Here is a 71,438-nt window from a genome sequence, read left to right on the forward strand (position 1 = left end):
AAACACAGAGGCAACCTCTGATTTCTGCTTAAATCCAGCAAAATCTTGAGAAATCATCAATAAACAGAATGAAATACCTGCTTTTATTTAGTGATTCTATCTTCATAGGGCCACACACATTAGTGTACATGAGCTGTAGCCTTTCTGAGGCTCTCCAGGCTTGATTTGAAGGAAATGGGAGCCTAGCTTACTTTCCTAGCTGGCATACCTCACAAACCTCCTATTTTTGAACTGAACCAATAAATTTTTCAGCCAAATCATCTCTGGATAGTTGGTCCATCGATCTGTAGTTGGCATGACCAAGCCTTTGATGCCAAAGCTTGGGTTCATCTGCTATGGCTGTATAGGAAGTGTCTGAGCCATTTGTCCAGTCAATAACAAAGCTTTTGTCAGCCATAGTGACTGCCATGAGCTTGGATCCACTTGGATCACTAATTTGACACTCCTTGCCTTTGAACACTAAGAATACCCTTTCTCTAGTAACTGAGCTATGCTGAGGATGTTTCTATCAATTTCAGGCACCAACAACACATTCGAGATGAGCTTGTTACCTGTAGGAGTGCATATCAGCACATCTCCTTTACCTTCTGCCTTTATGAAGTGACCATTACCAATCTTTACCTTGGTCTTACAGCTTCTGTCTAGGGACTTGAAGATGGCAGCATCTGGTGTCATATGGTTGGTGCAACCTCTGTTTAGGAGCTAGCCTTTTATGAGCTTCTTCTGAGCAGTTGAGCATGACATAGCAAAGAGTTGCTCCTCATGGTCACTATCTTCTTTTGCTACTCGAGCCTCAACCATTGGCTGCTGTGGTTAATTTTTTCTCGGTTTACTCTTATTTCTGCAAACCCTTTCAACATGCCCCATCTTTTTACAGTGTTGACACTGAACATCTGGTCTAAACCAGCAGTTGGCTTATGGATGACCAGTTCTCTTGCAATGCCTGCAGGGTTGGTCCCTTCCTTTTACAAAATCAAACTTTGGCTTGCCTTTCCAAGCCTTCTTAACTTTGTAGGCAGTAATGGTCAAGGTAAAATTGGTCTTTGCTTGAAAGGCACCTTCTTAGTGCTCTTCCAATCTGCTAGCTCTTCTTTGCTCTTGTGCATAGAGAGCATTAATCAGCTCTATCAATGTGATGCTGGTCAGGTCCCTTGAGTCTTCGAGAGATGAAATTTTTGCTTCATACCTTTCAGGCAATGTTGAAATCACCTTCTCCACTATCTTTGCTTCACTAAACCGCTCATCAAGAAGCCTTATACTGTTTACCACAGCCATTCTATCTGAGTACTATTTGACAGTTTCTTCTTCCTTTATTTTTAAATTTTAAAAGTCCCTTTTTAGGTTCAACAATTGTTGTCTATCCTAGGCTATTTTGGTGTCTCACAGGCCATGATTCTTGTAAAAATTACATCTAACACAAAGTTTTGGATGTAAGACATGGCCTTGTGCCTTTTGGTCCTTTCATCAGCATGCTGCCTGATTTTGGTCCTCTCTGTTCCTTGAAACTCCTCCTTCAGTCTATCCTAGGCTATTTTGGTGTCTCACAGGCCATGATTCTTGTAAAAATTACATCTAACACAAAGTTTTGGATGTAAGACATGGCCTTGTGCCTTTTGGTCCTTTCATCAGCATGCTGCCTGATCTGAGCCACTGTTGGATTGGCTCTGAGTGGCTCTGGTTCAACATCTGGGTTGACCACCTCCAACAAATCAAATGCCTACAGGTAGGTCTTCATTTTGACCACCCATATATGATTGCTCTCTCTATTGAAGACTGGTGGTGCAGCTGGTGAGAAGTCTGATGAAGCTATCGATTTAAGTTGATAGGTCCACTAAGACAACAGCTCTAGATACCAATTGTTGGTGTTATGAACGAAGAACAAAGATGAAGAAAAGTCAACTACTGACTTGAGCAACAAGACTCGTGACTTAGAGAAGAAATTAAGTAGGAATTTGCTTAAGAGCGGAACAAAAATTGAAGGCAAAGAAAAATAGAGAGTATATGGATGAAAACAAGTTGATTTTCATTATTATAACAAAGTAAGGCATTAAGCCATTACATATATCAGTCAAGTTGATCAAAAACAAATAAATTTTCACCTAACCAAACCACCTAACACCACTAAGTTACATTGAAACTCGCTAAATTAACTTGTACATGTTGTTTTGCTGATCTTTTAGTCAATCAACACCTAATTACATCAAAATGCAATCACCAACTAAGTTCAATTCTAACTTGATTACAAAATGAACATTAGAGTAATAAAATAATATAAACTAAACAGCAGCATCGTGTTTCAGCTCCTGCAGGCTTGGCTGGACTGCATGTGCTGCTTCTTGCTTCATGAGCTACATAAAGGCCAACTTCAACAGCAGCCCTTCAATAGTTCATCGAGACATATCAAGTAACAATGTTCTTTTAAACTCGAGCTTTGAGGCCTTTGTAGCTAACTTTGGGATTGCTAAAATGATGGATCTCGAATCATCCAATCAGACCATTATTGTGGGCACATCTGGTTATGTAGCCCTAGGTGATTTTCTTTGCTTAGTTTTGATGACATTTTCTTTAGAATTTATAAAATTAATTGAACATATAAATGGTTTTTTATTTGGGTTTTCGTATGCAGAACTTGCCTATACGATGGTTGTCACCGAAAAATATGATGTCTATAGTTTTGGAGTGGTGGCACTGGAAACATTAATGGGAAAGCATCCTAAAAAAGTGTTATCATGGTTGCCATCATCAACTTCCTTGGTAAATACGAGGCTGATTGATGTGCTAAACAACTATTTATCGCTTCTGACAAGCCAATTAGTTGTACAAAATCTTGTTCACATTGCTTGCCTAAATCCACAACCCAAATCTCGACCAACGATGAAAAAAGTGTACGAAGATTTTTTTGTGTCCAAACATCCTTGGGAATTCCCTTTCGAATGATCTATTTGTTACATCTTGTGAACCGTGAAATGCATATTGGAGATAGAACTGAAACTTGTATTGTTTAAACTCTATGCACTTGTTCTTGATTAGGTATTGTTTATCAAGCTTTGATGATTTGTTCGTAAACCATATCATTTGTTATATATGATGGAATGAATTGCAATGTTCAATAAACTTGTTTATTCGATTGCTTTACAGATCATAAATCCTACAATTTGATATAACTATTCAGACACCATCCCAATAGTTCCCTTCCATTTCGTGCTTTTTTCAAGTATGATAGAACAAATCAAAGTATAAATCAAATATAAGTAAATTAATTGTGAATTAAAGCAAAAAAATGAAATTTATAAATACAATGTTCCTTTCATCAATTTACATAAAGGTTAAATGGTTTAGAAGAAAGCTTTCTAAAAAAGACTACACTAAAAATGACCAAACCATTTTGGAAAGAGGGAAAGATGCTTAGGGGTAACTTTTGTTAAAGAAAAGGCCACTAAAGACTTCATTAATGCTTAGGGGTAAGATACTTAGGGGCAAGGACTCTTAATATTTTTACATTATCTATAATAATTCAATTTGATTTAGTTTTTTATTTTTATATTAATTTTAAGTTTAGGATTTTAAACTTATTTTAATAAAATGAACTTTATTTTATGATTTTTGTATATTATTGGGTAAACTTTGACTTTTATATAAGGCTTAGAATTTCTAGTCCTATGATGAAAGGGTTCGGAAATAATGCACAAAAAAAGTATTTATAAAGTGAAACTATGAACAAAACAGAGTAATCACTAGGGATAATAATATAATATAATCATCTCTTCCAACTTTGGCTTTAGTATAAATGATCTTTCATTCCACCAACAAGCCATGTCTCTTAGGCTATATCAGATGAAATTTTGTAGAAATCAAGGTCGTATTTCATCACTACTAAGCTCTCTTTCACCTTCATGTTTTCTTCTTCCGTTAAAGACCTCAATTTTTTTGTTTTTTCCTCGTCTTTCCTCTTGCACTCTTGTTTGTCTCCTTGATCTTCCCCGTCCTCTTCAACCCAGTTAGCTTCTTCTAACCAGCTCTTAGCAAAAGCAGATCGACAATGCATAAGCAAGAGAGCATTTGTAGGTGGGACTGCATTAGCTTGACCATCAACATGATCGAAGGAGCATTTACCAGCAATCACAATTCTTAATATCAATTTGCAAGTCTGAGAAGATTACAGATTTAAAAACCTAATTGTCTACTTAAAGGTCTAAAGTCAAATACTGAGTTGGTTATAACATGTAATTAAGTAATGAAACCTGCATTTATAATTTATTGAAGGAATCAGGCTGCCACAATATCTATAAATGATTAAGTTCAAGCTATACAAATTATATTAAAAATAAGATGACCATTACAAAAAATAAAAAAAGAAGGCCCTTTTCAGCGACAATAACATGTAATTAAGTAAACCATGTATTTTTTTGTTTCTTTATCTTAGCCTGAACTTCCGTTTGCTTACCAATATTTCTGGAAAATGATTTACTTTCTAAGAATGATTTACTTTTTTGGTGTTTGAATGAATCTGTATAAAATATTTTCTGTTGTTTGGCAGATTTCCTGAAAATATTTCAAAAAAACTGTTTTAAATGAAACATACATTTGAGAATTTAATTGAGTTTATTTTATATCTACCAATAAATTTATATTTTACATTATTTTTACATATATTTCAACCACAATATCATTTCTCACCTCATTATTATTTATTTATTTTCTAATTTAATTATAAGGACAAATTCTATTTTTCATTGTTTTTTCGTTTTACACTTTCGATTTTCAAACGTTCCAATTTTGAATATAAAAAATAAATATCCATTTAATAATTATATTTAAGTGTGATTATACATGATTGGTAACTTGTAAATACACTATTTTTAGTTTTTTCACTTTACCCATAATTATTTATTAAAATAATTTTATAAATATATATTTTTAATATAAAATATATTCATTCGGGAGTCTTACCTTATAATATCCACATACATGTTATGGCTTAGGTTTGGATAATATTAGACTTTGGATTAACAGGAACGATAGAAGAAATTGATGTTGTCAAGTTGCACCATAGAAACTATCATATTCTCCTCCAATGTAAACAAACCAAAAACTACTGTTCTATTTATCAACCACTGCACAAGTAGTGTGTATTTCTTTTGTTATACATATAAGCACAACTCCGCATATATGAGTTATCTACCAACTACTCACGAAAGGCTTTTAAAAAAATATTAGTTAGTAAAGCCATCCAAGAGGAAATATGCTACTAACGTGAAACGGGCAAAATTACATAGTAAATATGTCTTCATGAGACTGCTGTATTTCTTTAAGAACCAAAAGAACTATAAGTGAAGGCAAAATAGTTTATTGTTTCAACTCTCTATCCCCATGCCTCATTGTGCAATGAATAAAGTACATCAAGCATGGATTTATCCCTCGCCATAAATATATCGCACTAGTCTTTGCTTTATACAAATTTCTTGAAACACAACTTTGGAATTTTAATATTTGGAACTCCTAAGCTACCTGAAATAACTGCAAGTTACCATGAATAAAGTGCATACATACATATATGAAAGTTTCTCAAGCAATGATAAGATAATTAATTGCTAAAAATCTTTATTGATTTTGTGGAGAGACAATCAGACAAGTCATGTCAGATTAATGATGGGACAAAAAGGGTTTCTGGACTTTTAAAGTTATGAATGCATCTATCAGGCTCAAACATTTCCAATATCTAATTTATGGTGTACATCTCAAAGCAAAGAATGCAAAGCATCAGGCTTAAAGATCATAATATGCACAAAAAATGTAGTGGCCCTGCAAGGTCTGCATCATGTCATGCATGCATAGATACATTACATTACTACAAGCAAATTTATAGCTTTATCGGTCTATAACACGGTAGCATAATTAGAAACTATCAAACATGTCAGAGCGTGCATGTCTGAATCAAAGTACAAAGGCAAAAATATACTGGTTTCTTCTCACTACAGTATAGTATAAACAAACTTCTATTGCCTGCAAAGGATGGAAGATGCTAACTCAAGCCTTACAATAGTGCATACATCACAAGATGCATGCGAGCCAATGGCGCTTCAAGAGACATGAAACTTTACACAGTTAGAATCTTCACATTTACCCCAAAAGTTCAGACTTCAGACAATAGAAAATGGTAGATAAACTAGCTTTTTATAGTGTCAAACATGCTGCATTACAACAAAATAATCAGATTGTTCTTCTCTGATAAAACAAAAGGTTAACATTTAGAGTTTAAAACAAACGGAAAATGAAAAAAATAATTGGAAATAGACTATTAACCAAATGAAAAAATGAAAAATAATTTCTAATAAATATATGCTAAATAAAAACCCAAAATGGAAATTGGTCTTGAATCCAAATCTCTTAACAATTCAAGAAACAAATTCCAATTCCAAAAATCCCAGTCTCTTAACAAAACAAATACCAAATATACCAAATACCCTTTCCCTTACACATAAAAGCTAATTCAAGAGATTACCAAAACAAAAATGCAAACTCAAGAACCAAGCTTGAAAAACAACCAAAACCCCCACTTCAAATCTTGGTCAGCTTACCCTGAAAAATCACATAGAAAGAGAAAAAGAGAAACTCACATGTGGCCATAGAGAAAGCAACGAATTTACAGAGTAACCAAAATACAATAACTTTGAAGAACAAAAACAATCAGGGAAATAACCAAAGAGAAAAGCATCAATGAAATGGACTGAAGCAATAAAACACTGTAGACTGGAATGAAGCTACTTGAAGAGAAGCACCCAAAGAAGTCAAGACTCGGTGAGACCGAGCAAAATTGGTCTTTCTTAGTCTTTGCTCTATTCCCGTTACACAAGAATGAGCAAAGAGGGGCAGCTGTAAGAGCCAATTTTTGCCCGGGCCCATACCAACAAAATAACCCAAATAATAAAAACAAAAATAGTCCATTTTCAGCAAATTTAAACCCAAAAACCTATAAGCCCAAACCCAATAGGCCCAAAAATCAGAAACCCTAAGCCCACAAACTTAAAGATTTTCAGCAAACCCTAGTTGCCTCCCCTAAAACTTGGCACCGCAAGCTTCCATGCGTGGCCTCCTCGTCTGCCACGCCCTCGCGTCACCGCACGCCAACACCCCATCTACGCGCATCTGACACTGTTCTGTCACCTGCAAAAGACAACCAACAGAACAACAAATAGAGAAAACAAATAGAAAACGACAAATGAGGCAGAGATTAAACGTTTGTAATCGACTATAAAAAGCCGAATAAGGCAATTGTACTCTTCTTCTTCTTCCGATTTTACGAACAAAAAAGAGAAATAAAAAAATAGAAAAAATAAAGGTGATTTTTTAGATCTGTTGTTTTTATTTTTTTTATTTTACTTCATTTATTTTTTTTCAAACAAAAACAAAATAAAGAGGAGGGGGCTTACCGGATGCCCGTGACCACCGTCGGATGGTTGGTCTCCGTCATCGAGACCAAATTCGGAGGGAGAGGGCTGTGGGCCTCTATCTCGGACCTTATGGGGTTCGAAAGCCCGTCCGCTCAACCCACCAAGAACCAGGCTTTAAAAGCCTTTCGTCGCGCTTCGTTGGCTGTCGTTTTGGTGGCGGTGCAGCAGATAGACGAACAGTGGTGAGAGGCCGATCGTCAGAGGGCATGGGGAGTATTGAGAGGGTTGCTGCAGTTTTTTAGTGTGAAGGGTAGGGAAATGAGAAAAATAAAAAAGGGTTGTTAAAGTAAAGACGAAAACGGCACCGTTTAAGGGAAGGTGATCTGCGCATTCTGCCCTAATGGGTAATTTGCGCATTTGGTCCCTTCATCTTGCGCTGAAGCGCAATCTGACCTTTTTATTTTTTTAATTTGGGGCCGCGAATTCTGTGTCTGCTTCAATCTGGTCCTTAGACCGTGCGCAGAACCTCACTGCGTTTAGGGCTGGGGAATATTTCCGTACAGGTCCCTCACGCTTCGAGCGTGTTTCAGTTCGGTCCCTTGCAACTTTTTTTAATTATTTGCAGTTTAAACCCCAATATTGTGACCCGAATTTAATTCAGTCCTCAGACCTATTATTCTCATTTTTAGTTATTTTTTATTTACTTTTTTTTATATTTGTTTTTAATTTTATTTTAAATAAAAAGGGGTTTTTATTAAATTTTCCTTTTAACATTTTATTTGTTTGTTTATTTTATATTTAACATTTAATCTGATTTTTATTAGTTGTATGTTTTTTATGTTATTATTATTATTCGATGATTTGATTTATATTAAATTTTATATATAATACATGAATGTTTTACTCCTTTTGGCATTTTACTAGTTATGTGTTTTATTTTCGCTATTATATTGTCATTCATATCATTGCTTTTGTGCATATATGTTAGTGTTAGGTTTTGATAGTATCAAGGCTATATGACTATTATATCATGTGTATTATGTTATAGTTGTTGCAAATGTATGTTATAATATTACTATTAGTTAGATATGTTTTTTATCTCAAGTAATTCTTTTTAGTATAGTCCAAATCGCATACGCGTTACTCTTAAATATTCTGTTAATTCGTACTCAAAATTCAAAAGGGTAAAATTTCGAAAATAAAGGCAATATTCCTTATTTAGAAAATTCGATAAAATCATGTTCTAACTTACTGAGCTTTGATTTTTCTTGCGTTGATCTCAAATAACCGAATATCCTTTTAAAATTGAAATAAATGAGGTTTGAATAAAAAATAAAAGGCAAGCTTACTCTCAAAATACGAGGTGTCGTGTCCTAACTTACTGGATGTGACATCTTGTTAATTCGAGATAAGAATGCATTTTTCATTTTGATTTATTCGAGTAATTTTTTTAAATAACACAATATAAAGAGGGATCGTATTTTTAAATTCTTTTCGAGTTTTTAGTTTTCGACACCAAGACATTAATTAATCAACTAGGTACCAATTTTGGGCGTATCGAGGGTGCTAATCCTTCCTCGTACGTAACCGACTCACGAATCCAGTTTTCTAAATTTCGTGGACCAAACTCGTTGTTTTAATAAAATTAAATTGTTTATGAAAAACAACCCCTCTTCAAGGTGATCCGATCACACCTTATCAAAAAGGATTGGTGGCGACTCCCGTTTTCGTTTTCGTTTTCGTTTTCATTTTCAAAATCTAAGTCGACCAAGTTTTAACAAAAAAAATGGTGTCAACAGCTTGGCGACTCCACTAGGGATGAAATTTGTGAGAGTCAAGCCATGTGTTGATTATTTCTTGTATTTTTGTCAAAAGTTAAAAATTCGATTTAAATTTATGATCCTCTCATTGCATCTCTTTTGTTTTGAGTTATATTTTTTTATCATGTTCTGTATTTTATTTTTATATCTCTGCACATTGCATTGTGTGGCCACTGGTCACACCCTTTTCAGTGGGAGTGAGAAACTAGTCCTTTGTGAGGTTTTCACCTCCGTGCAGGATAGTGGATCACTTTCGGAATACATCCGTACCTATGTCTTCGTGAGATTTTCATCTCCGTGCAGCCAAAGGGAAATGTATTCCCCTGAACCAAACTCGGTTCGTATGAGCCTATAATGGGTGAGGATCGAGGAATCTACTGGTTCGGGTACCTTTGCTTTAGAACTAGACCTCATATAGTGAACCTAAGAGCCTACCCTAGGTAAAACCACTTCAAACCCCTAGTGGTCACCCGAATAGATGTTTTATTTATTCTTGTTTGCTTTTGCCTTGTACTAACCTGTTTTCTTTTTGGTTATGATTGCATTGCATTTTCATCATAAAAAAAGAGGTGTTGATTCACGTTCAGTTGCTAAATAGAGAGTTTGTCATAAGAAATTGGGTTTCTTGATAAAGTGGATGACAATACGGTTGTCCTAATATGGTCCAAGAAAGCGTGATAAGAGAAGGATGATAGCTTAATGGAGGACTACATGACTATTGCTCCGTTGCCCGAGGATTCAAGATGACAAAAATTATTCGAGAGCCGTTGAACTTTCATAAAGAGGAGCCAACGAGCTTCACGACGATGAATGAGTAACGAGACGCAGCCCAGATCAAGCAAAAAGGAGATAGAAGAGACGTCTCTCTTGAGGAGTTCGTAAGATTTATCTTAGTGCTCGAATAAAGAAAAGGATCGAATGTCTCCGCCTATGAGGGCAAAGCCGTATATGTATCCGCTTTATGTAAAGAGATTTATTTTCCAGTAAAGTTGTTCTAATATAATTGAACCAAGAATCAATGTCTCTTTTTGCATTCATTTCATGCATTTGCATTACATTGCATCATGTGCATTAGATTTTTACAAAATGACCCTAATTAATTAAAATTATGATAGTTACCCTGGAAACCAACAAAAATCCACCAACCAAATATCACTACGGTACTCGTCACCAAACAAAAGCAATGGATCAAAGGTTGGAAAGATTGGAACAATTACAAAAGGAGATGCAAGATCAGATGCAAGAACGACTGGATAAGATCCAGCAAGACATGCTAGAATCCCAAAACACTATGATGAACCAATTGAAGCAGTTATTGGCTGGAGGGAATGATAAAGGAAAAAGCTTTGTAGTTGATTCTGGGGTTGATCAGGAGGACCCTGTTTATCTTCCCAGTTTCACCCCGAAAAGTACCCAGGCACAACCAGATATGTGCCCACAAAGAATACCTGTCAATATTAGACCTCAATATCCGGTTGGTGTCTCGATACCAATGCACTTTTGAATGGGCTCAGGTTTTAATCCTGGGGACAACCCTACCAATCCTGTGGTCCCGAATCTCGATGACATGGAAGAAATAGAAAAAGCAAGACTGGACCTGCCAAAACGACTTGAGGATCGATGTAGATGGCTAGAGGAAAAATTTAGAGCCATGGAGAACACTAACTACCATTATGGAGTTGACGCCAAGGATCTGAGTTTGGTTCTTGATTTAGTGCTCCCGCCTAAGTTCAAGATGCTCGAATTCGAAAAGTATAATGGGACTAGTTGTCCTGAAGCTCACATCACAATGTTCTGCTGAAGAATGACTGGGTACGTTAATAACGATCAACTACTAATTCATTGCTTTCAAGACAGTCTGATTGGTTCGGCTGCCAAATGGTACAACCAGTTAAGCCGCGCCAACATCCGTTCATGGAAAGACTTGGCACAGGCTTTCATAAAGCAGTACAACCATGTAACAGACATGACACCTGATAGAATCACATTGCAGAACATGGAAAAGAAGCAAAGTGAGAGCTTTAGGCTATATGCTCAAAGATGGAGAGAGGTAGCAACACAAGTCCAGCCACCTCTTCTGGAGAAAGAAACCACGATGCTTTTCATCAACACTCTGAAAGCCCCATTCATTAACCATATGTTGGGAAGCGCTACTATGAACTTCTCAGATATGGTAATGTCTGGCGAGATGATTGAAAATGCCATCAGAAGTGGAAGAATAGATGATGGGGAGGATAATAGAAGGTCAATCCCAAAGAAAAAGGAGAATGAAGTGAACCATGTGAGTACATACAACAAGTAGATTACGGTGAACCAGCCAAGGAAAGTGGTTGCTAGTCAACAAGGTTCATCAAAACAAGAATCTTATGTGAAACAAGGCATTGAGAACCTCCAGTTCACGCCAATTCCCATGTCGTATAAGGAGCTGTATCAAAGCTTGTTCGATGCGCGCATTGTTACCCCTCTCTACACGAAACCTCCACAGCCTCCGTACCCCAAATGGCACGATGCGAATGTACAATTCGAATATCATGCGGGAAATACGGGGAATTCCATAGAAAATTACATTGCCTTTAAAAAATTGATTGAAAGGCTTATCAGTATGGGCGTCGTTAAATTTGATGATTCCTCCAGTGCGGAAAATCCATTACCCAATCATAATTGATAAGTGGAGTGAATGCAATGCACAACCAACTGAAGAAGGGGCCTTGTTAGATATCCGTCTTTATAAATGTGGAAGTGTTCTAAGCAATTCGACTGCGGAAGAAAACCCTATAGTCTCTAGAGCTTTTTTAAAGTAATGTTCAGAACATTTTTGTTGTTTTTAGCCTAAAAATGATAGAAATTTCCTTTGTGAAATAGGCTCATGTCTGAACGTTGTTATGAAATACATCTTTACAATTATTACTGAGCCAATATTTTCATTCTTTACAAACAATTCCAGATTCTTTCATTCTTTTGAATTTTCTTCTAAATTGTTATTCATTCATTCATAATCATATTGTATAAATAATTAGTCATAAATTTATACATTCTTTTGCATATTCTTTGGTACTTATTATGGGTCCCCAGATATTAATTACATGAATGACACTTCTACAAACTCAGATTTTCCTCTTGAGCAAGGCATGTGTTTAGACGAATCTCATGGCTTTGGAAATGACATAGATCGTAGCTTATCTCCGAACTTGTCGAGGATGGTAGAATAAGAGGATAAACAGATCCTACCTCTCAAGGAATTATTAGAAATTGTGAGCTTGGAATTGACCTGACCTCAAAGATGAAGCAAGACCTTGTTCAAAGATGACTTTATAGGATCATACCAGGATATGCCTAGGATAAACACTGATAAAGAAATCTGAACAACTCACGATGTCAGAAATTTGCAGTAGGAACGATGCAATTCTTTGTCGGGGCAATGCCTTTCTCGTTGAGTCAGCATAGCTTTGCCCATTTGAAGTCGAGTTTCCATCCCTTCAAGATGTTTTCTGTCGTAGTTGCGCCTCAAAAGGGCTCTATAAAATAAATGAGGGTTTTTCGCATACAAGATGAAAGTGAGAAATCTTATCTATAAAAACATTGGTTTTGATCGAAAGGGTTCAGATTCAATCAAAAAAAAATCAAAAAAATCAAAATCAAAATCAAGAATAAAAGAAAAAAGAAGAAAAAGAAAATGGAGAGGCTAAGGTAAAAACCCGCAAAGGGCGCCATGAGACCAAAGGGGATTTGAGTTGAAAACCCGAAAACGGCGGCTCAAATATTGATCAGAATGGGGCATGAAGTGATCAGAGCAATTCGAATCTTGATCAGATTGGGGCATGTGGTGATCTTGTTATACATGAATTAACAGGAAAGGGTAGACAACATCTTGGGGCATTGACAAAGTACTGTAGATCTCCTAAATACATGTCAAACTCAGAATAGTCTTCAGAATGTTTGCACAGAGAAGTTCAAGCTGCGATATCTGAGGCACCCAATTCTCATATTATTTATATTGAATTTGTTGTTCTTGGAATACTTTATTCTTTTCCAAGATATACATTCCCAATCAATTTCTTTATTATCCTTCTTTACTATTTTGGATAATTTATTCATTTCGAGCTATGCTCAGAATCAACTTTATTCTTATCCATTGTTATGACCCTTTTTACAAGCATGTCACATTGGAATAATGATTAATGGACTAATAAAACTTTCACAAAGGAAGTTTTCCATATTACTCTGAAAAGTTTCTAAATAATATGGGAACCTGAAACAGGACTATTGTTTAGAACACACCAAGTTTAAGGGTTGGAAATTTGAGAAGGAAGAGTCTAAATTTGGACTTTCTCTTTGGATTTTGTTGTCAAATGTATTGATTGAACAAAGTGACAAGATGTCGAGTTAATGACAAAGCTTAAATAAACAAGAAAGCAATGATCACAAGGCAATAGGAAGGGGTTCCCTCAGAGAAGAAAGCATTCATTTGCACATGAGCCTTCGGCATGACACCTTGAGAATGGTGTAAGGAACCATAGAGATTTAGATCCTGTATCCTTGAATTGTGATAGAAAAGGATCGAGAAAAGCCACATATTTCTACCCTTGGATTACAGTGGAAAAATGATGGTACAAATTTTGCGCCCCAATGGATTAAACTTTTAGGTTTACAGTGGGGGTAACCTGGCTAAATGTTTCTTTGAAAACGCTAGCCGAGCAGGAGGGTGTTGTAGCACTTCAGTGACAAAGCCTTAATAAACTTCGAGTAATGACAACCTAAGCGGGATCATTCTCGGAAGAATAAAATTCTGCATTCATGCAAACACCATTCACACATGTCTAGTTAGGAGCATTTGATTCATTTTGATCATGCCATCCTAATCATTAGGCATAACTAGGTTCATTATACAGGTCATGTTCCCTAGAGAACAGATCAGTGAAGATCGAAAACAAAACCTTGCCTCCATTAGTTGCAATGTAGCTGGTTAAAGATAGCAGATCTTGCCTTCCTGCATTAACAGCGAAGCAGATCGAAAATAAAGCCTTGCCTCCATCGGTTGTAGTGGAGCTGGTTAAAGATAGCAGATCTTGCCTTCCTACATTAACAGCGAAGCAGATCGAAAACAAAGCCTTGCCTCCATCGGTTGTAGTGGAGCTGGTTAAAGATAGCAAATCTTGCCTTCCTACGTTAACAGTGAAGCAGATCGAAAACAAAGCCTTGCCTCCATCAGTACAGTGGAGCTGGTTAAAGATAGCTGATCTTGCCTTCCTGCATTGACAGTGAAGCAGATCAAAAATAAAGCCTTGCCTCCATCGGTTGTAGTGGAGCTGGTTAAAGATAGCAGATCTTGCCTTCCTACGTTAACAGCGAAGCAGATCGAAAACAAAGCCTTGCCTCCATCGGTTGTAGTGGAGTTGGTTAAATATAACAGATCTTGCCTTCCTGCATTAACAGCGAAGCAGATCGAAAACAAAGCCTTGCCTCCATCGGTTGTAGTGGAGCTGGTTAAAGATAACAGATCTTGCCTTCCTGCATTAGCAGGGAAGCAGATCGAAAACAAAGCCTTGCCTCCATCGGTTGCAGTGGAGCTGGTTAAAGATAACAGATCTTGCCTTCCTACGTTAACAGCGAAGCAGATCGAAAACAAAGCCTTGCCTCCATCGGTTGTAGTGGAGTTGGTTAAATATAACAGATCTTGCCTTCCTGCATTAACAGCGAAGCAGATCGAAAACAAAGCCTTGCCTCCATCGGTTGTAGTGGAGCTGGTTAAAGATAACAGATCTTGCCTTCCTGCATTAGCAGTGAAGCAGATCGAAAACAAAGCCTTGCCTCCATCGGTTGCAGTGGAGCTGGTTAAAGATAGCAGATCTTGCCTTTCTACGTTAACAGCGAAGCAGATCGAAAACAAAGCCTTGCCTCCATCAGTACAGTGGAGCTGGTTAAAGATAGCTGATCTTGCCTTCCTGCATTGACAATGAAGCAAATCGAAAACAAAGCCTTGCCTCAATCAGTTACAGTGGAGCTGGTTAAAGATAGCAGATCTTGCCCTCCTGCGTCAACAGTGAAGCAGATCGAAGATTACATGTAACAGCCCGATTTTGGGCCTAGTCGAAAGAGTGGTTTCGGGACCACAAATCCGACGAGGAAAAATTTATTTTTCTTATATTTTTATGGTCTACGATTTCACGGAATGATTTTTTGAAAATTTTGTTCGAAAATTTCAACGTTTGGGCACTCAATTTAGTCAAAAGGACTAAATTGTGAAAAGGGCAAAAGTTGAGTTCTAAATGTTAGAGGTGTTCAATTGTTATGAAAATTTAGATTGGAGGTCCTTATATGGTAATTAGACCATTGTTTAAGTTGGTAGACAAAAATGGTCATGAGATAAGTGAAATAGGAAATTTTTAAGTTAGGGGCAATTTGGTAATCTAGTAATTAAAATGACTTAAAAGGAAAAAGATGGAAAATGGGGCTCATCTTCTTCATTGGGACGAAATCAGCAAGGGGGGAGCCATTTTTAGGGTTTTCAAGCTTCCAAGCTCCATAATAAGTGATTCTAAGCCCCGTTTTTAATGTTCTTTACGTTTTTGGAGTTCCAGTAACTTGATTTTGCTTATTCTAGCAATAATTTAATCTAGGGTTTATATTTGGAAAAATACCCATATGTGAAATGTGTTTATTTTGATGTTTTATGGTAGAATATGAAGCTAGAAATTATGTTAAGCAACTTTTGCTAAGCGATTTTGAGTGAAAACGAGTAAAACGACATAATCGATAAAAATACTAAATGTTCATAAGTAAGTGTTAGAATGGGAATTTGGTGTTATCATAGAAGGTAAAAATGTTCAGCATGTCATAATACATAAGAATAAGGGATAAAGTTTAATTTCCGAGCCTAGGGACAAAATTGTAATTTTGTGAAACTTTAGGGGCAAAAATGTAATTTTTCCAAAATGTGATTTTTGGACAGGATTGAATAATGTGAGTGTTAAATAAGTTAAATGTGTTATTATAAGTCAAGAAAGACAAGGAATTGACTTTGATTAGTGAAAAAAATGAGAAAAAGTGAGAAATTTCCCGATTGAACATTCGGAATAAAAAGGGATACGAATGAAGTGACAAAAATGATCACATATGTGGCATGGACTGTGTGTAGGCCACTATGTGAAAGTGAAAGTGATGGTCACGTGTGTAGTACTATGTATAGGCTACTACGTGTATCAGAATGATAGGTCGCATGTGTAGTACTATGTGCAGGCTACTATGCGTACCGGATAGCTTCGACCACGTGTGTAGTACTATGTGTAGGCTACTACGTGTACCAGAATGATAGGTCGCATGTGTAGTACTATGTGAAGGCTACTATGCATACGGGATAGCTTCGATCACGTGTGTAGTATTATGTGCAGGCTACTACGTGTATCGGATAGTGATGGTCACATGTGTAGTACTATGTGCATGCTACTATGTGAATCTGCATCTTTGAATATAAAGGTGGTTGCTAAGTGCTGATTCCACCGTATCCTTAACTGTGAAAGGGGTTGCTATGTGCTGATTCCCCATATCATTGAATATAAAGGTGGTTGCTAAGTGCTGATTCTACAGTATCCTTGACTGTGAAAGGGGTTGCTATGTGCTGATTCCCCGTATCATTGATTATAAGGTGGTTGCTAAGTGCTGATTCCACCGTGTAACGGTTAATATTCCGAAGTGTTCATCGGGGAAATTAGATAAGTGAAAATATATGTTAATCAAATAAGGTTACGTGATGAATATTGGGTTCGATATTTAATCGACCCTTAAGTAGGATGAAAAGAAGTAATGAAATTATGAAAAAGTAAAATATGCAACAAAACAGTTTTAGACAGTAACGATAGTGTGACTTTGAAAAATCACCAAAAATGGTGGAAATTGAATTAGAGAGTGAATAAGATATGAAATGAAATCTTAAGGATTCTATTTTTACATGAAAGAAACAAGGAAAGCAAAAGAGTTACACATTTTTAGATTTTTGAATTTTAGTGAGGCAGGGTCGGATTGATTTCAGAATCCCCTATTCTGAATTTGGAAAATAGTTAAAAATTGTACAAAAATAATTATGAGTTATAATTTATATGCTTAGAATCCTTAATGAGTCTATTTTCAAAGGAAAGAAATGTAAATATCATCCAAATTTTGTACAATGAGATAATTCATTTTTAGTGAAGAGAGGTCAGTGATGTTGAGTAGTGAAACATGGGTGAATTTAAAGAATAAACTGTACTAATTTTCCAAGGAAAAAATTCTGAAAAATTTATGGTAATAATACATATGAGTCTAGTTTCAGGAAAAATTAACAGATCTTAATTTGGAGCTCTGTAGCTTCAGATAAAAATTATTTAGTGACGCTGAATCAAATGGACAGCTTTGAATTTAAATATAAGTGAATAGTGAAATTATGTATAATGCTATTTAAGCATGTTTTATACATAAAGGATGTGGAATGGAGAGGAGGAGGAGGACAATAAAATGTATGAAAGAATTGTGTATAATGGTCATATGCCGGATTATAATCGGTAAATGTTAAATTGAATGGTAAATACGTATTGGTACCGAAGAAACTATTGCGGTGTTGAAAAGCAATTGATCAAATATATAAGAAATTTAGTCTTGATATATATATGATAATAATGATATATGGATGATTATATCATTGAGTTGCATTGGTTAATTCGGTTTATGTGATGGAAATGTCAAGAACATTTGTCTTTGATATGTGATGATCATGGTTTAAGCTCATATGGGAAAATAAAGTTTATAGTATGAGAGTGTAGTATTGAAATATATATATTGGATTGAGAAATTAATTTGAATTGTGAACACGAAATATTGTAAATTGAATAAAATGGAAATGAAGCTTTGAATTACATGAGTAAGTATCGGGTCTCGTAGGCCCTATTTGTTATGAATATAATATTTTGAGGATATGTTATAAAGAATTATAAAAGCATGTTAAAAATTTGAAGAGTTCAAATTTGAATGAAATTTTGTAACTCGGTTTAATACGTTTACATGTGTAAGTGTTCTAGTAATGCCTCATACCCTATTCCGGAGTTGAATACGGGTAAGGGGTGTTACATTACAAGTCCTATGTCCCTGACCAGCAGAGGAATAGGTTGGAAATTGTAGATCTTGTCTCCCTAAGCAGTAGCAGAGCAGATCGAAGACGGCGAATCTTATCTTCCCCATGAGTATGGAAACAGATTTAAGCCACAAGTCCTATGTCCCTGACCAGCAGAGGAATATGTTGGAAATTGCAGATCTTGTCTCCCTAAGCAGTAGCGGAGCAGATCAAAGACGGCGAATCTTACTTCCCTGGTGATGCAGTGGATTAGATTGAAGCTACAACAGCAAATCTTGTTCCCCGACATTGCAATTAAAAAGATTGAAGCCGCAATGGCGAATCTTACTTCCCTGGTGGTGCAGTGGAATAGATTAAAGCTACAATGGCGAATCTTGTTCCCTGACATTGCAGTCAAGACGAAAAAAATCAAGCCTTGCCTCCATCAATTGCAGTGGAGCGGATTAAAACCACAGATCTTATCTCCCTAAGCAGTAGTGGAGCAGACAAAAGAAACCAATCCTATCTCCCTGAAGTTGCAGTGGAGCGGATTAAAACCACTAATCTCATCCTCATGGAGTTGTAGTAGAGTAGATTGAAGTCGTATCTCTCTGAAGTGCAATGAAATGGACTGAAGCAATAAAACACAGTAGACTGGAATGAAGCTACTTGAAGAGAAGCATCCAAAGAAGTCAAGACTCGGTGAGATCGGGCAAAATTGGTCTTTCTTAGTCTTTGCTCTATTCCTGTTACACGAGAATGAGCAAAGAGGGGCAGCTGTAAGAGCCCATTTTTGCCCGGGCCCATACCAACAAAATAACCCAAATAATAAAAACAAAAATAGTCCATTTTCAGCAAATTTAAACCCAAAAAACTACAAGCCCAAACCCAATAGGCCCAAAAATCAGAAACCCTAAGCCCACAAACTTAAAGATTTTCAGCAAACCCTAGTTGCCTCCCCTAAAACTTGGCACCGCAATCTTCCATGCGTGGCCTCCTCGTCTGCCACACCCTCGCGTCGCCGCACGCCAGCACCCCATCCACGCGCATCTGACACTGTTCTGTCACCTGCAAAAGACAACCAACAGAACAAAAAATAGAGAAAACAAATAGAAAACGACAAATGAGGCAGAGATTAAACGTTTGTAATCGGCTATAAAAAGCCGAATAAGGCAATTGTACTCTTCTTCTTCCGATTTTACGAACAAAAAAGAGAAATAAAAAAACAGAAAAAATAAAGGTGATTTTTTAGATCTGTTGTTTTTATTTTTTTTATTTTACTTCATTTATTTTTTTCAAACAAAAACAAAATAAAGAGGAGGGGGCTTACTGGATGCCCGTGACCGCCGTCGGATGGTTGGTCTCCGTCATCGAGACCAAATTCGGAGGGAGAGAGCTGTGGGCCTCTATCTCGGACCTTATGGGGTTCGAAAGCCCGTCCGCTCAACCCACCAAGAACCAGGCTTTAAAAGCCTTTCGTCGCGCTTCGTTGGCCGTCGTTTTGGTGGCGGTGCGGCAGATAGACGAACGGTGGTGAGAGGCCGATCGTCAGAGGGCATGGGGAGTATTGAGAGGGTTGCTGCAGTTTTTTAGTGTGAAGGGTAGGGAAATGAGAAAAATAAAAAAGGGTTGTTAAAGTAAAGACGAAAACGGCACCGTTTAAGGGAAGGTGATCTGCGCATTCTGCCCTAATGGGTAATTTGCGCATTTGGTCCCTTCATCTTGCGCTGAAGCGCAATCTGACCTTTTTATTTTTTTAATTTGGGGCCGCGAATTCTGTGTCTGCTTCAATCTGGTCCTTAGACCGTGCGCAGACCCTCACTGCGTTTAGGGCTGGGGAATATTTCCCTACAGGTCCCTCACGCTTCGAGCGTGTTTCAGTTCGGTCCCTTGCAACTTTTTTAATTATTTGCAGTTTAAACCCCAATATTGTGACCCGAATTTCATTCAGTCCTCAGACCTATTATTCTCATTTTTATTTATTTTTTATTTACTTTTTTATATTTGTTTTTAATTTTATTTTAAATAAAAAGGGGTTTTTATTAAATTTTCCTTTTAACATTTTATTTGTTTGTTTATTTTATATTTAACATTTAATCTGATTTTTATTAGTTGTATGTTTTTTATGTTATTATTATTATTCGATGATTTGATTTATATTAAATTTTATATATAATACATGAATGTTTTACTCCTTTTGGCATTTTACTAGTTATGTGTTTTATTTTCGCTATTATATTGTCATTCATATCATTGCTTTTGTGCATATATGTTAGTCTTAGGTTTTGTTAGTATCAAGGCTATATGACTATTATATCATGTGTATTATGTTATAGTTGTTGCAAATGTATGTTATAATATTACTATTAGTTAGATATGCTTTTTATCTCAAGTAATTCTTTTCAGTATAGTCCAAATCGCATATGCGTTACTCTTAAATATTTCGTTAATTCGTACTCAAAATTCAAAAGGGTAAAATTTCGAAAATAAAGGCAATATTCCTTATTTAGAAAATTCGAGAAAATCGTCCTCTAACTTACTGAGCTTTGATTTTTCTTGCGTTGATCTCAAATAACCGAATATCCTTTTAAAATTGAAATAAATGAGGTTTAAATAAAAAATAAAAGGCAAGCTTACTCTCAAAATACGAGGTGTCGTGTCCTAACTTACTGGATGTGACATCTTGTTAATTCGAGATAAGAAGGCATTTTTCATTTTGATTTATTCGAGTAATTTTTTTAAATAAGACAATATAAAGAGGGATCGTATTTTTAAACTCTTTTCGAGTTTTTAGTTTTCGACACCAAGACATTAATTAATCAACTAGGTACCAATTTTGGGCGTATCGAGGGTGCTAATCCTTCCTCGTACATAACCGACTCCCGAATCCATTTTTCTAAATTTTGTGGACCAAACTCATTGTTTTAATAAAATTAAATTGTTTATTAAAAACAACCCCTCTTCAAGGTGATCCGATCACACCTTATCAAAAAGGATTGGTGGCGACTCCCGTTTTCGTTTTCGTTTTCGTTTTCATTTTCAAAATCTAAGTCGACCCAGTTTTAACAAAAAAATGGTGTCAACAACTGGCAAATAAATAAAGCCTAAGTATTGCATTGCAAATGACATAATATCACCCATGTCAACAATGTAAACAGACAAACATATTAAAATTTAAATTTAAATCCATAAAAATTTATGTACTTATATTCATGCATTTACACAAACACAGGAAAGATATATAAATTTACAAGAACAAACACAATGTCAAATCAATATATTTCCTTCCTTCAATACAAACATCGTGTGTCATCAACCAACATAAAGAACATAACAAAAAGTATGCCCTAGTTTCAGCACTCTTTTAAGGCAGTTACTAAAAGTTGTTTTCAACCATGTTAAGAAGCATATCAAGAAATCAAGTTGAGGACTTCTAATGAAAGTTGACAAGAAATTTTCCAGAGATGGATGTACTATCCATGATCCATTCTAACAATTTGATCTTTAGTCTTACCTTCTATTATAAGAATGGGTAGCCTTTGTTTCTGGCAATCTTTGATTGGTTCTAGTATTCACTAATAAGAAAGATTTTCATTTTTTGAATACGTATACAACCTGAATCCATTCTATATCAGTAACAACAATAATACACATGATAAAGTGATAGATTACGAGTTTCCATACAAGACTTCACACATACAATAAAAGAAAAATAAGTGAAATAATTCCATCTAAAATGAAATTAAAGAAAGCCAAAACTAATGTAGTAGAACAGAAAATTGAGAATGTTAAATTTTCTTATACTAGTTCCATCTGTTTTAAAAATAAATAAAAAAAGATTGCAAGGTAAATCAGTAGTAAGAAAGAAAAATATGGAATACCCACAAAAGGATTGCAAACAAACAAGCCAATTTAGATCAAAAAAATCAGATTGAGAAACCAATTATTCAAGAATTGTGAGTGTTGTCACCATTTTTTTGCTAAAACGGGGTCAACTTGGATTTTAAACAAAAACGAAAATAGGAGTCGCCACCAATCTTTTTTTGATGAGGTGTGATCGGGTCACTGCAAAAAAGTGGTTGTTTTTAATAAATGATTTGATTTTATTAAAACAACGATTTTGGTCCACGAAATTTAGAAAAACGGGTTCGAGAGTCGGTTACATACGAGGAAGGATTAGCACCCTCGATACGCCTAAAATTGGTACCTAGTTGATTACTTAATGTCTTAGTGTCGAAAACTGAAAACTTTAAAGAGATTTAAAATACGATACTAAAAAACTTGAATGACATGGATTAAGATTTAAGAGAATATTTGGCTATTTGGTCAAACAAAAAAATCGAAACCCAGCACATTAGGGCACGTTTCCTCGAATTTCCAAACGCAAAATAATGCCTTACTCTGAAATTTTAAAGGATATTTGGCTATTTGGTCGAACGAAAAAAAAATCAAAACCCAACACATTAGGGCACGCTTTCTCGAATTTCCAAATGTAAAATATTGCCTTTATTATTTTTTAGAAATCCTCATATCGAGAAAACAACATATTATATCCAATGCGTTAGGACACAACGTATCGAATTCCCGATATGAGAATACATGCCAAAGAGTTTACTTATTTAAAAGATGTGTAACTATCTCGAATTTTAGAAAAAGGCATCACGCCCAGTAAGTTAGGACACGATCTTTTCTTAATTCTCGAGATCGTTTAAAACTTGGGAAAAAAAGAAAAAAAAAGATCATGCCTAGTAAGTTAGGACACGATCTCTTCTTAATTCCTGAGATCGTTTAAAACTTGAGTTTGAAAAGATTCGTGTATTTAGATTTATTATGAAAATCGAAACCCAGTAAATTAGGGTGCGACCTTCTCGAATCTAAACATGAGATTTTGCTTATTCAAAAATCATAATTTATGCATCGAATAAAATTAATCTAACATGAAATAGTAGAAATAAAACACGGTGTCAATATGCGAACAAAACAAAAATGAATACGATGATGTAGCATAAATAATATGAGTAATAGCAATGAAAATAAATTAGATAAAAAGGACAAATCAATGACATGAAAATAATAATGCATATAAGCAAATAAAATCAAAACATTCTTTCAAAATAAATAATGAAAATGTAAATAAAGAAATAAACAAAGAAAATGTATAAAACTATAAAAATATAAAAGAGATATATATATGTATATACATGAAATTATGGAAATATGAAAAATATATGTAAGTAAATACTTTAAAATTATTATATAAATAAATACTTTAAAATTATTATATAAAATATATATTTATAAGTAAGCATATACATACATATATACGTATATAAATTAAAATATGTATATGTACATGCATGTATATGTAAAAATTGTAGAAGGTATACAAAAGTATGAATATATATGAAAATAGAATATGTACATAGATATATAGATATGCATATAAGTTATAAAATATAAAGAATGTACAAGTATATATATGTTATAAAAAAGCACTTATGTATAAATATATATATGCATATAAATATATATAAAAATTATGAAAATAAAAATAATAAAAATATATATATAAAAATATGTGTTTATATATTTACAAAAATTAAAAAATATGTACGTATACATATATATAATAAAAAGTATGTATATTATAAAAAATATATACATGTGTATATATGGATAACAAAATTTAAAGTTTAAAAAAAAGTATAAATAAGCAAATAATAATTAATAGTAATAATAATAGCATCAAATTTACCAAAATAACAAAGAAAAAATGGCTAAATTGAATTTAAAAGAGGACTTTGGGGGGAAATCTGCAAATAAATAAGGGGAAAGGACCATCTTGAACTCGCGCATGACATGGAGGGACTAAAAAGGCAATTTGTCCTTCTCCTTTAAAACGACGTGGTTCCAGCAGGGACTAAACTGTAAGCGCAACAAATTGCTGGGTACAATTTAAAAAATTTAAAAAACCTAATTTAAAAATCATTAAAAAGCGGAAGGGCTGAAAGCCTAATTAGCCCTTCTGCTAAAAAACACGTGGATCTTGCCTGGGTCGGGTCAGACTCGGGTCGGCTCTTGGGTTCATGTCAAAAAAAGTCGTTTTGGCACTTGAGAGGCCTGCCCAAAACGGCGTCGTTTTGGAGGCCTATTTAAGGCAAAATTTTCACCAAAAAAAATCATTTTAGCATAGTTCAGAAAAAAATTCCCCTCCCTTCTATTTTCTCTGAAGGCCTGAGGGTCCGGCGAGAGTCCGGTCGGTCGCCACCGCGTCAGTCGCTGGTCGCCGACGACGGCACCGCCGTCCACGGTGGCCGGAAGGCCAAAAGTCACCCCTTTTTCCAGCGAAAATCAAGGGTAAGTTTTCCCCTTTTTTAAAACTCATTTTAATGAATGTAAATGGTTTGATTTTTTAAAAATGAAATGTATATATACGTAAATAGTTTCAAAAAAATAAAAAAAGACCTTGCCACGATTGAATCTGTTCTCTCCTTCAATGCTCACTATTTTTTTGTTTGTATGCATGAATACTTTTTATTTGTATTCCCAAAAAAAACCCATTTTTACAATGTACGAATGGCTTTATATAGCCTTTTACAATTTTTCTATTATTTGCTTGTTGTTGCTGCTTTCTTTGCTTGTTTGTAGGTGAGCAGTTGGGAGCAGGTGAGGCCGCAAGGCGCTGGTCAGAGGCGGTGGCAAGTGGGGTGATGGGACGGTGGCAGAAGGCCCTAGGTTTTTTGTTGTTTCTTTTTTTTTTCTGAAAATTGTTTAGTTTGTTGGCCCATTGGGCTTAGGGTTGAATTTGTTTAGGCTGTGTTGTATTGGGTTTTGGGTAGGTTTGCAATAGGCTGAAGGTTAATTGGGCCCGGGCATAAAATTGGGTTGTACAGTGAGAGAACTGGAAAATATAATGTTTAGGAACAAAAATGATTATCCTCTTTTTATTTGTCGACAGCCACTTGATTTTAAGTCTTTGAACATAAATTTGTCGACAAAGAAGACATACTTGGATCATCCATTGAATCCATCTTTTGTTTTTCTATGTTGAATAAAAAATTCAATCGAAACACTCAATCTAATTTCTACTATTTTGATTCAATACAGATCATAATAGTTTTTTCAGTCAAATGAAAAGGAAAACTATTTACCTATTTTATGGAAAATTGTCCTTTTTTTTGTATAATTATAGGTGTTTCATCTATTTTATGGTCCTTACAGTGCTGACACGACCGTTAACAACATTAATGTGGCGTTCTATGCCAGTGATAGTTAGCTACAATGTCAACAAAAATAAATAAAAAATAAAAATTAAAAGGAATATTTAAATTTATTTTACTGGAATGAACCTAAACATATGATTGTCCAAGTTCATTCGTTTCAAAACTTAAATTTTTTTTAAATTTAAAAAAAATTATGTTTTTTATAAACGTGTAAAACACTATTAAAATTTAATAAAAATATTTAAAACTTAAGTCCCTAATGAATATGTCCAAATTCATTCAAGATTAGTTTCAAATATACTAAAATTAATTTTCTTTAAAAATTGATATGTGTGTCAATATTTTTCTATTGCTACCTCTTAGGATGAATAAAAAAAAGAAAATATATGAATTTAAATAATTTAAATTTTATTAATCTTAAGTCTAAAGATTTTTTAATTGTATGAATATATCCAATTAAAACAGTGTATCTATTATTTCATTACATGTGTATCTTAAAAGGTTTAAAAAATTGGATATATTCATACATTTAAAACAACTTTACACAAACAATTAATAATATTTATTTTCTAAAATATATTTTTTAAAATTTTTATTCATTCTAAAATGTACCAAAGGAATTAGAACATTGATACCCATATCAATTTTTTTAAAGAAGATTAATTTTTAATATTTTTAAAACTTTGTACAATTTAGAAAAACTTGAATGAATTTAGACATAGACTTAACTTGTAAATGATTTTTTATCAATTTTAAATTTTTTAAATTTATTTAATATTTTTTAAATTTTAATAATATTTTTTAAAATATTATTTCTAATTTAAAAAATTTTTAAGCTTCGAAACAAATGAAGCGACATCAGCAACTATTCCTTTTAAAAAGTTTAAATATCCCTTTTAATTTTTTATTTTTGTTAACATGGCAGTTGACGTGGTATTGCCACATAAGCAACTATCGATAACATGAAGCACCACATTAGAGCTGTTAACGGCCGCATCAATGTTGTAACAATCAATATTAGTCAAAAGGCCAATTTTGTTAGTTCATGGGCTCAATTGGGTGCAAAAAGTTTGCAGGGGCTTAATTGATTTTTTTTTAAAAAGTTTGAGGACCAAAAATACCATTAAACCCTTCTTTAACTATTGATCTTTCTTTTTCTAAGTATCGGTCAACATTAGTTAAAGGGCTTATTTTGTCAGTTTTGTTAGTTTAAGGGCTCAGTTGGGTGCAAAAAGTTCGCAGGGGCTTAATTGATTTTTTCGAAAAATTTCGACAATCAAAAATACCTTTAAGCCCTACTTTGACTATTGATATGTCTTTTTTAATTAATTTTGTATCCGTGCATAGTATAGGCACACGATGTACAGGGTATTTCCACGTATACATGTAAAGTGTATTTTGATGCCACGGCGGAATTAGATGAAAATGTGATTATTAAAGTAGTAATGTCACCTTCTAGTAATTGTAAAGAATTATAATTTTCTAGATGCATTTGGCTAGTAGAGTGTAATTATATTGTAATTCTTTTTGCCTTGTTTAGTAATATAAATTGTAATTACACATTTACAAATTTTAAATTGTTTAAAAAGTATTAATTACTATAAATAGTTATTAGTAATACCTGAGAAAAAATTTTAAACAAGTGACATAAATTAAAATCAAATCATGTTATGTTAGTCCAAGAAAGTAACCGACAACACGTTTGCCGATAAAAAAGAATAAGAAAACTAAACATCTATGCAATTTTATTATTACTTTAGCATTTCATATTTGTTGGGTTATTCCTTTTCTAACATTTAACATATACTTCTTATCATCATCTATTAGTTCAATACCTTTTTCCTTGTACCAATTAACCAATATGGAAATTTTGTCCCTTGGTAATAACCAGCTTGAAGGTTCCATCCCTCGGAAAATTGAAAAATTTAAGAACATCAAGATTTTAAGCATCCCTAATAATAGTTTTACTGGTCATATCCCCCTAGCTTTGTGTAGTTTGACAAATTTGGAATATATTGACCTTGGCAAGAATCAAATCAGTCGTTCAATCCCATCTTGTATTGGCAATTTATCCAATTTGGATACCTTAAAACTTGATTCAAATCTATTAAAAGGTCCTATCCCTGAAGAAATTGGTAGGCTTTTTCACCTATCAAATTTAAACCTCAGCTTCAACCAACTCTCAAGTAGTGTCTGTTGAAGCATGGTCAGCATGCAGCAACCAAGACAGTCGAGGGCATCACATGCAGAAGCTACTAGTTCATCAAGCCAGCAAGCATGTTTTTGTTTCATTTTGTATACTAAGTTGATGCAATGTAACTTAGTTCAATTTTAACTATATTAGGTTTATGTTTGATGTAAATTGATGGTGATTGAGCTGATTAATCAGCTTTATTGATTTGTACAAGTTAATTAGCTTAAGTTAATAAGTTTGTTAGTGGTAGTAGGTTGTGATTAGGTTAACCTACTGTTTTGTCAAGTTGTAAACTTGTTTATGTATTGGCTTTATGCCATTTTCAGTTTTTTGAATGAATTCAATCAAGATTTCATCCATATGCTCTCTATTTTAGCTTTGCTTTGAAATTTGTTTTGTTTTTCTTCTTTGTTTCTGCCGCAAGTCTCGATCATTGCTTGGCAAGTTTCTTGTTGAACTTTTTTGTGTGTTGTTCTCAGCTCCAACAATTGGTATCTAGAGCCACATTCTTAGAGGACCTGTTATAACTCAACAAGAGGCACCATGGCTTCATCAGGTTTTTCACCAGCTTCACCACCTGTCTTTAATGGAGAGGGCTTCAACATTTGGGTAGTTAAAATGAGGACTTACCTGCAGGCATTCGACCTATGGGAAGTAGTTAACTCAGATACTGAGCCAGCACCTCTTCGAGCTAATCCAACAGTTGTTCAAATAAGGCAACACACTGATGAAAGAACAAAAACGCCCAAGGCCATGTCATGCATACAGAATTGTGTGACAGATGTGATCTTCATGAGGATCATGGCCTGTAAAACACCAAAGGAGGCTTGGGATAAGCTGAAAGAAGAGTTTCAGGGGATTGAAAGAATAAGAAAACAGCAGCTGCTCAACTTGAGAAGGGATTTTGAAAATCTCAAAATGAAAGAGGAAGAAACAGTCAAGCAGTATTCAGATCGAATTATGGCTGTTGTAAACAGCATAAGGCTCCTTGGAGAGCAATTCAGTGAAGCTAGAATAGTTGAGAAAGTCATGTCCACTTTGCCAGAAAGGTATGAAGCCAAAATTTCATCCCTCAAAGTCTCAAGGGACTTGACAACTATCTCCTTAACTGAGCTAATCAATGCCTTGTATGCACAAGAGCAAAGAAGAGCCAGCAGACAAGAGGAGCACCAGGAAAGGGCTTTTCAAGCCAAAACAAAAGAAGCCTCGAGCATCAGTGCTCAGTAAGGCAAAAAGTTATGGAAAAACAGGCCTAAGCCTGATGCTGCTAGAAGCAGTAACCAACTCTGTAAACATTGCAAAAAGGCTGGTCATCCAGAAGATAGATGCTAGTTTAGACCAGATGCAGTATGCCAATACTGCAAAAAAAATGGCCATGTTAAAAAGGTTTGTAAGAACAGAAGCAAACCAAGGCAGAATCAATTTCAGCAACAAAAGGCAGAAGCTCGAGTGGCTGAAGATAACAGTGATCATGAGGAATAGGGTTTTGTTGTGTCATGTGCAACAAATCAGAAGAAGAGTTCAAAGGGCTGGCTTCTGGACAGTTATTGCACAAACCACATGTCACCAGATGAAACTATCTTCAAGACCTTGGATAGAACCTGCAAAACCAAGGTGAAAATTGGAAATGGTCAGTTCATAAATGCTGAAGGAAGAGGGGATGTACTGATTCATACCCCTACAGGTGGCAAAATCATTTCAAATGTACTTTTGGTACCTGAAATCGACAAGAACCTTCTCAGTATAACTCAACTACTTGAGGAAGGCTACTCAGTAGTGTTCAAGGAGAAAGAATGTCAAATTTTTTATCCGAGTGGATCAAACCTTACACCAGTCACTATGACTAACAAATGTTTTGAAGTAGACTGGCCAAATGGCTCACATTCAGCCTGTATAGCCTCCACTGATGATTCCAGGCTCTGGCACCAGAGGCTTGGACATGCAAACTACAAATCCATAGCTCGGATGGCCAATGAAGGGTTGGCTGAAAACTTCATCGATTCAATAAAGAATGATGAGCTTTGTGAAATATGTCAACAAGGAAAATTGGCAAGATTGCCATTTCCTACAAGCACAGTATGGAGAGCATCAGAGAAGCTGCAACTTGTACACACTGATGTGTGTGGACCAATAAAGACTGAGACTTTTAAAGGGAACAGGTACTTTATTCTCTTTATTGATGATTATACAAGATACTGCTTGATTTATTTTCTGAAGTAGAAATCAGATGTTGCATCTGTGTTCCTGAAGTATAAGGCTGCTGTTGAAACTGAGTCTGACTGCAAGCTTAGAGCACTAAGGTCAGACAATGGAATTGAGTATACCATAGCTCAGTTCCAAGCCTACTGTGAAGAAGCAGGCATCAAACATCAACTGACTAATGTGTATACACCTCAGCAGAATGGGGTAAGTGAAAGAAAAAACAAAAGTTTAATGAATATGGCAAGATGTCTTCTATTTGAGAAGAATTTGCCCAAAACTCTGTGGGCTAAAGCAGTTAACACTGCGGTCTACCCTCAAAATAGGCTCCCAACCAAGGCCCTAGCTCAAAAGACACCATTTGAAGCCTGGTTTGAATTTAAGCCATCAATGGCTCATCTTAGAACCTTTGGTTGTCTGTGCTATGCACAAGTTCCAGCTGTGAAGAGAAGTAAGTTAGATAAAAGGGCTCAAGCAGGGATTCTAATTGGCTATAGCATGGTTAAAAAGGGCTATAGAATTCTAGAACCTGGTACAAACAAGATTCTGGTGAGCAAAGATGTTGTGTTTAATGAAAAAGAATGCTGGAATTTGGAGAAGGCTGAACCAGAGGCAGTAACTGAAGACCTGGCATTGGACCAAGTTGAAAATGATCAAAACACATCTGAAATGGATGTAGATGATGTCCCAATCAGAGGCACTCGATCATTGGCTGATGTCTATGAAAGAGCACAAGTGGCTATTGTTGAACCAAGTTGCTTTGAAGAAGCAGCAAGCCAGGAGGGCTAGAAGCAAGCAATGATTGAAGAAATCAAGATGATTGAAAAGAATCAAACCTAGAGTCTGGTTGAAATACCAACAAACAGGAGGATTATTGGTGTCAAATGGGTCTATCGAGTTAAAAACAATGCTGATGGTAGCCTAAATAAGTTAAAAGCTAGATTGGTTGTGAAAGGCTTCAGTCAAAGGTATAGATCAAATTACCTCGAGACCTTTGCACCTGTGGCTAGGCTCGATACCATAAGATTGCTAGTTGCCTTAGCAGCACAAAAGCAGTGGATGATACACCAAGTTGATGTAAAATCAACATTTCTCAATGGATTCCTTGAAGAAGAAATTTATGTGGAGCAACCTTAAGGCTTCAAGGTGTCTGGCAAGGAAGAAATGGTGTACAAGCTCAACAAAGCCTTGTATGGCTTGAAATAGGCCCCAAGGGCCCAGTACAGCAGAATTGATGGTTATCTGACCTGTTTGGGATTCAACAGGAGTCTTAGCAAGCCAACTCTGTATGTTAAATCGATAAATGATGAAACTCAGCTCATTGTTTCATTGTATGTCAATGACCTATTGGTGGCAGGAGGAGATCGAGAATTACTAGTCAATTTTAAAACCAAAATACAACAGCATTTTGATATGTCAGACTTGGGGTTGATGTCCTACTTCTTAGCCATGGAAGTAACACAAGCTGAGAAAGGAATTTGGCTAAGTCAGAAGACCTTTGCCATGAAGATTCTCAACAAATTCTCAATGGAGAATTGCAAAGCAACCAGCACACCAGTTGCTGTTGGAGAAAAGCTATCAAGCCAAGACAAGCATGAAAAGGTTTGTGAAACAACCTACAGAAGTCTAGTTGGATGTTTGCTATATTTGACTGCCACTAGACTTGACATAATGTATGTTGTGAGTCTACTCTCGAGGTTCATGCATTGTTCAAATGAAAGTCATTTTAGAGCTGCAAAAAGAGTTCTGAGATACATCAAGGGAACTTTGTCCTATGGAATGCTGTTTACCAAGGCAGAAAATTTGAAGCTTGTTGGTTATTGTGACAGTGATTGGGCTGGTTCATTAGATGATATGAAGAGCACTTCAGGTTATGCATTCAACTTAGGGTCTACTATGATTTGCTGGAGCTCAAAGGAGTAGGGAGTAGTAGCTCAGTCAACTGCAGAGGCAGAATATGTGGCTGCTGCTGCAGTAGTTAATCAAGCCATATGGCTTAGGAAAATTTTGACAAACATTAACCATGAGCAAAATGAAGCAACAGAGATAATGTGTGACAACCAATCTGCTGTTGCAATTGCAAAGAACCCTGTTTTTCATGGGAGGACCAAGCATTTCAATATCAAGTTTCATGTAGTTTGAGAAATGGAGCAGGCTCATGTTATTAAACTGGTTCATTGCATTTCTGAAGAGCAATTAGCTAATATTTTGACAAAGGCACTCAGTGTTTCAAAGTTTCAACATCTGAGAGCTAAAATGGGAGTTTGCAACATGCTAACCAAGGAGGAGTGTTGAAGCATGGTCAGCATGCAGCAACCAAGACAGTCGAGGCTATCATATGCAGAAGCTGCTAGTTCATCAAGCCAGCAAGCATGTTTTTGTTTCATTTTGTATACTAAGTTGATGCAATGTAACTTAGTTCAATTTTAACTATATTAGGTTTATGTTTGATGTAAATTGATGGTGATTGAGCTGGTTAATCAGCTTTATTGATTTGTACAAGTTCATTAGCTCAAGTTACTAAGTTTGTTAGTGGTAGTAGGTTGTGATTAGGTTAACCTACTGTTTTGTCAAGTTGTAAACTTGTTTATGTATTGGCTTTATGCCATTTTCAGTTTTTTGAATGAATTCAATCAAGATTTCATCCATATGCTCCCTATTTTAGCTTTGCTTTGAAATTTGTTTTGTTTTTCTGCTTTGTTTCTGCCGCAAGTCTCGATCCTTGCTTGGCAAGTTTCTTGTTGAACTTTGTTGTGTGTTGTTCTCAGCTCCAACAGTGTCTCTATCTTGTCTGCCACTAAGCTTCGCATTATCGATGCTGGAAATAATTGTAACAAGATTTCTCCCGATCCATTTGAAAGCAATAGTCGTTTATCACCCTATATGTGTCCTCCTCTAGTAACCAACAAAACCAACAGTAGTAGAACTCCTTCTTATATCAAAATATTCCTCCCAATTGCCATCTTCTCCACATTCTCCGTTTTGGGATGCTTTCTATTTTCACGGTTTAAACTCAAGAATAACAGCGTCGGTGTACAACCGACGAAGAATGGGGATTTGTGTTCCATATGGAACTATGATGGAAAGATAGCATACGAGGATATTGTTGCAGCAACAGAGGATTTCGACTTTCGATACTGTATAGGAGTTGGTGGTTATGGAAGTGTTTACAGAGCACAACTACCTTGTGGTAAAGTAGTTGCCTTGAAGAAACTTCATCGTTTAGAAGCTGAAAATCCAGCCTTTGACAAGAGCTTCAGGAATGAGATCAAGTTTCTAACAGAAATACGACATCGAAGCATCGTAAAGCTTCATGGGTTTTGTCTACACCGACGGTCCATATTTTTGATCTATGAGTACATGGAAAAAGGGAATTTGTTCTGCAACCTAAGAGATGAAGTGTAAGCTGTGGAAATGGATTGGACAAAAAGAGTGGAGATCATCAAAGGCATAGCGCATGCTTTGTCTTACTTGCACTATGATTGCAGCCCTCCAATAGTTCATCGAGACATATCAAGTAACAATGTTCTTTTAAACTCAAGCTTTGAGGCCTTTGTAGCTAACTTTGGGACTGCTAAAATGTTGGATCTTGAATCATCCAATCAGACCATTGTGGGCACATGTGGTTATGTAGCTCCAGGTGATTTTCTTTGCTTTGTTTGATGACATTTTCTTCGGAATTTATAAAATTAATTGAACATATAAATGATTTTCTTTTTCATCTGGTTTTTCGTGCGCAGAACTTGCATATACATTGGTTGTCACCAAAAAATGTGATGTCTATAATTTTGGAGTGGTGGCACTAGAAACGTTAACGGGAAAGCATCCCGAAGAATTGTTATCATGGTTTTCATCACCAACTTCTTTGGTAAATATGAGGCTGATTGATGTGTTAGACAACCGTTTACCACTTCCCACAAGTCAATTAGTTGCACAAAATCTTGTTCGCATTGCTACTTTGGCATCCGCCTGCCTAAATCTGCAACCTAAGTCTCAACCAACAATGAAAGAAGTGTACGAAGAGTTTCTTTGTGGCCAAACATCCTTGGGAGTTCCCCTTCGGATGATCTCTTTGTTACAACTTGTGAACTGTGAAATGCATATTGGAGATAGAACTGAAACTTGTAATGTTTAAACTCCATGCACTTGTTCTTGATTAGATATTGTTTATCAAGCTTTGATGATTTGTTTGTAAACCATATCCTATGTTCTATATGATGGAATGAATTGCAATGTTCAATAAACTTGTTTATTCGATTGCTTTACAGAACATAAATTCGACAATTTGATCCAAATATTCAAACACCATCCTAATAGCTTCCTTTCATTTCGTGCTTCTTTCAAGCATGAAAGACCAACTCAAAGGATAAATCAAATATAAGTAAATTAATTGTGAATTAAAGCAAAAAAAATCAAATTTATAAATACAATGTTTATTTCCTCAATTTGCATAAATGTTAAATGGTTCAGAAGAAAGCTTTCTAAAAAAGACTACACTAAAAATGACCAAACCATTTTGGAAAGAGGGAAAGATGCTTAGGGGTAATTTTTGATAAAGCAAAGGCCACTAAAGAATTCAATAATGCTTAGGGGTAAGATGCTTAGGGGTAAGGTCTTTTAATTTTTTTATATTATCTATAATAATTCAATTTGATTTAGTTTATTTATTTTTATATTAATTTTAAGTTTAGGGTTTTGCACTTATTTTAATAAAATGAACTTTATTTTATGATTTTTGGATATTATTTGATAAACTTTGACTTTTATATAAGGCTTAGAATTTTTAGTCCTCAGATGGAAGGGTTCAGAAATAAAGCACAAAGAAGTATTTATAAAGTGAAACTATGAAGAAAACATAGTAGTGACTAGGGATAATAATATAATATAATCATCTCTTCCAACTTCGGCTTCAGTATAAATGATCTTTCATTCCACCAACAAGCCATGTCTCTTGGGCTATATCAGATGAAATTTTGTAGAAATCATGGTCGTATTTCATCACTACAAAGCTCTCTTTCACCTTCCTGTTTTCTTCTTCCATTAAAGACCTCAAATTTTTTATTTTTTCCTCGTCTTTCCTCTTGCACTCTTATTTGTCTCCTTGATCTTCCTCGTCCTCTTCGATCCTGTTAGCTTCTTCTAACCAGCTCTTAGCAGGAACGGATCGACAATGAATAAGCAAGAAAGCATTTGTAGGTGGGACTGCAGCAGCTTGATCATCAACATGATCGAGGGAGCATTTACCAGCAATCACAATTCTTAATATCAATCTGCAAGTCTGAGAAGATTGCAAATTTAAAAAACCTAACTATCTGCTTAAAGGTCAAAAGTCAAATGCTAAGTTGGTTATAACATGTAATTAAGTAATGAAACCTGCATTTATAATTTATTGAAGGAATCAGGCTGCCACAATATCTATAAATGATTAAGTTCAAGCTATACAAATTATATTAAAAACAAGATGATCATTACAAAAAATTAAAAAAGAAGGCCCTTTTCAGCGGCAGTAACATGTAATTAAGTAAACCATGTATTTTTCTGTTTCTTAATCTTAGCCTGAACTTCCATTTGCTTGCCAATATTTCTGGAAAACGATTTACTTTTTGGAAATGATTTACTTTTTTGGTGTTTGGATAAATATGTGTAAAATATTTTCTGTTGTTTGGCAGATTTCTTGAAAATAGTTTAGAAAAACTGTTTTAAATGAAACATACATTTGAGAATTTAATTGAGTTTATTTTATATCTATCAATAAATTTATATTTTACATTATTTTTACATATATTTCAACCACAATATCATTTCTCACCTCATTCTTATTTATTTATTTTCTAATTTAATTATAAGGACAAAATTCTATTTTTCATTGTTTTTTCGTTTTGCACTTTTGATTTTCAAACTTCCAGTTTTGAATATAAAAAATAAATATCCATTTAATAATTATATTTGAGTGTGATTATACATGATTGGTAACTTGTAAATACACTATTTTTAGTTTTTTCACTTTACCCATAATTATTTATTAAAATAATTTTATAAATATATATTTTTAATATAAAATATATTCATTCGGGAGTCTTACCTTATAATATCCACATACATGTTGTAAGGCCCAAAATTTGCCCGGGCCCAACAGTCCAATTACAAAAATATAAACTCAATTTAAACCCAAATAAATCAAAACCCTAGGGAATGGCCCAAAATCTAAAGCAATTTTTCAGCTAAATTTTAGCAGCAAAAAAACCCTAGCCGCATGACCTGCTACTGCCGTCGCTTCGCCTCCTCGCGCGCCTGCGCCGCTCGCCTCCACCACTCGCCTATCACTGGCCTTCCACGCACTGACACCTGCAGAGAAAAATAAATGCAAGGCAACAGAAGAATCCGGCCAAATAAAGAGCAAAAAGACAAAGAATAGAAATCAATAGTTGTAATACGGCTATAAAAGCCAAAATGTTCTCGTTGTATTTTTTTTACGCACACTAAGCAATCAAAAAGCAGAACAGAAATTTGAAAAGGTTGATTAAAATCTCTTACTGTTTCCTGTTTGTTTTTCTCTTTTTTTTTATTTTTTATTTTTACAAATCCATTTGAACGAAAACTAGAATAGAAAAGCAAGAAAAAGCTTACTTGGGCGTCACGATCCCATCGTCGGAGTCCCTTTCTCCGTCGCCGGAGCCGAGTTTTCAGAGAGGGGATGAGGAAGACTTTCTTTTTCTTTCCCATTTTTGTGGGCACGGGCTAAAAACCTTTCTCTTTTTCCATGCGTCGCAGTGGAGATGTGGTGGATGACGGCGGGGTTCCAAAGCTAGGCTTGGAGCCCTAGCAGAGAAAGGGGAAGCCCCTTTTCATTTTATTTTTCTGTTCTTTGTAACAAATGAAACAGCAAAAAAAAAACTGTAGCAATTATAACAATCGCAAACGGCGTCGTTTAAAGGGGGAGAGCTGCGCATTCATTCCCTAAAGGGCTAATTTATGCAATTGGTCCCTTCTCTTCGACGCCTTAATGCAATATGGTCTTTGGTTTTTTTTTAAATTCGGTCGCATAATTCTTCATGCATTTCATTTTAATCCATGCTGGGACTCAATGCATGAGGGTTGGGGATATTTTCCCAATCAATCCCTCATATTCAAAGCTTGTCTCACTTGGACCCTTTATACCTCTTATTTATTTATGGTTTTAACCCACCGATTCTAGCCCGATTCCAATTCCATCCTTGGTTTTGTAAATACTTATTTTTTTTCTTTTAAATTGTTTTTGTCTATTATCATTAGTTTTTCTTATTTGTCTTAATTTCTTCTTTATTTGTTTTTTTATCGTATAGCTATATTTTTCTTTTCTTTTCTTTTGCTATATATATTATTTCATTAAACAGTTTTATTATCATTGTTTTTTTTGTTTTTTTTATTTTTTTTACTTTACGTTTTATTTATATTAAACATTTTTGTTTATATATAACGTTTTAAGTTTCCTTTCCTATATTACATTCCAAGCCTTTTATATACAATACTGACTTGCTTTTATAAATTGTTTTTTTTTATGATAAGATGTGTTATATATGTCAAATCTTATAAACTGCTTTCTACTATCTCCTTTTAAATTGCCATTTTTATCTTTATTTTGAACTCATTTTATGTATTATTTAGTTAAAGTTGTTTTATTACTTAAAATTGTTTTATATATCTTTTAAACGCAAGTTATTTATTAAAAAATGTTTTATTTGTTTTTTTCCGTTTCAAAGATTATTTCCTTCACATTACTTATCTTATACTTTTATATATATACATTAGTTGTTATATATATATATATATATATCTTTTTTTGTATATTATTAACCTTAAATTTCTTTGTTTGCATTATCTATTTTAAACTCATCATTATTATTTTAAATATATTTTACATTTTATTTGACTTTAATTTGCTTTACACCTTCTAAATTATTGCTTGATTTATTGGTCTTTATTTATCGATGTTTGAATTTGAATGATGAATGTTGTGAGATTATTGCCTTTGTGTATAATTTAATTCGCTTATTCGTTTTCTGGCGTTCACTTGCATGATATTGTATTCGTGTATTATTGTCCCAAGCGCGCTACCATATTTTATTTCATGTCATTGCATCGTGGATGTCTCAACGTTTTCATTCGATATAATCCATTTCGTTTTACTCCCAAACAAAATAAATGCACATCTCTTAGTGTTGTACTCGCGACTATTCGAAAAGATTTTCTAAATAAGGCAATATTTCGCGTTTGGAAATTCGAGAAAACGTGCCCTAACGTGCTGGGTTTCGATTTCTCGTTCGACCAAATAGCCAAATATCCTTTTAAGATTTTCTAAATAAGGCAATGTTTTGCGTTTAGAAATTCGAGAAAATGTGCTCTAACGCGCTGGGTTTCGATTTTCCGTTTGACCAAATAGCTAAAATATCCTTTTAAAATTTCAAAATAAAGTAATATTTCGCGTTTGGAAATTCGAGAAAACGTGCCCTAACGTGCTGGGTCTCGATTTCTCGTTGAACCAAATAGCCAAATATCCTCCTCTTAAATCTCAATCCATGTCGTTTGAGTTTTTTAGGATCATACTCTACATCTCTTTAAAGTTTTCAATTTTCAACACTAAGACACTAAATAATCAATTAGGTACCAATTTTGAGCGTATCGAGGGTGCTAATCCTTTCTCGTGCATAACCGACTCCCGAACCTATTTTTCTGAATTTCGTAGACCAAAATCGTTGTTTTAATAAAAATTAAATCGTTTATTAAAAACAACCACTCTTCGAGGTGACCCAATCACACCTCATCGAAAAAAGATTGGTGGCGACTCCCGTTTTCGTTTTTATTTTCAAAAAAATAGTGTCAACACATGTTATGGCTTAGGTTTGGATAATATTAGACTTTGGATTAACAGGAATGATAGAAGAAATTGATGTTGTCAAGTTGCACCATAGAAACTATCATATTCTCCTCCAATGTAAACAAACCAAAAACTACTTTTCTATTTATCAACCACTGCACAAGTAGTGTGTATTTCTTTTGTTTTACATATAAGCACAACTCCGCATATATGAATTATCTACCAAATACTCAAGAAAGGCTTTTAAAAAAATATTAGTTAGTAAAGCCATCCAAGAGGGAATATGCTACTAACGTGAAATGGGCAAAATTACATAGTAAATATGTCTTCATGAGATTGCTGTATTTCTTTAAGAACCAAAAGAACTATAAGTGAAGGCAAAATAGTTTATTGTTTCAACTCTCTATCCCTATGCCTTATTGTGCAATGAATAAAGTACATCAAGCAGGGATTTATCCCTCGCCATAAATATATCGCACTGGTCTTTACTTTATACAAATTTCTTGAAACACAACTTTGGAATTTTAATATTTGGAACTCCTAAGCTACCTGAAATAACTGCAAGTTACCATGACTAAAGTGCATACATACATAAATGAAAGTTTCTCAAGCAATGATAAGATAATTAATTGCTAATAATCTTTATTAATTTTGTGGAGAGACAATCAGACAAGTCATGTCAAATTAATGATGGGACAAAAAGGTTTTCTGGATTTTTAAAAGCTATGAATGCATCTATCAGGCTCAAGCATTTCCAACATCTAACTTATGGCTTACATCTCAAAGCAAAGAATGCAAAGCATCAGGCTTAAAGATCATAATATGCACAAAAAATGTAGTTGCCATGCAAGGTCTGCATCATGTCATGCATGCATAGATACATTACATTACTATAAGCAAATTTATAGCTTTATTGGTCTATAACACGGTAGCATAATTAGAAACTATCAAACATGTCGGAGTGTACATGTCTGAATCGAAGTACAAAGGCAAAAATATACCGGTTTCTTCTCACTGCAGTATAGTATAAACAAACTTCTATTGCCTGCAAAGGATGGAAGATGCTAACTCAAGCCTTACAATAGTGCATACATCACAAGATGCATGCGAGCCAATGGCGCTTCAAGAGACATGAAACTTTACACAGTTAGAATCTTCACATTTACCCCAAAAATTCAAACTTCAAACAATAGAAAATGGTAGATGAACTAGCTTTTTATAGTGTCAAACATGCTGCATTACAACAAAATATTCTTATTGTTCTTCTCCGGTAAAACAAAAGGTTAACATTTAGAGTTTAAAACAAACTGAAAATGAAAAAATAATTGGAAACAGACTATTAAACAAATGAAAATATGAAAAACAATTTCCGATATATATATGCTAAATAAAAACCCAAAATGGCAATCGGTCTTGAACTCCAATCTCTTAACAATTCAAGAAACAAATTCCAATTCCAAATATTCTCAGTCTCTCAACAAAACAAAAACCAAATATACCAAATACCCTTTCCCTTACACACAAAAGCTAATTCAAGAGATTACCAAAAAAAAAAGGCTAATTCAAGAACCAAGTTTGAAAAACAACTAAAACCCCCAATTAAAATCTTGGTCAGCTTACCTTGAAAAATCACATAGAAAGAGAAAAAAGAGAAACTCACATGTGGCCATGGAGAAAGCAACGAATTTACAGAGTAACCTACAATAACTTTGAAGAACAAAAATAATCAGGGAAATAGCCAAAGAGAAAAGCAACAAGTTAAACCCCATGAAGGAAATTACAACTGCTCATTGGAAAGCTAGATTTTTGAGTTTCTTCAAAATGCAGACTTGGTAAGGACGACGAGATAACAAGACTCGGATTCGAAGGTGAGGCCAACGAATAGAGATAAGGAGGAGAGGCAGAGGCTAATGGACAAAGAGGAAGGAAAACGACTGTTGTGATGAGAGTGGAGGAAAATGGAAAATGTCTTACCGAAATAAAATCGGTAAGACCTTTTCCATAAAAAGCCATTTCATTTACCCTTGGTTTAGAAAATGTTATAAAAAGCCATTTCATTTACCCTTGGTTTAGAAAATGTTCTGCTGAAGTAATTTATTTTCCATCAAAAAAACACAGTAAAATACAGAAAATATTTTATGGAAAATATTTTACTGGCAAACAAACAGAGCCTAAGTACTGCATTGCAAATGACATAATATCACCCATATCAACAATGTAAACAGACAGACATATTAAAATTTAAATTTAAATCCATAGAAATTTATGTACTTATGTTCATGCATTTATACAAACACAAGAAAGATATATAAATTTAGAAGAACAAACACAATGTCAAATCAATATAGTTCCTTCCTTTAATACAAACATCGTGTGACATCAACCAACATAAAGAAGATAACAAAAAGTATGCCCTAGTTTCAACACTCTTTTAAGGCAATTACTAAAAGTTGTTTTCAACCAAGTTAAGAAGCATATCAAGAAATCAAGTTAAGGAGGACTTCTAATGAAAGTTGACAAGAAATTTTCCAGAGATGGATGTACTATCCACGATCCGTTCTAACAATTTGATCTTTAGTCTTACCTTCTATTATAAGAATGAGTAGCCTTTGTTTCTGACAATTTTTGATTGGTTCCAGTATTCACTAGACCTGTCCATGGGCCGGGCGGCTCGGCTCGGCCCGACGGCCCGCCCGAAATATGGGAGGGTTCGGGTAAAAATATATGCCCAAAATATGGGCTTGGGCAAAAAAATGAGGCCCGTTTAAAAAATGGGCCGGGCTCGGGCTCAACTTTTTTGGCCCGGGCCCGACCCGGCCCGGCCCGAATATAATAAATATATATTTTTATTTTTATTTTTTAATTTTAAAATACTTTAAAAATATTTTTTAATTTTTTTATTTTTAAAATATTTTTTTGTGTTTATTAAAAACCGGGCCGGGCCAGGCCGGGCTTATTATTTTTTCCCGGGTCGGGCCTGGGCAAAATTTTAGGCCTATATTTCAGGCCGGGCCGGGCCTGGGCCTAAGAATCGGGCCAAAATTTTTTTCCGGGCCCGGCCCGGCCCATGAACATGTCTAGTATTCACTAATAAGAAAGATTTTCATTTTCTGAATACGTATACAACCTGAATCCATTCTATATCAACAACAATAGTACACATGATAGAGTGATAGATTATAAGTTTCCATACAAGATTTCACACATACAATAAAAGAAAAATAAGTGAAATAATTCCATCTAAAATGAAATTAAAGAAAGCCAAAACTAATGCAGTAGAACAGATAATTGAGAATGTAGAATTTTCTTATATTAGTTCCATCTGTTTTAAAAAAAAAAAGATTGCAAGGTAAATCAATAGTAAGAAAGAAAAATATGGAATACCCATAAAGGGATTGCGAACAAACAAGCCGATTTAGATAAAAAAATCAGATTGAGAAACCAATTATTCAAGAACCGTGAAAGAACTGGAAAATATAATGGTTAGGAGCAAAAACGATTACCCTCTTTTTATTTGTCAACAACCACTTGATTTTAAGTTTTTGAACATAAATTTGTCAGCATAGAAGACATACTTGGACCCTCCATTGAATCCATCTTTTGTTTTTCTATGTTGAATAAAAAATTCAATCGAAACACTCTGTCGAAACCATTTTTTTGAAAACAACAAAATTTTTAGGTTGTCGACTTTTAAAAATAAAAATTGGGAGTCGCCACCAATCTTTTAGTAAGGTGTGATTGGATCACCTAAAAAAACGGCTTTGGTCTACGAGTTTTAGAAAAACGGATCCGGGAGTCAGTTACGTACGAGGAAGGATTAGCACCCTCGTAACGCCCAAAATTGGTACCTAGTTAATTAATTAGTGTCTTAAGGTCGAGAATTTGGAAAAACGTAATCTTTAGCAAAACTTAAAAGGCTACGTATTAAGACCCTTATTATTTCAGAGAAAGAAGATACCACACCCAATGCGTTAGGGCACAACATTCTAATTTTCCCCCAAAAATGAATTGGGCCAAAATACTTATACAATAAAACTTTAAAAGAACATCCACTTATCCAAGATTTAAGAAATCACACCCAATACGTTAGGGCATTATTCCTTTAGAATCCCAAACTCCGAATATTTCCTTTACTTTAAAAGAAAGTCCGCTTATCCAAGATTTAAGAAATCACACCCAATACGTTAGGGCACAATTCCTTTAAAATCCCAAACTCGGAATATTTTCTTTATGATTTTTAAAAAATCTTCATTTCGAGAAATCAATGCGTCACATCCAATACGTTAGGACACAACGTGTTGAATTCCCAATAATGAGTTCTTATTTTTTTAATTAAAGAGAAATGCTTGATTGTTAGATTTAACGAAGAAAATCGGAACCCAATACGTTAGGGCTCAATTTCCTTGAAAATCCTAAATACAAGCACTATCTCAATTTTGAAAAGTTTGAAATCGAGTAAAAAAATGATGTGATGTTACATTAAATATACAATGCAATAATAAATAAATAAACAAGTGAAAGACATAAGCAAAACTATAAAATATAAAAAAAAATAAAGGATATAAAGTGTGCTTATAATAAGTACATTGAAGTTATGGAGAATACAAGACATACATGGATTTATATGAAGATATAGACTATAAGATTCATATAAAATATAATGCATTTATAAAAAGAAATATATAAATATATATATTATAAAATTTGTGTAAAAAAAATAAATAGGTAGTTAAACATTTTCAAAAATAAATAAATAAAAATAGATATATACGTGTATATATATAAATATAAAAGAACATTCATTAGAAAAAAAAATATGTATACATGTACATATAAAATATCTATAGATTAAAAATAATTAAATAATATCTACATTATCAAAATTGAATAAAATAAATAAATATGTGTATATATATAAATATGAGAAAAATATTAATTGAAAAAAAATATAATATGTACATATATATAAAAAATAATTATATACATATATAGATTATAAAAACGATAATTACATATATACAAAAAAATGATAATAATTAAATTAATTAATTTAAAAAATATTAAAAAAACTATGAAGAAAACATGTACAAGTATACGTGTACATATTTACAAAAGTAAAAACAAGTTTTTGAAATTAAAAATATAAAAGTATATATATTATAAAAAATGTTTGTATGTACATAAAAATAATAATTAAATAATGATAATAATAATAATAATAATAATAATAATGATGATGATGATGAGGAAGATGAGAAAATAAAATTAAAAAAAAACGAATTGCAAAAAAAAATAGTTAAAAAAACTAAAATAACAAGAAATAAATGAAATTTAAGCAAAATAATGGGCGAAATCGCGACACGCGAATTACATGGAGGGCCAAATCGGAAATAATCCGCCTCCCCAAAACAGTGTCGTTTCGCTAACATGATTTAAAACAGTTTTTTTAGAAAAAAAAATATTGTTTGCAGCATAAAAAAAAAGAAAACAAAAAAAACAAAGGCTCTCTACTAGGGTTTTTAACCCCAGCCCCCTGACACCACCGTTCACTCTTGCCGATACTCCGATTGCGACAGAGACGGCACAAATCCGGCGATTCCAACTTGAGGAGTAAGCTATTTCCTCCTTTCTTTATATTTTAAGCAAAAATAAATAAAGAGATAAAGAAACTAAAAATATATATACATCTATGTATAAATGAAAAATAAAAGAACGATAATCCTCGAGGTAATATAGAGAGAAAAAAACCTTTGTATTCAAAAAAGAAAATTTTCCTTCTCTCTCTTTTCAGTCTCTCTCTTTTCAGTCTTCTCTCTTTTTACATTACATTCAGTGGCTTTATATAGCCATTCTAAAAAAATCATATAAAGAAGAAACAAATCTCTTTTATTTGATTTGTGAATCTTTGATTTCATTTCCTTTTTTTTTCTTGCTTGATATGCTTGATTTGATTTTGCAATCCTTGATTTTCTTTCCTTTCTTGTTTGTTTCCTTGCAGGTGAAGATCGATGACGCTCGTGACTGCGGCGCAAAGTCTTCTTAGAAACCCTAGGGTTTCTGCAAATGATTTGAGCCACTGAATTTGGGCCATTTTCGAAATTGGGCCACCGTTTTAAATTGGTTTTGGGCCTTATGGCCCGTTTGTAATTTTGGGCCTTTTACCAGGGCCAAAATCGGGTATTACAGCTACCCCTCTTTGCTCATTGTCGTGTAACAGGAGAGCAAAGACTTTAAAAATGCCCGATTTTGTCCGGTCTTTGGTATTTTTCTTCTTCAAAAAGCTTCGCCTCTTCTTACTGCATCTTCAGTAGTATAGGAGCTAGTGCTTCAATTTATTTCACTGCGACTGCAGGGAGATAAGACTTACAATCTTCAATCTATTCCACTAATGCTTAGGGAGATAAGATCTGAAATCTTCAATCTATTCCACTGTTGTCCAGGGGAGTAGAATTACTGGCTTCAATGTACTCCATTATAACCACAGGGAGGTAAAATCCGCCATCTTCGATCTGCTCCACTACTGCTTAGGGAGATAAGATCTGAAATCTTCAATCTATTCCACTGTTGTCCAGGGAAGTAGAATTACTGGCTTCAATGTACTCCACTATAACCACAGGGAGGTAAAATCCGCCATCTTCGATCTGCTCCACTACTGCTTAGGGAGATAAGATATGAAATCTTTAATCTATTCCACTGTTGTCCAGGGAAGTAGAATTACTAGCTTCAATGTACTCCACTATAACCACGGGGAGGTAAGAATTAAATCAACATCTTTAAATTGTTAAATCAAATTAAAGATGGAATCGTCGTTGTCATGGGATCCACACGGGGTGTACGTATAATGAATTTCCCATGTTTTTTGCATGAAACTTTTGATTCAATGAGAAAGGAAATATTTTCAAAATCATGCAGTTTCGGATTCTAATTAAGCTTATTTTTTCCAAGCAATTGCAAAGATTTGTTTCGACAATAAATAATAATCGGATAAAAGTGTAATTATTAAATAGTAATTACAAAAGATTTATAATTACAAAATTAGATCGTAATTTTCTATATCATATTTCGTAGTACAAATTGTAAATTATAATTTATAATTACATAGGTACTTAATATATTTTAAAAAAATATTAATTACTATAATAAATAATCAGTAAAATTAAAAATTTCTAAACAAGTAACAAAAATTAAAATAAAATCATCATATTTAATATGTTAGTCCAAGAAAATAATCGATAATACGATTACTAATAAAAATAACAAGAAAAATGATTTATAAATAAGTATATTATTTTCTATAACATATAGTATGGACACATAAGTAAGTTATATTTAAATTTTTTGACCATAACTTTTTTATAAATAAGTATGTAGTACACTTTTTATAAAACATAAATTATTTTTATAATATACTTTTGGCTATAACTTTAGAAACTTTTTAGGATTTAAATAATATAATTCTTGTCATAACTTTATAAAATATTAAAAAATATAATGTAATTTTTTAGGACTTATAATATGATTTTAGAAATTTTTATTCATAATCATCCCAAACACGCATGCATATTTATGTTTATAAAATAATTTTTTTAACTTAAACTTGTATAAAAATATTTTTTTAAAGTTAAATTATGTATGAATTTTCAGTGAGAAATTAAAATATCGGGAAACATGCGTTGATGAAAATTAAAATCAGGAGGTATCATAATTATCAAGAAATATGGACCATAGGAAGAGCAAAGATTCAATCCTATAATATAGTATTCGCATTATTGATACTAACAACAGAAATTTCCATGAAAAAGAAAGCATTGCGCATGATGAATTAAGTTCCATGACAAGGACTGAAGCAACGACGACAACTGGCCCCTACAACTATTGCAACAAGACCTTGAATCCTTTGATGAGTTCCTTTAAATTCCTCAGTTTGGAAACCATAACATATATGCTACCACTAAATCCTTACCAGATTAAACAATGGCCTCATCCTTAACCATTTCTGTTATTCTAGGGGTACTGTGGGCTACCATCCTTTCTTTTGCTACAACTGTGACAGCAGCATATCCATCGCCATTGGAGTCCGAAGCCATAGCTCTGCTAGAAAGCAGGTGGTGGAGTAACCATAGCAGCAATACTTCACAACGTTGCCAGTGGCCTGGTATAACCTGCAACACTGCTGAAAGCATCACCCAAATTAACTTATCTGATGCGCCCAACATTGAGGTTGGAGATAGATTTGGGAAACTGAATTTCTCTTCATTTCCAAATCTTGTCCTTCTTAATCTTAGTGATCATCAACTTAGAGGAAAAATCCCGCATCAGATAGGTGATCTATCAGCATTGAAGTACCTTGACTTGTCTTATTGTGGTTTATCTGGTGAGTTACCTCCTTCTCTAGGGAAGCTGACCCAATTAGAATTCCTCGACATTTCCTATAATGATAATATTAATGGTTCCATCCCTCCACAATTGGGGAATCTAGAGAACCTTGTGACTTTAAACTTAAGTCAATGTGGAATTGTTGGTCCAATCCCTTCTGCTTTGGGTCAATTAACCAGTCTCCAATCTCTGATCCTTTGGGGGAACCAAATCAATGGATCTATCCCATTAGAAATTGGATATTTGAGAAATTTGACTTATTTGAGTCTCTCCAACAATAGAATTGTTGGTCCAATCCCTTCTGCTTTGGGTCAATTAACCAGTCTCCAATCTCTGATCCTTTGGGGGAACCAAATCAATGGATCTATCCCATTCGAAATTGGATATTTGAGAAATTTGACTTATTTGAGTCTCTCCAAGAATAGAATTGTTGGTCGAATCCCTTCTGCTTTGGGTCAATTAACCAGTCTCCAATCTCTGATCCTTTCGGGGAACCAAATCAATGGATCTATCCCATTAGAAATTGGATATTTGAGAAATTTGACTGATTTGAGTCTCTCCAGCAATGGAATTGTTGGTCCAATCCCTTCTGCTTTGGGTCAATTAACCAGTCTCCAATATCTGCTCCTTTCGGGGAACCAAATCAATGGATCTATCCCATTAGAAATTGGATATTTGAGAAATTTGACTTATTTGAGTCTCTACAACAATAGACTTGTCGATTCAATACCCATTACTCTGTACCAATTAACCAATTTGGAAATTTTGGACGTTGATAATAACCAACTTCAAGGTTCTATTCCCCAAGAAATTTGTAATCTAGCAAATTTAACTTCATTGTACCTCTCCCAAAACAAATTGACTGGTTCAATCCCTTCTTGTGTTGGTAGTTTATCAAAGATGCTGTACTTAAGCCTTGGTTCTAATCTATTAAAAGGTCCTATTCCCCAAGAAATTTGTAATCTAGCAAATTTGACTTCATTGTACCTCTCCCAAAACAAATTGACTGGTTCAATCCCTTCTTGTATTGGTAGTTTATCAAAGATGCTGGACTTAAGCCTTGGTTCTAATCTATTAAAAGGTTCTATCCCAAAAGAAATTGGCAAGCTTTTTGATCTATCATATCTAAACCTTAGCTTCAACCAACTCTCAGGTCCTATCCCTATCTTGTCTGCCACTAAGCTTCGCATTATCGATGCTGGAAATGGTTGTAACAAGATTTCTCCCGATCCATTTGAAGGCAATAGTGATTTATCACCCTATATGTGTCCTACTCCACTAACCAAAATAGCCAACAGCAGCAGAATTCCTTACTATATCAAAACATTCCTCCCTATTGCGATCTTATTCACATTCTCCATTTTAGGATGTTTGCTATTTTCACGGTTTAAGCTCAAGAATAACCATGTCAGCGTACAACCAACCAAGAATGGGGATTTGTGTTCCATATGGAACTATGATGGAAAGATAGCATACGAGGATATCGTTGCAGCAACAGAGGATTTCGACTTCCGATACTGTATTGGAGTTGGTGGTTATGGTAGTGTTTACAAAGCAAAACTCCCTTGTGGTAAAGTAGTTGCTTTGAAGAAACTTCATCATTTAGAAGCCGAAAATCCAACTTTTGACAAGAGTTTCAGGAACGAGATCAAGTTTCTATCAGAAATACGACATCGAAACATAGTGAAGCTTCACGGGTTTTGTCTACACCGACGATCCATGTTTTTGATCTATGAATACATGGAAAAAGGGAGTTTGTTCTGCAACCTAAGGGATGAAGTGAACGCTGTGGACATGGATTGGACGAAAAGAGTAGAGATCATCAAAGGCATAGCACATGCTTTGTCTTACTTGCACCATGATTGCTGCCCTCCGATAGTTCATCGAGACATATCAAGTAACAATGTTCTTTTAAACTCAAGTTTTGAGGCCTTTGTGGCCGACTTTGGAACAGCTAGAATGTTGGATCTTGATTCATCCAATAAGACCATTATTGTCGGAACTTGTGGCTACGTAGCTCCAGGTGGCGTTTTCTTTTTTACTTGATTTACTGACCTTTTCTCTGAACATATAGTTGAATTTCTTCTTACTAATTTGTGTATGTAGAACTTGCTTATACAATGATTGTCACCGAAAAATGCGATGTTTATAGTTTTGGAGTGATAGCACTGGAAACATTAATGGGAAAGCATCCTGAAGAAGTGTTATCATGGTTGTCATCACCAACTTCTTTGGTAAACATGAAGCTGGTTGATGTGTTAGACAACCGTTTACCACTTCCAACAAGTCAACTAGTTACACAAAATCTTGTTCATGTTGCTACACTGGCATTCGCTTGCTTAAATCCACAAACGAAGTCCCGACCAACAATGAAGGAAGTGTCTGAAGGGTTCCTTTCTCGCCATACATCCTTGGGAATTCCTCTTTGGATGATCTCTTTGTTACAACTCATGAACCGTGAAATGCATATTGAAGGCAAAACTAAAACTTGTGATGTTTAAAGTCCATGCGCTTGTTGATTAGATATTGTTTATCATGCTCTGATAATTTGTTTGTAAACCATCTCTGGTTTTATATATGATGGAATGAATTGCAATGTTTAATAAACCCGTTTATTCGGTTGCTTTAGAAGACATAAATTCTACAATTTGATCCAAATATTAAGACATCATCGCTGGCTGCTTCCTTGAATTTTGTGCTTCTTTCAAACCAACTCAAAGATAAATAACATAAAAGTAAATTAAGGGTGAATCAAAGCAACAAAATGCAATCAATACATACATCAAGAATTCACCTCAGCTATCTATAATTCATGAAACAATCTCTCAACTTATAAAATGTAAGTGAGACTCCACAGACCTGATATCCAAACTCAAAAGCAATAAAAGGCGTCATCAGAACCCTGGCAAGTGAAGACGACAATCTTTTCAAGCAAGGTAGCGATACAACTTCCTGTCACCTTTATCCCTCTCCAGGAACTCCCGCTCAATAAGGGACTCGATCCGTTTCTTAATTACAACGGGGTTGGGCAGAAACCGTGACTGTAGCTGTTTTGTGACCTCAGCAACAATGTTGTTATGATCCAGCACACGCCTAGCTTTCATGATCCTCACGATTGCTGCCTCAATTTGCGGTTTTCGATCTTCCTCCACTCTCTGCCTAGTTTCTTGATTTTCAGGTTCCGACTCCCTTTGCGCAGCCACAGTGCCTATCTTGACCTTGAAGAACTTGCTTGTATACTTGTCATTGAAAAGAAAGGTATCAGTGTCTACTATGTCCTTGCTCATAGGTTCTTTCCGAAGCACATTTTTTCCCTTAACACAGGCAAGAGACTGCAAGCACCTTTTCAAGTCAAAGGTAGGAATCTCGGTCACCTGCTCAATCTCCTTATAGCTTAGTCGATCAGCATCGTTGAAGAGCATAAGGACACACATCTGGTATGTGGAAACATTCAGTTCATGCTTCTGTCCCTTACCAAAGGTTGCCTTCAAATCAGCCGTCCCCATGTTAGTTTGCCAAGACAATCTCCGTCCGGTATGGGTACCTAGGTAATAATTACGGAATTTCTCACATATTCCCAGAATTTCAGCAGGAAGTTTGCATGTAGTAATAGGTTGAGTTGGCCAAGATCCAGTTGTCAGAACCTGGACAGAAAGCATGGGACCATCCCCTATATCCGAACCATGACTTGCATGGAAACCTTGCATCGTATCTTGTGATGTCTTCATATCTGTGAACATACCCTCCAACTTTGAGGTGAATTGATACCCACACTCTGTTTTGAGCTTAACAATCAAACTTCTTTCAGCATCATCAGAGACGGACTTCCCTGAAAGAAGCCTTTTGGCCAAGTGTTGTTTGTAGTACTTCTCGAAAACATCTTTCTCTTGAAGGTAACGGAAGAGCATCATCACCTTGTCGAGTAACAACTCCACATCCTCTTCAGTAACCCCCCTCAAACCTTTTCGAAGCTTATCATCAACAAACAAAGAGATGAACTCTGGAGACCGAGAATTCAGATTGATGAAATATTCAAACGAGGAATTTAATGCATTTTGAAAAGTCTTGTCATTTCTAAATGCTGAAGTGATAATCTTGTCGTATTTGTCCTTTAAATCCAACAGATGTTGCACAAAATCGACAGGATCCTTCAGCCTTTCGGGATCAGTGAGTAACTGCTTACCAGTATCACGAATGTATGAAGTCATGACATCTCTGATTAAAACAAGCCCATTGGATACTCGACGAAACAAGCAATACATCCTTCCTAAGTCCTCATATTTTTCATCGACAATCATATTAATCAACCCCGAGTTCTCCATTTGCACAAGCCTGTGCATATGACTTTCAATCATCTCCGTTTCTACCACATTTGTTATCTTGACTTCACTTCTGGTGTCCAAGTAATGTGAGACTCTCTCTATTTCTTCATTTAGGCGTCTCTCGGCTTTCTTTAGATACTCCCCACAATCACAGGACTCTATGAACTCTTGAGACTCGAGACGATAAAAATCAGCTGAAACCTCAAGAAAATGCTTCTCGAAATCATCCTGATAAACGGAAGGACCTAGATCCATTAACATCTTTGTGATACTTCTCATTAAACCCCTGTCTATGACTTCACCGCTCCGTTCTCTCCTTACATTTTCAAGAAGTATAGCCTGAAGCCTAGACTGGATTGCATGGGAATGGATGATGACATCCCTCCATAAATTTAACCCAAGCTCATGAACTGGGGTTTTGTGGGTGTTTGGGATAAAGGTCCTATCCATGTACATCAATATATCTCGGATCATTTGCAATGCCTTGTTATGCTCTGCCCATTTTCTGTTAAGTTCATCCAAAAATAATCCTCCCTGAGCAGCCTCAATTGAATTACTAATCTCCTTTAGATGAGAAGTCATAGTAGTGACAAGCCCAGAATACAGTTTCTCCCCAAATTTATGCAGTACCATATTGTATGCATTCCTGGTTTACATTAACGCTTAGGTGTCAGAATCCTAAAATTTTGCGGATATCAAAGACAGTTCTACGGCAGATCTCAAGACAGCTAGAAACTGGAAGTCATTTCAACAATATTAAATGACTTCATCACATAAGACACGTTTATATATTCAATAATCATAGCAGCATTTGTTTCAAGCACATATATAGCTAAAAACCTACCATCTAAATCATAACATTTTCATGAGTTATTAAAAGTAATATATGGGATGACAGTTTCGAGGAATCAAAGATCCAAAAACAATAGCATAACTTGGTAAGAAGCCTCTCTCTTATACCGTGTAGATTACCGTCAAAATGGCAGAGCTCAAAAACTCCAAAAACTTCCCAAGTACTAGCAAAAGAGAGCCATGCGACTGCAAAGGAAACGGGAAAAGAAAAAAGGGCTGAGAAATATCTATTAATGCGGCCCTTTCAGAAGAACCAGCAGTGGCATCTGTATCAGCCAGTTTGTCGGCAGTCCTCACGACTACTTAGACAGTTCATAAAATCGGAGTCCATTTGCAAGTGTCATCAACCTTCAGCTTCCAGATAAATATAAACAACACTTCATACACCATTTTCAGATTTCATTGTTCAAAATGGCACCCCACCAAGTTCAAAATCAGAACTGCTTATCATGCAACCTATAATTCATCTCTGCATTTAGTACCCATAAACCACTTGCGGCATTTCCTTTTTCCATGTTAATTTATAGATGTAGTTACCATTTAAACACTAGAACCTCAATTCAATAGACAATGGACTAAGAAACTTAACAAAACCGGTATCTCGGCAAGTCTTCATAGCCTAATTATATAAATTACAGAACTCAGACATGATCGCATTTTATATTTACAAAGAGAAGATTAAATATAGTTTTAGATTCTCAATTGTTCAAAGAAATCATCAACCTGCAGATTTTTAAATAATTAAACCAAAACTCTATCTAAGTTTCACATCACAATCAAAATACTTCAAGTAAAAGATGCATAATTTAACAAAATTACATAAAATTATAACAAAAAAAGGAGAGAAAAATAAATCTAACCTGTAAAGTTCTTCAAAGCTAAGTCCACTAGCATTATGATTATAAATTTCATGAATAGCATGTTCCAGAATCTTCCACGTCTTCTCTGCATATTTGGGATCAACCACCACCCTATGCTTAAACGCCTCTATTTGAAACGCTTTTTTCTTTTGAGCACTCATTTCCCTTTCTCAATTTTCTTTGTCTAAAACCAAACAAATCACGCTTCAAATCAAAATCCCACCTATAATCCAACCAGATTAACCTTTGAAGCCCGGAATTTGATATCAAAGTTCGATAACGACCCGGATTCAATTACTGGGTTTTGTTTTTCTTGTTTAGGGAATTGAATTACTGGGTTTTTGAGATAAGGGGAAACAAAGAGAGAATTTGTTTGGGTTTCATGAATTGAAAGGTTTGAGGGAGGGAATTCGAAGGTTTTTCAAAGGTAATTAAGGAAGAGAAATGCTGATTTTAGCTTGCTTGTGTTTTACTTATATTTCTGCTCTTTCTTTTTTCCGTTTAAGAATTTTTCAGGTTTTTTAATTTATTTTTTTGAAATTACTTTTGCTTAATTACTTTCCTTTGCCAAAATAATTGGAAAGGAATAGCTTAGACGGAAAAGACTTTTGCTTCTACCTTATTAATTTTTGGATAAACTATTAAAATATTTACTTTTATTTACATCATGTTACATTTTAGCCATTTACATTATCGTATTGTACTATTTTAGTCACTAAGCTGTTAATTATCGCTAACGATGTAACAGTAAGTTGACGTGGAACTTTAAATTGTCATTTTAAACGAAAATTTTAGGTTAAATTCTATAATTGGTCCCTATATTATTTTCATTTTGAGCAATTTAATTTTTTTATGTTCTTTTAATTTTTCTTTTTTTTTCATTCTCTTTTACTTCTCTCTCTATTTTCTTCCATTCTTCATTTTAATGTAGTTTTTTTATGTTTTTTATTTGTTAAAATTAGTCGACAAGCTCGCCCCACTCGAAAAAATTAAATTGTTTTAAAAAATAAAAGTATAGGGATTAGTTTTAACAAATGGAAAATATAAAAAAAAACTACGTTAAAAGTAATGGAGAAGGAAGGGAAAAAAAAGGGGAGAACGAGAAGAGAATGGAAAATAAAGAGAGCAAAAAAAAGGAAAGTTAAAAAATATAAAAGAAAAAAATAAATTGCTCAAAATGAAAAAATATTGGGACCGATTGTATAAATTAACCTAAAATTTTTGTTTGAAATGATGATTTAATATGTCAGATCAACTTATCCTTACACTGTTAACTGTTCAGTGACTAAAATATTACAACGCAATAACTTAAATGACTAAAACGTAGCATGTTAAAAATAAGTGACTAAAATCTAGTCTAAGAAGGTAAACAAAAGTAACTATTTTAATAGTTTACCGTTAATGTTTTGGTTAATTTTATTAGTATAAAACTTAAAGTTTCCTTTCAAATAAAAATACTAAGAAAATTTTTTGTTTTATATTTTGAAGTTTCCTTTTAAATAAAAAATGAATAAGAAGAAAAATTATTTTCCCCATATAAATTATTAGAGGCAAAGCAAAAAATTTTCTTAAAAAGCCAAAAGTAAATTATAAATATTTAAATGATATCAAAATATTTTATTTTATTAATTTATATTATTAAAGAAGTTCTAAGATAATTCTATCCGCCAACGTAATTTCTACCACTTTTATTATAATTCCACAATAATTGAACTTCTTCCTTCTTTTTATTAATTATTACAAATTCAAACGATATATATTATAGTAAAAATATATAATTTAATTTTGGTCTCCAAAAAAATATTTTCTGACTTCGCCTTTGATTGGATGTAGTGATAAGTCACATTATATTCTCAAAGAAAGAATATAGATTCAAACTTCGATATTGAAGATAATATTATTGAAAAGAACAATCACAAACTTCACATTAAACGAACTTGAAAGACAAAAAATCGAATTTTAAATCTACTAAATTTCACATCTTAAAAATACATGCATAAATAAAATAAAAATAATATTTGATATACGGTCTGTAACTTATAAATAAACCCTAATAATGTAATCATATATATACTAAAGCAATTTAAGCATGCAATGGTAACAATCCTATGTCTCATACTTAAATGAATTAGATATGGCACTTTTAAATATTAACATAATTAATTATTACAATTTTGATTAAAACAAGATATTTTATTAAATAATATTAACGTTAATAACATTGTTAGTTGAATTAAATAAATAATTATTATTAAAATTAGATATCTTATTAAATAATATTCACATAAAAAATAGATAATTTAGGTTTAAGAAGGTAAAAAGTTTTAAATTTTTTTCAAAAAGGACAATTACACCCCTCTTTTTTTTGTGCTCAATTAGGTATTTAACTGTCAATATGTAACAAAAAAAAAGACCCTTTAATTGTTATTGTTAAAGATAACAGCCCAAGTTTTTTTCTTTTTTTTTCTAGGTATCTCCCCCACATGTCATAACCACTTATAAATAAATATAGAAAAATATATTGAAATTATTAAAAACATATAAGAAATTTGATAAAATTTTAAAAATAAAAAATTATTAAAATTTTAGAAATATAAAAAATTATTTAAACTATAAAAAGCTATAGAAATTTATTAAAAACACCGAAAGTCCTATAGACTTCTGTTGGGTGTGCTTCGCATTTATCGGATACATTGTATGTACTTAAGTCGATAATCGACGAGTAGCCAAATAAGAGCAAAAAGCCGCGCGACGTTGGGACGAGCTAGGTGGAGCACGTTGGGACGACGCGATGACGATTGGAGAAAACAACTCCAGTTTTTTTTACTCTCAATAGGATTTCTTCTCCCAATTAATACACTCTGATTCTTTCAAGGATATTAGAGTCTGATTAGGACTTTAGTTTTAGCATATTTAAAGGGCATTTGGAAACTATTTAGGGAGATGTGATTCAGAGAATTAGATTTGTATTAAATATCTCTTGTATGAGATTTGTTAAAGAGTTTTTAGATAGAGTTTTTGAGAGAGCCTTTGTATTTGGGATTTTTGGGTTTTGTTTTGGGATTTGCTCTTTGTATTTGGGTTGGATACTCTCCATCATTATACTCTTTATTTGTTACTTAGTGAAAAGCCGAAACCTTTTTTGCCCATGATTTTTTATCCTTTAGTGAGGGTTTTTCATGTAAATATTTGTATTTGTTCTTCTCCACATTTACTATCTTATTGTTCATACGGGTCGATCCCCAACAAACTGGTATCAAAGCTTTGTTCGAATTCTGTAGATCAACACATTCAGAGATGGCAACAATGAGATTCAATATTGAGTGGTTTGATGGAATCACAAACTTTAGTTTATGGCAGGTTAGAATGACAAAACTTCTAATTCAGAACAGCCAAAAGAAGGTCGTTACCAGTAAAAAACCTAAAGGTATGGAAAAATCAAAATTGGAGGAGCTTGATGAAAAAGCTCTGTCTACGACACAGTTATGCCTCACGAATAATGTGCTACAAGAAGTACTTATAGAGAAAATAGCTGCTGCTTTATGGAAGAAATTAGAAACCCTTTATATGACAAAATCGTTGGTCAATCAATTTGTACTGAAGCAACATTTGTACATGTTTCATATAGATGAAAGAACGCCCATTAGGACTCAGATTAGTGAGTTTATTACACTTCGGAATGACCTGAAGAACGTTGAGGTTGACATAGATTATGAAGATCAGGCTATGTTAAGCTCTTGAATATTGGTCATCTATTCAATAAACTTGAGCAATTGTAACTAAAATTGAAGATTCATGAATACCAAAGAACAAAGAAGAATTAAAGCGCAAATTAAGTCTCACAAATTTATTAAATCAACTTTCGATAAAATCTTTAACTAGAAATGAGAGTTTAGAAACACATAAAATAAACAAAACAAAATAAAACTAAGAAGGACTAGGTCTACATCTCTAAGTTTTAACCTAATAATGTCTATTTATAGGGCAAAAAAAAATTGCATAAATGTTTAAAATACAAAGTGCCCTAAATCATATAAAATAGAATTCTTCAAGATATTTTGATAATTTTCGCGTCAAACTTCCATGCCATTTTTGGATATCTTCCTAGCATTTTTGGGCTTCATCCATGAAATAACTTTAGCTAGATTTTTCAGTTATCTTTGAATCCGTATATTATGGGCCGAAAAAGAAGTCTATAGTTAAGTTATGGCCAAAATATTGAAATTATACTATGTTAAAAGTTTAAATCGAAAAATTTGTTAAAAATAAACTTTAAACTCTTTTTTCTCCAATTATTTCATAAATCAATAATAAATAAAATATAAAAATAAATAATAATATTACAACATAAATAATATAATTAAAGAAAAAAATATCGTGCCAACTTATATTATATTGAAGTTCCCAACTTTAAAACCTTTTTAAATGTTACTTTTTAAGAAAAATCATTTATAACAATTATGAGAAAAAAAATCATGCCAATGAAATTGAGGGGTTGGCCCACAGTAATCTCCCAATGGAAGACCCAAACGAAGTAGACCTAATCAACAATCCTAAGCGGTTCCCACTTTCTCAAGCCCTTCTTCGGAGATATTTTATTTGCCATTATCCAAAGTAGATATTTTAAGCCAATATATACAATTAGAGGACCAATGCCCCTGTCGTATAAAACTTTCAGGGAGACATTGATTTATGGAAGAGATAAACTCTTATTTGAGGATGTGAAGGGAAATTTGTTGAGTAAGGAAAAACTTGACAATGAATTAGGCTTAAGTAGCAAATCTAATGAAAGAGCCTTAGTCTTGATTGCTAGAGGCAGACAATAGTCTAGGTTAAGGTCGAAATTGAGGAACCGTGACAAAAGATGCAACTACTATGAAATGCTGGGTCACATAAAACAGAATGTTATAGTTTGAAAATTAAAAACAGGAGGGCTGTCGAGAGTGACGAGGATGTAGAGCAGAATGTTGAGGTAACCAACAGTACTATGGTCATAGAAAAGGGTGATGATTTCTTATTGGTGTCAACAAGTGAAAGCTCCAAACTTTCGTCCGAATTCAAGGTGTTCTTCTCACATGTCTCCCAACAGGGATTGGTTCTCCATATACAATTTAGTTAAAGGTGGAGTTATGCATATGGGGAATGGCTCATCCTGTAATGTAATTAGTATTGGTACCGTTCAGATTAGGATGCACAACAAGACAATCAGAACACTATCAGATATCAAGCATGTGTCTGATTTAAAAAGAAATTTCATCTCCTTGGGAAATTTGGATTCGAAGGGCTACAGAATCAACATCGAGTCAAATGACATTAAGGTGTCTCATGGTGCTCTAGTTTTGATAAGAGGTTGAAAGATAGATAATCTTTATGTTCTGCAAGGATCAACGGCAAAGGATAAAACCGCAAGTTCTTCATTTGTTAGAGAGTCAAATTCAACTTAGTTGAGGCATAAATGACTTGATTATACAAGCGAAAAAGGTATGATCGTTTTGGACAAGAGAAGTTCTCTTTAGTGTGTAGGAGTTGAAAAAAACACAGAGCACTGTGTTCATGGGAAGAAAACTCAAGTCAGTTTCAATTTGAAAGTGCACAAGATGAAGACTAGAAGTCTTTTGGTTTCAAAGTTCAAGCAGAGTTTGTATTCAGTTAAAATCCTGCAAAGTTTGAGATAGGCCCATAGTGAGCTTTGGCAAATGAAGCATGATAAATATGAGCGAAGGTGGATATTTGTGGCGTGTGCCTCGCATTTATCAGATACATTACGAGTACTTCAGTTAAGAATCATCAAGCAATCAAATAAGAGCAAAAAGTCACGTGATGTCAGGACGAAGAGGTCCCAAACATCGAGATGACAGGCTACGTCGAGATGAGCTAGGTGGAGCATGTGGGGACGACACAACGACGAATAGAGAAAACAACTCCGATTTTTTACTTTCAGTAAGACTTCTTCTCCCAGTTAAACTCTAATTCTTTTAGGGATATTAGAGTATGATTAGGATTTTAGTTTTAGTCTATTTAAAGGGCTTTTGGAACCCTGTTTGAGGAGATGAGATCCAGAGAATCAGATTTGTATTAAATATCTCGTGTGAGATTTGTTAAAGAGATTTTGAGAGAGCCTTTGTATTTGGGATATTTGGGTTTCTTTTGGGATTTTTTCTTTGTATTCGAGTTTTGGATACTCTCCATCGTTATATTCTTTATTTGCTGCTTAGTGAAAAGTAGAAGCCTCTTTTGCCTATGGTTTTTTATCCCTCTTTTCCAAGTAAATATTTGTGTTCGTTCTTTTCTACTTTTACTATCTCATTATTCATACGGGTCGATCCCCAACAACTTCTTTATATATAAAAATTGATTTTCTTCTTTTTTTTTAGATTAGTGGTCAAGGACATAAAGAATGGGTTCAAATTTGAAACATTATTTTTTAATGCTCTGTTTTGTTTTGGAATATTTATTATGGTAATTTAAAGTAATATTATTTGGTACATAAATAATAGTATTAAAGATGAAGGAAATCTTCAAATGTGAAGAATGAACTCATCAACCTTTTCAAAATTTCAAATTTATTGAAATACAAAGCGTGAACAACAAATGTAATTAGTGCGATTTGAACAAAAGCCATACTTGGGATAATAAACACTTTTTACCATCAAGCCATCACATGGGGTTCTCTGTTTTTTTTTTAAATAATCGATATTAAGCAATGATTTTTAACATAATCTTTTTGCTCATTTCTCTTTTTACGTTTTTTATACAACTACATTTACTTCTTATATTTTTTTATTTCAATTGTTTTTTTATATTTATTTGTATTGTACTATTTTTAACACAATAACTAGAAGGTTAGAATTACCCAAAATCTCTCCTTAACCTATAAATAGGAGAATAATGCGCTTCAAAGCACCCGAACCCACATCCTCCTCCATTGACAACAATACTTAGGCCAATCAAATTAAACTCAATCCACCATTTGCTATGATTGTTTAATTGACATTTGTTGGTTTTAATTATATATTTTTATTTGTTCATTCCTTTCAAAATAAAAAATTTCTTTATTATTGTTTTTTATTTACATAGCAATCTCTAAACTTTCAATAAAAGCATAAAAATATTATGTTATACAACTATTTCTTTATTGTCGATTAAGTTGATTGGCATAAGCATTGTAGTCAATGCAGTGAGACTTGAGTTCAAGTATATTGAAGTGTATTATCTTCCTATTTATGGGTTGTTGGGGAAAGACTATATGTAGTTCTAGGCATTGTACCAAAAAATAGTAGATATGATCAGAATGTTTAATATTTTTTTGAAAAATAAATATTTAGTTTGTGGTATAATTGGTATTTAAATTACCAACTTTACTTTAATTTAATTATCACTTATTATATCTTAAAATTTTATTATATTTTGTTATGATCGTTTAATTTACATTTTTTGTTTTAATTTTTTTATAATTTTTAAAAAAAATTATAGTTTTTTTTATTTGCATAACAATTATTAAATATATTTGTATGATATTTTCAAAAAAATAATTATTAAATGGAGATAATTGAATAATTTTAGAAAAGTTAAGTAACTATAAGTTTTATAAATTTATTATTACATGTTTAATTTGATTAAATTTATTTTGAATATTTCTATATTATAATTAATTGAACTATTAAAAAAATTACTAAATAATAAATTAATATAATAGATGTTCATGATAAATATTAAAATAATTGAGTAAAAATATCACCTCTCTTTTGCTTTTACGTAATCACCAAAACATTTGTCTGAATTCAAACAAGCGTTACATAAGGCAGCCAAACATAGAAAACCCTGTTTCAACAGTTACAACTCTTTTACTTCCTAAAACAACACAACATGGCAACTTCAGCCTCAAATTTTATCAGACAATTTGAGTTTTGTTTCCATTTTCTTTCAATAATGAAATACCAGGATGTTTATGATGTGAAATTGAAGCCTAGAATACTAGAGTACTTGATGAATGACCAAATTCCTAATGAAAATGACCCTTCACCTCAACAATGTGATTTGCAAAGAGTTGTAAATGCCATCAACAATCTTGGTTTGTTGTCTGAATCATTGCCTGAAGGAACTAAAAACTCTAAGATCGCTGAGGATTGGGCCATTGCTGTCGATTCTTGGGTTCATCGAGTGCTTTCACTTGTCTCTAGTCCCAGGGTCAGTGTTGTTTAATTACTCTGTATATCCTCAATTATGTTTATATGGTTTCTTCTATGAATCTTTGTTCAAATTCTTGTACAGTCACGAAAATGTTGGACCGGCATATGTTTACTAGGAGTAACCTGTCGAGAATGCAGCTCCAATCGGTTACTAGCATGGTATCCGGTCTGGTTCGACAAGCTCCTAGCAAATATCCAGGCATGAGCTCTTTTCTTCTGTACTTCTTTAATTAGCATTGCATTAGAGACTATATATGTGCTTGAAATGGATATGTTCTAGCATGGCATGTCACATGTGGTTTCTTTTTAATTATGCAGCCAGCATCAGATTATATTTCGGTGAAGGTGGCCACTTTCGCTTCGTTATCGGATCTGTTAAAGAGGTCATTTTCTGCTCCGAATTTTTGTTTTTCTTGTAATATCTGTGTCCAACACTTACACCCGAGTCTGAGTAGATTTCGTCGCTCTTTTCCTCCCAAATCTTTCCTGCTACAGATTGGGTAAATATTCAGAAATCAAGAAAGATGTAACACTGCAAGCTGGGAAGCTCATTCAACCAGTTTTGGACCTTCTATTAGATAGTGAATTCTCAGAGGTTTTAATGGTAAGCTCTAGGCAATGTTATTTTACTGCTTCATTTTAGTTTCAACTACATTGATTGCTTATTTGTGGCTAGGAAGGAGCACTTGCAGTGCTATGCACCATAATTGATTCCTTTTCAGCATCATTTCTTCCTCATTATGAAAAGGTAAGTTTGGTTTTACCGAATCGCTTTTCACCGTTGGTTTCTCTAAGCTTGATTGTAATGTAAGTAAAGATGTTTTGCACGCTGAAGCTATCATTGTTTCGAAAATTATTGCAGGCCAATGCAGTTCTAGCATGATGAAGGTGAATGCAGTTTTATTTCTGTATATCATATCTGCATGCAAGATTTCATATGAATCAAAAGTCAATATTTGGTTGATTTTTGATGTACAGAGCTATGCTTATTTCTTGGCATCGCTTCCGAAATCGAGAGGTGACAAGGATAGCTGGGTTGTTATGATGCAAGATTTACTAACATCAATTGACATTCACCTCAATGATGTCTTTCAATGCATGGAACAAGGTAAGTAACAAACTCTGTCTTGCGATTCTTGCTGCTATTGCTGTTTTCTAAAGCCATCCGATGGTTTTGCGAACGATAAACATTAATGGATTAAGTTGATTCATTATTGTTTAGCACCAGAAAGAGCAGAAAATCCAGAAGCAAGAAAGTCCAAGCAATTGTTGACATGCATAATCCCAACACTAATGCTTTGCTGCAGCACAATGCTGATAAATTCTTATCCGGTTCAGGTAATCTAACACGACAACATTTCCTCAATCTCATTCTATCACATTTCCAAACCAATTTGAAGAGAAAAAAAATCATATTTGTTGTTAAACAGGTGACTGTTCCAGTTCAACAATTATTAACTAATGTAAAAAGAGTGCTAATGGTGAATGACTCATTTTCTCAAGCTTCATTGAAGTCCATGGCAATCATGCAAGAAGGATTTGTTTGTACTGAGCTTCCTGTTTTGCAGTCATATGCTTTAGATCTCTTATCTGCAATCATAAAAGGAACATCAAGGTACATTATCGGATACAAGTATTTGTCCAATACGGGTATGTTCATTTTTCTAAGTTTTCCACAAATTTGGATGGTCTTTTGAGGGTCGTATCCTATACTGTTGCAGCCAACTATTGCCACATGCTGGATATGCCATCAGGCTCCTCAAAGATTGCTTTCACAAATGTGCACTGCCTATGCTAAGAACAAAACTTTACTTCATCATAAGGACTTTGCTTATATCTATGGGTATTGGTATGTTTATCCTATCATATCTACTTTTATATTTATCCTGGAATTCAAGTACGCTGTTACGCATAAATCAAAGTTTGATCCCCATGCAGGTGCAGCCTTACAAATAGCAGAAGAACTCACCAGCTATGCATTTATTGATTTGGATGCCTACTGGTACCTAAATAGGCAACAAGTATCCAATCAAGACTTCAAATCTACCATAGTTGAAGCACCATTATTGCAGCCTGCTGACAAGAAAAGGAAATATACTGCAACTGGTTCCTTGCAGGAGAATGAAGACATGGACTATTTGGGACTGCAACTGTCAAATAAACACTTAACTTCTCCTATATCATTGAAGATTGCTGCATTAAAGGCAGTACAGACTCTCCTCACCATGGTATGTTGAGAATCCAAATATATTTAAATTTTCAAATTTGATATTTTGAATGAATAAAATAAAGGGTAATGAGTAACTATGCTGCAGGGTAGTGTTTTAAGACCGGATTTACGATCGAGTATCAATGACCTGCTGATGAATGTTGCAGTCAATGCTTATGATGGGAAATGGAGAAATGATGAGGAGAATGAAGTAATGTCAACCTATACAGATTTCTTGCTTGCAGCACTGCATGCTGTTTTGGCATCTCTACTTTCCCAACCTTCTGTTAACCAACATTATCTGGTTAAGGGGCTCGAACTTTTCCGTAAAGGTTCGGATAATTAACAAGATTAAGATAAGATTTTTTGTGTTATTGGATAATGCAATAACTTAGTGTAAGATCTTTATGAATTGGATTGTGCAGGTAAACAAGAAGCAGGAACCAAGATTGCTGATTTTTGTGGTATTGCACTTTTAGCCACAGAAATGCTCATGAATCCCATTAAAGTTTCAATTTGTGACATTCCATCCACTAGCCATGGCAGTGTCAACGAAGAAGCTCAGCATGAAATGTTACAGGATTTATACTCGGTTCCCAATGAAAACCAGATGACTCCCAAGTCATTTTCATCAGGGATGACCAACCAAAATCAAGATGATACTCTATTTAATTATCTGCTTGATAGTTACAATGAAAGTGAAGCTACTGAAGAACAACATTCCAAGATAGATAGCCACAAAACTGTTGGTGATTATCAGGTTGATCATATGCTTAAATTCCCAGGAAAAGAAGATCAGCAACAAGAACCATTCCTCGTCGAGATCGAAAGAAACTCAAATGAAATCATGCATGACAAGCCATTCCAGGGTCCATTGTCAGTAGCAGAAGCCAAGCCTTTTATAGGTATTGAAAAAGGTCCTGAGATGGAATTTAGAAATGTTGGTTTAGATACCATTGGTTGTGATTTCTTGGAGATAGCTGCAACAGCAGTGTTGGAAAAAGCTGAAAGGTCTTGTTCTCGTCAGTTGAGGGATCACTAATCCTGGAAAAATGATCATAATATCAGATGTATTTGAGCTAAACATATTGAGTTCAACTTGGTTGTTTCAGCATAACTTTGTACTCCATTATCTGTAAAATTTGCACTTGAAAAGACCCCAAAATTAGTAAATTTAGTTGTAGCTGAGCAACTAAAACACGTACAGTTAAACAACTTTGAAAGATGTTGACATGTTCTTCATTAATAGGAAAAACATAAACACAATATAAATTATTAAATGTAACATTGAGCGGTGAGAAGCTTCTGTGAGTCTGAGATTTTCTATGCCCACGAAGAATAAGAAAAAGCCAACAACCTACTCGAAATGTATATATTTATCATTAGGAAGAAAAATAGACAAAACCAAATTTATTCGCACAATATTCATGTACCTACGGCTGTATTATTAATTTATTGAGCAAAAACAGACTCCTACCAATATTTTAGATGTGAGAATTAAATTATATATTTTGATGGTAGTAAAAATATAATTTTGTTATTTTAATAGTTTACATATTTATAATTTTAAAGAATTAAATTAATTTTTTTTTCATTTTTAGAGATTAAAAGAATAATTTTATCGTTATTAATTTAAAATTTGATATATATTATAAAGAGACTTAAATGGATTCTAGCTTCATCATTGATTGAGCCAAAATATCTTAAAATGACTTAGAGACCTTAAAAACGCTAACACGGTATAACACTAAACCATTCATTTAAGTGGTCATGATTCGGGCTAAGGCCCCGATTCTAAAATATTTTTTAAGCCTAAACCCATTTTTGAGTTGGGTTAGACCACCCAAAAAAACCTATTTTATTATTTAAAAATTAATAAAATATTAAAAATATATTTTTAGTTACTATTTTATACATATTTATAATTTAATTTAATTTAAAAAAACTTTTTTTATATAAATTGAATTCTAGCTGAATGAGATCAAAATATGGGTTTTTTACAAAAATATTATAAAAAAATAAAAAATAACAAAAATATTATAACTTTTTTTTATTTACCAAAAAATAATTTTTGTATTTACCAAAATATATAAAAAAACAAAAAAAACTGCAAAAAAGTCTGCACCGATTTGACGGCACCTTGGTCAGGCCAAAACCATTGGCGGCACCAAAGGTGCCAAAACCATTGGCGGCACCATTGGCGGCACCAATGGTGCCAATGCCATTGGCGGCATTACTCGTGTTATAAACACGACCTCCGTCCAGCTGAAGGGAGAAAAATCAGAAGAAGAAGAGGTGCTGCGAAAAAGAAGAGAAAAAGAGAGAAAAAGAAGAGAAAAAGAAGGTATTTTTTTAAAAATAATTGATTATATTGTTGTTATATTGTTTTGTATATTTTGTAATATTTTTTATTTTAGTTTAGTTATTAAGATTAATAAAACTCAATTTGATAGTTTTAGTTAGTATTATTATTGTTGTTGTTGTTGTTGTTGTTAGTATTAAGATGTTATTAATGTATTAAGATGTAACTTAGTAGTATTATTGTTAGTAAAAAACTAGTATTATTATTATGGTTAGTTATTATTTTTATTTACCAATATAAACTAGTTAGTAAAAAACTAGTATTATTATTATAGTTAGTTAGTTATTATTTTTAGTAAAATTAATAATTTTAGTGTGTATTATTTTGAGTATAAAATTATTAATATTATTAGTGTGTTAGTTATTAGGATTAGTGGTTAAACGGTTTTTATGTACAAAATTGCATATTGAAACATTAATTTTTTTTAAAGTAATTTAGTTACCGTTCGAGAATTTTTATTAGATTTTTTTTATAGATTAAATACTGAAGATGGATGCTAAGTTTCTTGTATGCATTTATTTCGATGGAGTCATCTTGACAACAAGTGTTGGATGTGTATTTGAATGTCGGCAACAAATAACAATGAGATTTAATAGAAATGTATCGTTCGATGAAATGAAGGTAAGGATTAATGCAAAAATTCTTAGACGTTGTGGGAGAAGGATATCAAAAATTTTCTACAAGTTTCCAGTTTCGACAAATCCGGTCAAATTCGTCGAAATGGAACTTGAAGACGTGGAGACAATGGTCGATCTCTACTGTGGGAATGAGAGTGAGAAGAATGCACCGATTCACTTATTTGCTGAGTTAGTCGGTATGAAGCAAAATGAAGATGTTAATGCATCTGATGAAGAAGACGGAGTTGAAGAACCGTGGATGGTGGCTCTAATATCATACGTTGATAGTGAATCAACTATGGGTGGGATCGGTATCGACCTGAATATTACACCCGATGTTGATATGGTTGGTGGTGAAGAAGAAGGTACTGGCGAAGAAGAAGGTGGTGGCGATCATTGGGATGAAGAGGTCAATAGTGACGGTGATCCCAATGTAGACGATGTACCTGATGATATTGACGATGAAGATGTCAACAACAATGAAGGCATTAACGCTTCTTCGGTCGGCGAGCAGATGCGGCGTATTTTGATACACAATATGTAACAGCCCGATTTTGGGCCTAGTCGGAATAGTGGTTTCGGGACCACAAATCCGACGAGGGAAAATATGGTTATTATTATATTTTTATGGTCTACAATTTCACGGAAAATTTTCGTAAAAATTTCGTTCGAAAATTTCGACGTTTGGGCACTCAATTTAGTCAAAAGGACTAAATTGTAAATAGTGCAAAAGTTGAGTTCTATATGTAGAAGTATCTAATTGATATGAAATTTTAAATTGGAGGTCTTTATGTGGTAATTAGACCATTAGTTAGTTGATGGACAAAAATAGACATAAGAAATGAGAGAAATAGATTTTTTTTAAGTGGGGGCATATTAGTCATTTGGTAATAAAAAAAATAAAATGGGAAAAAGATGACAAAAATCATCATCTTCCTCATTAGTTGCTGCCGAAATTTGAAGGAAGCCATAGCTAAGGTTTCTTTGCTTTCTCAAGCTCATAGTAAGTGCATCCTAGCCCCGTTTTTAATGTTCTTCGCATTTTTGGAATCCTCGTAACTCGATTTAGCTTATTCTAGCAATAATTCGTGTTAGGGCTCATATTTGGAAAAATACCCATAGGTGAAATGTGTTTATTTTGCTGTTTTATGGTGGAATATGAAGCTATAAATTATGTTAAACAACTTTTGCTAAGCGATTTTAAGCGAAAACGGGTAAATAGGCATAATCGGTAAAAATAATTATTGTTCATAAGTGTATGTTAGAGTGAGAATTTGATGTTGCCATAGAAGGGAAAAATGTTCAGCATGTCATAAAACCTAAGAATAAGTGATGAAGTTTAATTTCCGAGCTTGGGGACAAAAGTGTAATTATGCAAAAGTTTGGGGGCAAAATTGTAATTTTTCAAAAAGTTGGGTGGTGGATTATTTTAATGAATGTGAACATTAAATGAGTTAAATTTGCTATTATAGATCAAGAAAGACGTGAAGATTATCTCAAACGAGGAAAAGAAAAGATAGTGGAGTGAAGTGCAATATTACGATATTTTGCACCGAGGTAAGTAAACACGTGACTTGATGTATTATTTTGACATTAATTGATATATGTTGAGATTTATTTGGAATTAAAATAAATGTTTGGCCATATCCTAAAAATGTTGTTAAATCGGGAAAGGTGGTAAAGGGTTGCAATATATGATTTATGGGTTGAACACTCGGAATAAGCCGAAGTATGTTGTACATAAAGGGGTTGCTGTGTGCTGATTCCCCGATTCATTGGTGGTGCTATGTGCGATATCCACCGTATCTTTGAAATGTGAAAGGGGGTTGCTATGTGCTGATTCCCCAAGGGGTTGCTAAGTGCTGATTCCCCGATTAAGTGGTGGTGCTAAGTGCGAGATCCACCAATAACGGTTAACATTCCGAGTGCTCAACGAAAAAGTGTGGAAGGTGAATATTGCCATATGGTGGAAATTTTTATGGGGCAAATATTGAGTTGGATACTAAATCGATCCATGTATGAGATGGGAGAAAATATCAAAAACGAAAAAAGGAACGATTTAGTTATAAACTGTGTTGAACAACAGCAGATGGGTAACTTTGAAAAATCACCATAAATGGTGGAAAATGAATGGGAAGCTGAATAATATATGAAATTGAAGCTGAATGTGTCTATTTTCATATGAAATAAATAGAATAAGCAAAAGAGTTGTATTTTTGGAGATATCTGAATTTTACTGAAACAGGGCTGGATTGATTTCGGGATCCCCTGTTCTAACTTTGGAAAATCACCAAAAATTGTACAAAAATAATTATGGTGTTAAATTTATATTCCTGGATTCCTTATTGACTCTATTTTTAATATAAACAAGCGAAACCATTTTTAATATTTTGTACAGAGAGTTAAGTGAATTTTTTTGAGGAAGGGTCAGAACCGTTGGGCAGTGAAACAGGGGAAGTTTTAATGAATAAACTGTACTAATTGGCTGGGTAAAAAATACTGAAATTTTTATGGTGAAATGGTATATGAGTCTAGTTTCAGGGAAAATTTACGAAACTCAATTTGGAGCCCTGTAGCTCCGGATAAAAATAAATTAGCGACTATGACGCAGAAAAACAGTTTGCTGGAAATTGCCTAAACAATGAAGTTATTCATGAATAAGTTTATATTTTGGTGTAGTTATGTGAGTAATTACTTATTTATCATGTGTTTACTTACTAAGCTATATGCTTACTCGATTTTATTTTTCCCTTGATTATAGTGACTTCCGACAACTCGAAAATTTGGAACGAAGTCAGACAATCATCCACACTATCCTTCACACTTGGGGTATTTTGCTACTATCGTTCCGGAAAATTATGGCATGTATAGACGACCTATGAAATATGGAATCATCATGTAAATATATGTTATGGTTTGATTTAAAATGTGGTGTTCATTAATAGTTAAATTGTGAGTATTATTATAAATGAGTTTGGTTGATATATATATATTGGATTGTGATTTAAATTTGCAGGAGGTTTAAGCAAAATTAAGCAGAAATGCTGTCAAAATTTTTTTTAAAAAACTTAGTAATACCTCATACTCTGTTCCGAGCCGGAATACGAGTAAGGGGTGTTACATTTTAGTGGTATCAGAGCTACGGTTTAGTCGGTTCTCGGACCAATAAAATATGTGTGAAAGTCAGTCTATACAAGCCATCAATATATTGTGATAGTGTGATGATTTCTGACAATTTAAAATTTTGTTTTATATAGTAAATGGATCCTAATCGAAGTATGGCAGATGCTGTTGAAAGTAACACGCCGGTTCCCGCACAAGGGACCGCGCATGAAGAGAGTAGACATGAGACACATGGACAGGATGAGGCTCGAGAAGCCTTCCTCCGAATGATGAGTGATTAGTATACAGAATATGTCCGTGTAAATCCGAATGTTCCACCTCCTCCACCCCCTCCTATTCCTCCGCCGGTCCCCGTAGCTCCACGAAGTGCTGAATTGGTGAGATCAAGTAAACCACCCGTTGATAGAATTCGAAAGCATGGGGCTGAAGATTTCAGGGCCAATGTTGATGATGATCCGGAAAAAGCCGAGTTTTGGCTTGAAAATACTATCCAGGTATTTGATGAATTATCTTGTACTCCTGAGGAATGTTTGAAATGTGCTGTGTCTTTATTGAAGGATTCGGCATACCGTTGGTGGAAAACATTAATAACGGTGGTTCCAAAAGAAAGAGTTACTTGGGACTTCTTTCAGGAAGAATTCAGAAAGAAATATGTAAGCCAACGGTTTATTGATCAGAAGCGCAAAGAGTTTCTCGAATTGAAACAGGGCCGAATGTCAGTAGCAGAATATGAACGGGAGTTTGTCCGGCTTAGTAAATATGCCCAGGAATGTGTGCCTACGGAGGCTATTATGTGTAAAAGATTTGAAGAGGGGCTAAATGAAGACATCAGATTACATGTTGGAATTTTAGAGTTAAAAGAATTTGTGGTATTAGTTGATCGTGCTTGCAAAGCTGAAGAGCTGAGTAGAGAAAAGAGAAGGGCAGAGATGGAAGCTCGAGATGTAAGGAAGAGGTCAATGGGCAGAACATTTCAATCTCACCCGAAGAAGTTTAAAGGGATGGATCCACGACTAACCGGTTCAGTTGGGTATTCACGCAGAGACCGAGGGAGGTCATATTCCGGAACTACAACTCGAGCTACCTCAGTGGCAAGTGTGGGTAATGTAGGAAACACCAGACCTGAATGTCAACAGTGTGGCAGGCGACATACTGGTGAGTGTTGGGGATTTAAACGAGCTTGTTTCAGATGTGGTTCCCAAGAGCATTATGTAAAAGACTGCCCTGAGAGAATAGAAGAAGAAAGATTACAAAGAGCTGGATCGGGTGATGTTGTCAGTAGAGGCAGACCACCGAGAAATGTGGGAAGCAAAGCCAGTGGTAAGAGTGTGATAAAAGATGCAGCTGGAGGATCAGAAACTAGAGCGCCTGCCAGGACTTATGCTATACGCGCTCGAGAGGATGCCTCATCTCCCGATGTGATTACTGGTACATTTTCTCTTCATGATATTGATGTTATTGCTTTGATTGATCCCGGCTCTACTCATTCATATATATGCATGAATTTGGTGTCTAGTAAGAAATTGCCTGTTGAAAACACTGAATTTGTAGTTAAAGTATCAAATCCTTTAGGCAAATATGTCTTAGTCGATAAGGTTTGCAAGAATTGTCCCCTGATGATTCAAGGTCACTGTTTCCCGGCTAATTTGATGTTGTTACCATTTGATGAGTTTGATGTTATTTTGGGGATGGATTGGTTGATATTGCATGATGCCAAGGTAAATTGTAGACAGAAAATTCTTGAATTAAATTGTGAAAACGGTGAAAT

At 34.1% G+C, this 71,438-nt stretch overlaps 7 protein-coding genes across 9 annotated transcripts; 6 read left to right on the forward strand and 1 right to left on the reverse strand.

The window, feature by feature from the left end:
* Positions 1 to 28,250: 28,250 nt before the first annotated feature.
* Positions 28,251 to 28,934, forward strand: LOC107892422 (uncharacterized). Its single transcript, XM_016817505.1, has one exon. It carries the CDS (start codon positions 28,251 to 28,253, stop codon positions 28,932 to 28,934), a length of 684 nt encoding a protein of 227 aa, XP_016672994.1.
* A 2,068-nt stretch (positions 28,935 to 31,002) lies between these two features.
* Positions 31,003 to 31,829, forward strand: LOC107892420 (uncharacterized mitochondrial protein AtMg00810-like). Its single transcript, XM_016817504.1, has 2 exons — positions 31,003 to 31,052; positions 31,172 to 31,829. The coding sequence occupies exons 1-2, from the start codon at positions 31,003 to 31,005 to the stop codon at positions 31,827 to 31,829; spliced, it is 708 nt and encodes a 235-aa protein (XP_016672993.1).
* A 222-nt stretch (positions 31,830 to 32,051) lies between these two features.
* On the forward strand, positions 32,052 to 34,041 carry LOC107892419 (MDIS1-interacting receptor like kinase 2-like). The gene is made up of 4 exons (XM_041100154.1): positions 32,052 to 32,194; positions 32,675 to 33,307; positions 33,395 to 33,546; positions 33,647 to 34,041. The coding sequence occupies exons 1-4, from the start codon at positions 32,052 to 32,054 to the stop codon at positions 34,039 to 34,041; spliced, it is 1,323 nt and encodes a 440-aa protein (XP_040956088.1).
* Positions 34,042 to 46,567: 12,526 nt separating this feature from the next.
* On the forward strand, positions 46,568 to 49,767 carry LOC107890425 (probable leucine-rich repeat receptor-like protein kinase At1g35710). Of its 2 annotated transcripts, XM_041101610.1 has the most exons (3): positions 46,568 to 47,281; positions 47,426 to 49,159; positions 49,243 to 49,732. In XM_041101610.1, the coding sequence occupies exons 1-3, from the start codon at positions 46,735 to 46,737 to the stop codon at positions 49,635 to 49,637; spliced, it is 2,676 nt and encodes an 891-aa protein (XP_040957544.1). In that variant the 5' UTR covers positions 46,568 to 46,734; the 3' UTR covers positions 49,638 to 49,732. The 2 variants fall into 2 exon arrangements, with proteins under 2 accessions (XP_040957544.1, XP_040957543.1); XM_041101609.1 differs by having other exon boundaries at positions 46,570 to 49,159; positions 49,243 to 49,767.
* Positions 49,768 to 49,857: 90 nt separating this feature from the next.
* LOC107890426 (cullin-3A) lies at positions 49,858 to 53,713 on the reverse strand. 2 transcript variants are annotated; one of them, XM_041101611.1, is made up of 2 exons: positions 53,171 to 53,713; positions 49,858 to 52,104 (listed from the first exon to the last, which is right to left on the reverse strand). In XM_041101611.1, exons 1-2 carry the CDS (start codon positions 53,329 to 53,331, stop codon positions 50,064 to 50,066), a joined length of 2,202 nt encoding a protein of 733 aa, XP_040957545.1. In that variant the 5' UTR covers positions 53,332 to 53,713; the 3' UTR covers positions 49,858 to 50,063. The 2 variants fall into 2 exon arrangements, with proteins under 2 accessions (XP_040957545.1, XP_040957546.1); XM_041101612.1 differs by lacking the exon at positions 53,171 to 53,713 and adding an exon at positions 52,419 to 52,470.
* A 7,368-nt stretch (positions 53,714 to 61,081) lies between these two features.
* LOC107890424 (uncharacterized) lies at positions 61,082 to 62,238 on the forward strand. Its single transcript, XM_016814839.2, has 4 exons — positions 61,082 to 61,357; positions 61,442 to 61,742; positions 61,855 to 61,963; positions 62,036 to 62,238. Exons 2-4 carry the CDS (start codon positions 61,672 to 61,674, stop codon positions 62,168 to 62,170), a joined length of 315 nt encoding a protein of 104 aa, XP_016670328.2. The 5' UTR covers positions 61,082 to 61,357; positions 61,442 to 61,671; the 3' UTR covers positions 62,171 to 62,238.
* LOC107890423 (uncharacterized) lies at positions 62,150 to 64,741 on the forward strand. The gene is made up of 7 exons (XM_041101613.1): positions 62,150 to 62,467; positions 62,582 to 62,697; positions 62,790 to 62,974; positions 63,081 to 63,208; positions 63,298 to 63,587; positions 63,675 to 63,900; positions 63,994 to 64,741. The coding sequence occupies exons 1-7, from the start codon at positions 62,239 to 62,241 to the stop codon at positions 64,608 to 64,610; spliced, it is 1,791 nt and encodes a 596-aa protein (XP_040957547.1). The 5' UTR covers positions 62,150 to 62,238; the 3' UTR covers positions 64,611 to 64,741.
* The last annotated feature ends 6,697 nt before the right edge of the window (positions 64,742 to 71,438 follow it).

Source organism: Gossypium hirsutum, chromosome D09 (assembly GCF_007990345.1).
Source record: "Gossypium hirsutum isolate 1008001.06 chromosome D09, Gossypium_hirsutum_v2.1, whole genome shotgun sequence".
Lineage (NCBI taxonomy): Eukaryota > Viridiplantae > Streptophyta > Magnoliopsida > Malvales > Malvaceae > Gossypium > Gossypium hirsutum.

Excerpts from the sequence above, each read along its gene's own strand:
- LOC107892422 (XM_016817505.1), top strand. The coding sequence starts at position 28,251 with ATGGCTTCATCAGGTTTTTCACCAGCTTCACCACCTGTCTTTAATGGA.
- LOC107892420 (XM_016817504.1), top strand. The coding sequence starts at position 31,003 with ATGGATTCCTTGAAGAAGAAATTTATGTGGAGCAACCTTAAGGCTTCA. Across the intron at positions 31,053-31,171 it reads AGCAACCTTAAGGCTTCAAG|GAGTCTTAGCAAGCCAACTC; the intron begins GTGTCTGGCAAG and ends GGGATTCAACAG.
- LOC107892419 (XM_041100154.1), top strand. The coding sequence starts at position 32,052 with ATGGAGCAGGCTCATGTTATTAAACTGGTTCATTGCATTTCTGAAGAG. Across the intron at positions 32,195-32,674 it reads AACATGCTAACCAAGGAGGA|CTCCAACAGTGTCTCTATCT; the intron begins GTGTTGAAGCAT and ends TGTTGTTCTCAG. Across the intron at positions 33,308-33,394 it reads TGCAACCTAAGAGATGAAGT|CCCTCCAATAGTTCATCGAG; the intron begins GTAAGCTGTGGA and ends CTATGATTGCAG.
- LOC107890425 (XM_041101609.1), top strand. The coding sequence starts at position 46,735 with ATGGCCTCATCCTTAACCATTTCTGTTATTCTAGGGGTACTGTGGGCT. Across the intron at positions 49,160-49,242 it reads TTGTGGCTACGTAGCTCCAG|AACTTGCTTATACAATGATT; the intron begins GTGGCGTTTTCT and ends TTGTGTATGTAG.
- LOC107890426 (XM_041101611.1), bottom strand. The coding sequence starts at position 53,331 with ATGAGTGCTCAAAAGAAAAAAGCGTTTCAAATAGAGGCGTTTAAGCAT. Across the intron at positions 52,105-53,170 it reads AGCTTTGAAGAACTTTACAG|GAATGCATACAATATGGTAC; the intron begins GTTAGATTTATT and ends AATGTAAACCAG.
- LOC107890424 (XM_016814839.2), top strand. The coding sequence starts at position 61,672 with ATGCAGCCAGCATCAGATTATATTTCGGTGAAGGTGGCCACTTTCGCT. Across the intron at positions 61,743-61,854 it reads TTATCGGATCTGTTAAAGAG|ATTGGGTAAATATTCAGAAA; the intron begins GTCATTTTCTGC and ends TTCCTGCTACAG. Across the intron at positions 61,964-62,035 it reads AATTCTCAGAGGTTTTAATG|GAAGGAGCACTTGCAGTGCT; the intron begins GTAAGCTCTAGG and ends ATTTGTGGCTAG.
- LOC107890423 (XM_041101613.1), top strand. The coding sequence starts at position 62,239 with ATGATGAAGGTGAATGCAGTTTTATTTCTGTATATCATATCTGCATGC. Across the intron at positions 62,468-62,581 it reads CTTTCAATGCATGGAACAAG|CACCAGAAAGAGCAGAAAAT; the intron begins GTAAGTAACAAA and ends ATTATTGTTTAG. Across the intron at positions 62,975-63,080 it reads ATCATAAAAGGAACATCAAG|CCAACTATTGCCACATGCTG; the intron begins GTACATTATCGG and ends ATACTGTTGCAG.